The 60948-nt window shown below is 37.8% G+C and overlaps 1 protein-coding gene across 4 annotated transcripts; it reads right to left on the reverse strand.

The window, feature by feature from the left end:
• Positions 1–14662: 14662 nt before the first annotated feature.
• Positions 14663–59082, reverse strand: SS18 (SS18 subunit of BAF chromatin remodeling complex). Of its 4 annotated transcripts, none has more exons than XM_062570241.1 (11): positions 58932–59082; positions 55690–55766; positions 54505–54589; positions 40747–40900; positions 34133–34354; positions 25293–25460; positions 24443–24547; positions 22175–22267; positions 21336–21458; positions 18529–18662; positions 14663–16367 (listed from the first exon to the last, which is right to left on the reverse strand). In XM_062570241.1, the coding sequence occupies exons 1-11, from the start codon at positions 58998–59000 to the stop codon at positions 16341–16343; spliced, it is 1257 nt and encodes a 418-aa protein (XP_062426225.1). In that variant the 5' UTR covers positions 59001–59082; the 3' UTR covers positions 14663–16340. The 4 variants fall into 4 exon arrangements, with proteins under 4 accessions (XP_062426225.1, XP_062426226.1, XP_062426227.1 ...); XM_062570242.1 differs by lacking the exon at positions 58932–59082 and adding an exon at positions 58338–58490; XM_062570243.1 differs by lacking the exon at positions 22175–22267.
• Positions 59083–60948: the final 1866 nt, after the last annotated feature.

Below are 60948 nucleotides of genomic sequence, written 5' to 3' on the forward strand. Positions count from 1 at the left end.
GAAAGTCAGGTTTCTTTTTGTTTTAAATATTTGTTTGAGGCTGTAACTTTACATAGGCTTGAAAAGGACTTTAAACTCCTTGATGCTCTGTGTTCAATTTGAATGAACACACTCCAAAATAATGAGGACAGAAAGTACTTCAAGTTGATGTTTTCCATGGATAACTGAGATTTAAATACATACTACAAGCCATTTATTTCATAGACCTTCATTGATTACAGCAGCATTCAGCACATACAGTCTGTTTTCAAGTACTGTTACTCAGCTCCCTGCCGCAGGGTATGTTGCCATTGCATGGACTTAATGGCAGATAACATCTGTCCTCCCAAAAATGAGTTGAAGACTGCAGGCATTTATCACTCGGCCTATGCAAATGGCCTCATGAGAACCTCAGACCAAAAAAAAAAAAAAAAGTTGCTGAGCTGTGAGCACCCCAGCTAATATTGAGCTTGGTTGTAAAGCTCAGCAACAGCTACCTGCTAGGGGCGTTACTTTCCCCTCATTGCAAACAGGCTACCATGTGGAGACCATGTTTACCTGTCTCTCTACACATTAAGATACTCAAAACATAAAAACATGTTCCTGGAATTTTATTACCTCTACTGGAAAACTGTCCTGTGGAAAGAAGGAAGATAAAACTCCTAGACAGATGTTCCCTGGTCTTAGGGCTTTAATGAGAGAGACGAGATCATCTTAGGGGTTTGTGATGCTTGAGCATGTTCTCCAGTTGCAGTCTCATTCTCATTTAGGATCCCAGTGTTTGGCAGAGGGAAAATCCTTTTTCTAGAGAGACTCTGTCCCACTAGTAAGTTTACTGTAAGCAGATTCTGTTTCCTGGAGTAAAATGCAGAGATCTGAGGGTTGGCCGCAGACCTCAGAAGGCCAGCCCGCCAGTTGTTCCCACACCACCCGGGGGAGCACCAAGCAGGGCTGCAGCCTGCACATGGATAGTCAGGGCTTGAGGACAGCCCAGCAAAGTAGCTGCCAGCTCTGACAGGGACTTGTTTTCACCTATACCATCCTTGCAGGTCCCCATGGCCCAAACGTAGCTTGAGGGCTCCACTTACCCACACACATGCCTTAGCATGAGACCACCACCAGGCTTTGCTCTGCAAGGGCGGATTATGTAGCGGGATTTTCCCGGGCTCAGAGCATCACAGGCACTGGCACACGCTGTGCTCAGCCGCTGTCATCACCAGCAGAGCAACTCCAGCCGCCCTCCGCAGGGCAGGAGAGAGGAGCTGGAAAGGCAAACCTCAAACTTCATGGTTTTCTTTTTCCCACAAGAGCTATGAGGAGTGTCCATGCCACGGGAAGATGGGAGGAGAAATAAAATGGGTGCTGGTGAGGCCCTACTGCCCCCTCCACACACACACACACACACACACACACACACACACGTGCTTGACTGCTTTGCTTTTCTAGGTCTTAAGCTGGTGTTTTTACAGGCTCTTGTCTCAAGGGGGTCTGAGTGCACACAGGTTTTCCATACTCCTCTGGCTTTGCATTCCATCCTAATCTCAGCTCTGGCTTTATCTGTTCCCTCTCCTACACCTGATCAGCCTAAAAATAACCCATAAAAAATCACAACAACTCAAATTAGAAATAAAATAAATTATTTTAACTCTTTGGAGCAGCTGTTCCTCTCCACCTGTGAATCCAAGTGCTGGGAGAAGCATGATTCACATAACTGAAACGAAAATCGTGGGAGGAGGAGAGGGGAATTGCCATGAAACTTAATGCCACTGAGGAAAGGATATGACAGCAGGTCATCCAGACGTAGCTGCACCTTGGCTAGGCTCTAGGATACTTACGTTTTGAAATGATGCATGTCCTGGGGCTTCTAAACCTGTCCAGCTCCGTCCTAGGTAGATTTCACACGTACGCCTCTTGCTTCCTAATTAAGGTGGAAGTCACAAACAAGGCAGAGTCAATCTCCTAGAAGGAGCTTCCTGCCTCTATGGTTGTTTCTGTCAAAGGGAATGATTAAGATCACTATAAATGTTATTAATGTTGTCCCTAAAAACTCATAAGGAAATCTGCTCTGAGCCAGGTTGCTGTTCCCCTGGAATTCAGAAACCAGCCTGTTTGTTTCCCAAGCAGTAATTTGCAGCAGATAAACATGGAGTAAAAGGAAATATATGGTGCTGGATGGTGACCGAAAGAGTGCAAGAGCTGGGAGGTGCTGCTTGAACTGCACAGCCGGGGCTTTATTACAGCTTCATATCACACAGCCGAGTTCACTAGGCGGCAGTGTGTAACCCTTAATATTTGTCATTGTTAAAGAGCTGGTGAGGTTCAGGAGAGTCACAACAAAACACTCTGTTTAGAAAGGATTTTGTTCCCATATTATATTAGCTGTATTTCCCTCTGTCATTGCCATTTACAAAGATATTGACATATAAACCAATGTTTGTTTTGTCAAGCTCATTTTCTCTTCCTATGTATTTCCCCTCTGAAATCACAAGGGATGATTCTATTTGTAGAAACAATATATTTGATAAATTTACTCCTTTTTCCTTTTCACAAATTATCTAGGAACAGACACTGATTTTTTATTACTTTCTTCATTATCTAAAAAATTTGTCAAACTGTTTACAATAATATTCCAAACCATGCATTGCTATCAAGCAGCCTGCCATAGGTATTGCTAACAATCCTGACTTAGTGATTTACTTTATGGAGCTGAAACTGTAATAATTCTTCATGTTGTTTCCCAATGCCCGAGACACTGTTATTTGTTTTGTAGGAACATCTTCTAGTTCCTGACATGCATCAGGCTGTCTCTGTGCTAGGTGCTGCATAAACAGAGGTGAAAGGATCTTATTCTAATACACAGTCCAAGTCTAGAAATGAATGGATATCCCCAGAAAATGCAGAGCACAGAAAGAATGAGGCTATATGGGTGAGTATGATGGACACCAGTTTAGCATGCCAGCAGGCAAGCAATTGTCAAATATTTTGTAGGCATTATAGCAAAGACGAGTTCTAGGTAGCGACTGGAAAAACAATGAGGTAATTTACATAAATACCTATATCATTTTGGTTTCTTCTGATATCTGATAATAATGGTCCCCCATATTATTTAATATTGGTTGTTTTCTTCCCAGACCTTCAGGCTAGCTTCATGAACAGCTGTGGTATCAAAATGCCTAGAAAAACAACATTTGTACAGGTATTTATAATACCATCTCCATTACCAATTCTCATAATTACTTTTTCAGAGAGTAAAAGAGATGACAAATGCAATCATAGTCAAAGTAAGAAAATGTACTTTCTCAACCTTTAATTTAAAAGACAATTTTGTAAGTTCAAGCGTGAAACGTTCTCATTTTGACTGTAATACCAGTGTACTTCCTGTTTAAAAGGAAAAGAGTCTGAAAGAAAAAGACAGAGAAAAGACTCCAGATATAAAGAATTTTCCCTATAATTTTCCACAAGGAGCTCACAGCTCTTTAAAACTAATAATCATCATTTCAATATATAAAATCAAGCTTCAGCAGAATCACACCAGAACGTATCATATGCAACTGCTGGGATTATATAATGGGGAAGCTCTCATTGATTTTTATAAAGCATTGGATCCCAGAGATTTTAAAATTAGGCACTGAGGTTGACCCAGTTTGGGTGGAAAAAGCTTGCAGAATCCCAGGGAAGAACATAGCCCAGGGAGAAGTCTCAGGAGGTGCAGTTATTTTTAACCTTTCAGACCTGCATGACAAAGAATGAATTCTGAAAACTCTGAGCAGAAAAGAGGCATCTAGTTTAAAAATTTCAGAATCCTCTACCCCCTAGATCTTGACCCTGGTAGAGAACTTGTACAGCAAACTGTTTTTCAGATTAAGAAAAAACTTTGGAGTAGAATGAAGCTGTCATTTGACTTTTCCTTCCAGAAGTGTGCAAGAGAAAAGTAAAACACTTCCTAGAACATGATTAAACTAACAAGAAGATAAATCAAAGCCAGAATACCAAGACAGAAAGGGTTTTCTTTTCAGCTGGAATCAAGAAAGCTAAATTTGTAATCAACATAAAACATGGCATACACAAACTGTATACATGAAAAGATGCATTTACCCTCAGAATTAACATTTGAAAACTGTTCTAAGAAACACTGCAGTTTTCCAGAGATTAAGTATGCCTCATTAGATGATTCAAACAAAAATTTGTTCTGGATAAGTATTCTGTTGAAATTGTAATTCAATTTTCTTTCAACCTATTGCAGGTTTCAGCCCTTCTTATAGATGTGACAGAACCATTAGCTGAAGACATTTTATGATACTTGTTGGACAGGATTTCAGATACAAAATTTGTTTATTTGTAGTGGAGTAATATTAAATGGGCATTTGTGTTTCAAATCAGGTGGGGATGAGATGTTTGTATTGGTATCTGACCTTATCATAACAGAGTACATACTTTTAGCCACTCTGAAATGGGAAGAGGACTGAGTACACATTATTTTGACAATGTGGGTGTATCGTAGTGGCAGTTTATGGATTAAAAATCTCACTACCATTCCAGTCCCATTACACCATATAGAAAGGCTAAACTAGTGTAACAGGGCTTTAATGATCACCCTTTGCCTGATCCCTAAGGATGGAAAAGTAGTGAACTGCAAACAGCAGAAGAGATGTAGAATAAGGATGTACACCTTGGGTCTCTTTTCTGAAGACCCCCTCTAAAACCCCAGCCACAGACAGGATGGGGAGTAGTGAGGCCGGGGAGTCCAAGTCAACTTACGACTTGTTGGTCTCTGCCTTCCATGCTATCGTGTCTCCCACAGGACTTCTAAGGCTGCATTCAATTAGTCAGTGTGGAAATTTTATGGCATGGGACTTTGGAGGAGCTCACGTTGCATGATCATTTGCAGGTAGGAGAGAAGAGCTGGAAGCTGAGTTCACTCCTCACTGACCCTCTCTTCTGTCCTATCCCACGCAGTGCTTACTCGTAGTGGGACCATCCCCCGCGGGCAGCCAGCAAGCGCCCTGTGAAGCACTGGGAAAGCCCCAGCTGTTTGCTGCCAGCACTCACACGACACCTCAACCATAAGTAGCTTTGGGCAACCATCTGAGTTAGCTACTGCTGCTGCTGCCGCTTATCGTCACTGTTCACCAGGTATCTCAGTACATCACTGTATGGGACTGTGCTGTGAATGGCTTCCTGCCTTAGAAAGAAGATTTTTTTCCCCTTATTTTTCTTCTAAAGCAAGATTAAAATTCCTGATTCTGATCTAGACACAACTGAGAAGGCAATGTACTGTGGTACTGGCAGAAACTGGTAATGTCTTAAGCTAGAATTGACAATGAGGATATGGACAATTGTCTCAGATGAAAATCACCAGCCTCACAGCTGTTTCTCTCGCATTGCAATCTGGCTTTGTTTTATTTTTCCTTCCCATCTTTAGTGGAAGAAAAATCATTATAAATAAATGCCTTAGAAATTAAGATTTTTTTTTGACATAATAATCTTCCCTAGCTCTTAACAAGCTTTTAGTTTTTTATCCACAAATGTTATTGTTGCTACCTCCGACTAAGAGTCAGAAGAGTCCCGTTGATCCTCAGCCACCTGCCGTTAAAGAGAAAACATGAAGCACGTGATCACAGAAAGGAGACTGGATAACTTCATTCTGAGGCAAGAAAAGAATCCGATATCATTAACCTACAGACATTCAGTTCCTGCAACTAAAGAGAAAAAAGGCATCTATAACCTATTAAAAACCCATGGATGATTTTGGTCTATTTTCTTTCTTTCTTTCTTTCTTTCTTTCTTTCTTTCTTTCCTTTTTTTTTTTATTTTTTTTTTTTTTGAGAAATCAGTTTTTCAGAATAGCCTGGGAGTTGTGAATAAAGAAGAACTTTGCTATGTTTATTTAGAGAATCTAACCCCTTGGAGCCAGCATTTTCACTAATGCATTTTACATTAGCGGGCTGCATCAGGAAATCCTGACTTTTGGTGCCAGGGGGGTAATTAATATCAGATCATGTTTGCAAAATGGTTGTGTTTATGTGGGAATGAGGACTGAGCTCTAACTGGCAGGATTTGAAGTACTCAACTTTGCTATGGAGTTTCAACAACTTACTGGAGAGTGGGATGTTGAAATTAAAGTACTGGGTTTTGATGGCTTAGTAAAGCTTCTGTTGCTGAAGAGAGTTAGTCTTTTGGATTCTACTCTTAAGCCCTTGAGGAGTGTCTGAAGTATTTTCCTTAAAAATTTTAGGGATTTGTAGATAACATAGAAATGGTTGTTTTGTTCCTGTGGTCTCAGACGTTCCAGGAAGTGTCAAAATATGCGTAATTAGTTCCTTTCTTAGCATATTACCTCACATAATACTTCCTTCCAAATCCCTGTGTTTACTAGCAAGGCAAAATCCAAATATAGTGTAAAAATATTTTTTTCAGCACACCTCAGAAGTACTTGCTTGTGGGAGCAAACCAGCTAGCACAGTCTGAGCAGTAGGTATGGTTCAATGCCAGCCTGTTTCCCACCAGCTGTGATCTCACTCAAACTAAGAAATGTGTTTGAAAATGTATTTGATGAGGTATTTCTTCAACCACTGTCATGTCCTGTTATTACAGTATGAGGTAGGTACCAAATTTATTTCTTCAGATTGGACAGAGTCTACAAGAAGGAGGGATGAGTAGTAGTTAAAAATATTTTTGTTCCTCTGGCTCTTTTCTTGCACCCTAATCCCCTAAATTTTGGAGAAACTGAGAGGGGAGTTAAAAGGAGCCAACTGCTAAAGCCATCCTCCGCAGGCCAAAACTCCTTCTCACTCTGAAGTGATGTGGCACTTGGCAGGTTCTCCATAAGACAGTGTATTTACTCCCTTCTCTATTAGACACCACTGGAAGTTCATGGCTCCCTCAGCTCACCTTTGACTGAGATTAAATCAAAGGTGAAATCTATGCTACATTTAATATTCTTATTGTAATGAGCTGATATACTATCAGGGATCTTATGGTCAGCTCACTGTTTGATAAATATGATCAATACATGTTATTTCCCTCTGAGATCCATCCACCATCATCTTTCCATACTCACCTCTTGACAGTAGTCATTTGGGGATAATTATCCCCACCAAGACCCTACCTACAATGTGCCCATTGTCTTTCCTCATGCCATAAACTGGTCTGATACTGGCCCTAAGAGACAACAAATCTAGACTATGTCATTATTATTGCTGTTATTTTACTAGTTCCTTGATCCTAAGATAGGGGTAACAATCTAACCATTTTCTATAGCTATAGGAAAGCTACAGGTACCTAATGAATTATTTCCTATCGTGTATCTATACAACCAATTATTTCTATCTATCTATTATTTCTATCTATGCCTAGGAACAGTGCCCTAAACTCAAATATTCCTCAGCAACATTGTCTATAGCTTTTGTTCTCTGTGGAGGATTGGACCATCTCTTCCTTTTCTCTTTCTACCAGTATCTCTGGAGAGCTGTATTTCATTTTGTGGCTTGTCTTGAATTAATTTCAGCAAGTTCTACTATTTGTTTAAGCTTAGCCTAACAAAGCTCTTCCTCTTTTGTTTGAAGGCATTGATGAGTTCTTGATCCTCTATATTGAGATAATTTGTACTTCTACCCATAGCATAATTTCTTTAAGGATTTGCCTGCTCTCCTGAACACCTTTTTCTTTAGACCTTTCCCCTCATGTTACCGCTTCAATTTTGGAGATTATAGAAGTCATCTTTATGGAAGTTCTCTGTTTGTTAGGTTTCCTGAAGATACCTGTGTGCCTGCCTGCCTGCCTACCCTCCATTGAACTCCCTGGCAAATTTCAGAGAGGGATGTTTCCAGACAATAAAGAAGAAACTTTCATCCAGAAGAAACTAGGCAGGAGGGCAGGTTGCCCAGAGAAGTTGTGCATTTGGAGTTTCTAAAGATCTGCCTGTAGAAAATCCTAACTAACCTAATCTGATCTCACAGCTGACCCTGCATAGTGCAGGATGCTGCACTAAAGACCTCCTGAGGTACCTTCCAACCTGAATTACACTATGATCCTGCCTGATGACTCCTGAGAATGCCATCAACCATCTAGGCCATTGTAAAGTATCAAGTTGTTCCCCTTGTATCGCCACTGGTGCTACGGACCTTAACTGTCTCCCTTGTCTTTGCAGATCTCTGGAAACTCTTAACTTCGTGGATGTTTCTAAGCCTTACTACCTCATTCTCCTCCCAGTTTGCTAAGTCCCTTTATTCAAACATCTATTTTATGCTTTAGAAGGCAATATAGCTCTCAGGTTCATCAGTATACAGCAAACATGCTGCTGTAATACATAGACCCCTTGCCTACATAGGGTCTCATGAACCTATGCCCACAGTGCACTTAGGGACCTACACTCCTTGGACATCATGTACCTAGGAGAAAAGAGGGTATCAGTCTCTCCTGCTCTGAAGACCTTGACTTGCAGAACATGGGTGGGGCAAGGGGAAGAATGTCACATGCTGGGCCAGTGAAAGCAGGAAATAAATCTGAAAATTCATGAAGCCTCACATAATGATGGAATAGTAACTCTTCTTCTTAATGTAACCACAGGTGCTCTAGGATGGTCTAAGTGATTGGAACTGAGAAATCAAGGTTGGGAAAGATTCCACAAGACCTTGTGGATTTTTACATTTCCTTAACTAACTTTTGTGGAGGACTTTAATAAACCATCTTCCTTGTAGTGGGCTTTCCCACCTCAGAGTCATTGGCCACTGAGAAGAAAGCCTTTTCAGAGCAATGAACACCCTCTTCCTCACATTTACTGGTTTGTGAAAGGTGTTGTGCCCTTTTTGAGGTGCAAAGGACAGTTCCCTGCACAGATTGTCAACCAGAAGCCGTACTTCCAAATGATGGGGATGATGTAAATTCGCTAATCCATACTTGTCTCTTAGGCCTAGAGCCAACCTCCTCATAACATTGGAGAAGGTAGTTTCAAACACAGACTGAAGTAGAAACTGGAGATGAGATGATTGGCAGCTCCATATAGATTCTTAAAAAAAAAAAAAAAAAAAAAAAAAAAAAAAAAAAAAAGAGAGAGAGAGAGAAAGAGAGAAAGAAAAGAAAAGAAAGAAGTTACAGCCACTTTCCAGCATCTCCAGCAATTCTACTTTTGCATCTGTGTCAGTCTTCAGAGGCAGTCTTGCCTGCTGCCCTTCTAGAAGATGAACATGGTCAAAGTTCAGCTATCATGGCAGACAGAAACAGGAGAGATGATCAATATGGTTGCCCAGAGAAAGAGCCAAAACGGAGAGAATGAGCTTCTCAGTTTTTGCCTAAATATACAAATTGTCTGCATGACTGATATCACAGTAAAATGTGGTAGCCTACCAGTTAATCAGTTATTGAACCAATGTGTTGCAGAAACATAGCTAAATATGTATCAGCCCGCATGACCCCCTGCAGCATCCTCCTGTAAAAACTCTCAGTGTAAGTGTAAGCAGCTCAGTAAAAGGTGCTTTGGTACATTAGCTCATTTCAAACTAACTGATGCAAATTGGTAGTGCATCAGCACCGTTTTTGGTGAAGTTAAGTGCTCACTCAGACGGTGACTAGCTGTCAGCGGTCATTTAAACAATGATCACAGGGTAGAGCACCAGGAAAATCTAGTTAAGATGTCACTGCTATCGTGCTTGTCCCACAGACTTCAGGTCTATTGCATTTTAAACTACAAGTTGTCAACAGGCAAAACAACTAACCAAGCAGTCCAATTCATTCATCTCCATGTTTGTTATTCCTTCCTCTGGGTGGGTCTCTCATGTCCTCGGTTTCCTGCTTCCCTTGTTCGCTGTCAGAGAACGGGAAGCACAAAGCAATGCAAGATTGGAGGGCAAGTAATACCGGCCATGAACCCGAACTAAGCTGCTGATATAATGAAATATCAGTGTTGTCCTTACTGCAACAGCACAGCAACATTTGTAACAAGCACCACTGAACACTAGGCTCTGTTAGACCTATTAGTATGCACACAAGCTATCTGTAGTGGTTACAGATCTCCTTGTACCCATCAGACATCCATTCGCAGACCTCAAATCAACCGCTCACCATCAGTCAGTAACTTTGTGAGTTACAAATACATGACTACAGGTTTGCCTCAGTTTTGCTATGCTCTTATGCTCTTATCTTCCCTGAGCATAGGTGGTTACAAGAGCAGGTGACAAATCTGCAATCAGTTTCAAGTTGATTAGTTTTGTCACTTTCAGGTGGACATGCTCTCTGGGCTAAGAAATTTAAGAGTCATGTTTATGGGCAGAAGGCTCTTCCCTGAACTGCAAGCTTTTAAATAAGGTGTCTCATTGTAGGAGGTAAACTTTTTATCCCAGCTGAGAAAATCGTCTTGGGAGCAAATACAGACATAGCTATCTTGGTGCTCACACGAACAGCTAGCCCCAAAATGATATGTATCACTGCTGGGGGTAGGGGGAATTTTGATATCAATAACCTTTGAGATTGACCTGACAATCCAGCCATCCTAACCATCATATTGACCTGACAAGAAAGTATTTTAACAAGCAAGGCTATAATCAGTATTTAGATAGAAACTCTAAGAACTGTGGCACTTGTTAATACTGTAGCTCTGTGGAAAAAGAGGTCTGAAGCCTCTGAGCTGAGAACCAGAAAAGCTACTACTGAACAAATGTAAAGGTAACATAATACTGCAGACTGAAAATTCTTCATCTGATTTAAAGTTTGCTACGAAAAAAGAGGCACTAGCACTGATGTAGCTTAGTTTCATGAAAGTAAAATGTGTATTTCTACCAAATCTGCCATAGCAAATGGTATTTTTCTACAAAAGTATTTGTAATAGACCTATGTCAAGATGCCAGCACATTTCTGGCAACATACTACTGTAGCAGGTGATTAGAATTTATGCTGTGTAAAATTAACTTTTAGCTGAAATGAAAATAATGAACCAAAATACAAAAGGATTCATAAAGCAATTCACCCATTGCTTAAAAAAAAATGTCAGGTCAAGTGAACATCATGCAGTGTTCTGCAGAATTCACAGACTAACAGCTTTGGATATTCTAGCAGCTTCTTTCCATCAGTTCTTTTAGACAAAAACCTGCAAGTAAATATGCAAAACCACTAGCATGCTGAACTACCTTGACTTAAGATTAAGTGAAGAATAATATGGCGAAATTAGAAAACATTACTTATAGAAGAATGAGGAAAAATACCTAATAAAATAATCAGATGTCAGGCATGGGAAATCATACAATCTGCTAAATTAGTCAAGAATTTTTATTGAAAACTTATGTCGCTGGAAACTTATGGGAATTGAGTGATAGCATCCAGCACCTTGCCAGCTTGAAACATAGATAGGAATTGGAGAGGGATATATAAGGCCTTTACGATAGGCGTGTGTTTCATGGAAGCCAACGTGCCCATTCTATCACAAGCTGAGAGCTGAAACTGCTCCGTACAATGCCCTCCGAAGAGCCAAATCCATCACTCAAAGGGAGGTAGAAAATGAGTTGAGCAATTAGCCAGAGAAGCTGATGGCTGAGGAGTCATGTTACTAACATATGACCTCAAAACAAAAAAACCACACACCCGTAATTTTTCAGTGGTGCCACTGATCAGAAGCAGAAATTAATAGGGCCAATTCTGGGTTTATGAGCAACTTCACCAAAAAGCCAGATTTAGAAGCTATGTAATAACCATGCAACTTATAAATACATTTACTAGGATAAGTAGTAATATACATTAGCAAATACATCCTAGGCATCTCATTACTTGCATTATTTTGACGCTTTGTTTCACCATCATGGGGAAAAAACCTAGATCTGAACAGATCAGCCACACCAGTTCAGATCTACATTTAATTTTAGTTCTGCAATCTAATTCAATAGTCTGCTCCTAATAATGCCTACTACCAGCTTTTTCAGTCTGATAAGGATGACAAAAAGAAATCTAAACATTCTTCCACTTCCTGTCTGCAGGACACCAACAGGAATTTCTTCCAAATTCTAGCATGTCGCTTGTTATTTAATGATGTGAAACTTGAGGCTTTACATTCTTTCAGAATAAACTGTTTCATCTGATCAGATGTAACTGTGCATGTTTGGATATACATAAATATCTAATTTCTTTTTTAATCCTACTAAGCCTCTGGCCTCAACAATATCTTGTGGATTGAGTTTGCAGTTACGCATTTCATCAAAAAGCATTTCGTATTATCAATTCAAATTGCTGCTCATCTTCAACATACCTTGTAGGTATCCTTGCACAAGTTGCTCTATTTACTACATACCTCTATGTTACCCATCACCTTCTTTGAAATGAACAATCCCTATCTGCTAAACTTTTACTCATACTTCATTCTTTCATTGTCATTCATTCCCCACTTACCTTTTACCTCACCTATCCTTTTCTGAGACAAGAGAAAAGAATTTACACAAAAATTTAAGTGCTGAAAGAACTCTGATCAGTGTTATGGTGGTTTAACACTCCATACCATCACATCTTAAACATTTTGTTGGCACTGTGATCTCTGATACTGAAGTTTCATTGAACTAGCCTTCTCCTGATAGTTAACTAACTGCAGATGAGTAAATTGATACTACTCTTTCCAATACCCATTTTACTGTATTGGTCAATAACAGCTCTCTTATGCCATTTATTAAGTTCTGCTATGGCTATGTTCAGGTCCTGAAGAATTTAAGTAGCACCATTTTCACCTCATTTTGCTATCTCAACATTGATTACTTATTTTCACTTCTTCTGATAGGTGTTAATCAGTGTATCCCAATACAGCTGTACTGGGATAATAAATTGGCATAATTTATTATCAAGCATCATCATATTTAACATTTACTCCTATTCTCCCATCTTATCTTCTTTACATTGTTTGACAGTCCATCTTACTGTATGGTCCATTTTCACAATAACAGCTTCTCAGAGAATTTAAGGCTGTGTGAATATACCAATATAGATCAATTCCATCAGACTTGCTCATCTTTACAATAATTCTAGTACATGTGAGAGGCAGATTTTTGTGAGAGTTTTTTGGGTGGAGGGATGTAAGCATATATCATCTGGTATAGTATTTAACATCAGTTTAACTTACTACTTCATCCAGTTATCTAGTCTCTCCAGAAGATTCATTTGGCCTGATTTTTCATAGAGTATCTCCTGTATGATCCTATTTTATGGTACAGCAACTATTGCTCATGAAGAAAAATCAGCTACTTTTAAAAATTTCTTCAGGGCTTCTGCTTCTGGCTGAATTCCACCTGGCCTTGCTGATGTAATAACTTCTTTTCATTTCATAAATTTAAGTACTCCCTTTTCTGGAACTATAACTTTCCTATGCTATGTATACATACATACATATACATACATATATACACACACACACACACATATATATATATATAAAATAAAGATTAAGTTCTCAACATCCTCTGTGGTGAGAACTGCAAGAAGTACAAGGATATTTTCCACCAATGTCCGTTTTCCTGTATCAGGAGTATCACCTTAAAAGGTCAATTAATTCAAATGTTTAGAAGTACAGGTATCAAAACAAAAGTGAGACTATTTGGAAAAAGAAAAAAAGTTTGTTCTTTCTTTATCCAGCATGTTTTTTTTTTTTTTTTTTTTTTTTTTTTTTTTGTTAAAACACTGAAGTCAATTCCACTCCAAATAGCGAGTCAGCTTCATCATAAGTCATTCACAAAGTAGAAGGGGAAGTAAAATCATCTGAAACGAAGGAGCAAAATGTGATAGCAAAAATCACAACGCTATGACAAGTAAAAATCACATCCTTCATTTATTCTGTCTCTTCACTCTTAAGACATTCGTACCATTTCTGTTTATGTATTTGATTTGCTATATAGGTCTCCCCCCTCCCTACCCCTCTTATTTTCTGCATTTGACATTTTACATGCAAAATGTAACACCTTCTCTACTAGTTTCCTGTTGGTTGGATTTTATTTAATCAAGGATACATATTAAAATGAACCTTGTATCTTGCTGTTTAATCATCTTTCTCCTTTTACACATTGTTGCTTTTTTGTTTAGGGAAAACTGATTTTTTTTAATACAGAGTTTTAGTAGAAATACTCACTTTTGAGTAGAGCTACTGTCTCTCAAGTTTTTCTTCTAGCATAGTATCAGAGGAATAAGGCAATTTTTGTCACCATCAATTAAAAACTTTTACGAAACAGGACTGTTATAAAACAATTAAACCTTGCAAATGCAGTAGTCTCTAGGAAGGAAACCCTGGAGGAAATTCTGCTTATTAAAATTGCAATTTTAGTTTCCATTAAAAAGAAGAATAAGACAACAGAAGATGGGCTGGCAAGACAAATTATTTCTTAGTGTCAGTTGAGCTTATTTCAAATAAGATAATGTATCTACACCAGGTTGGGTTCAACACATTTTTGCCTCCTCAACTCATTTATCTAATTCAGTCATCTTGATTATAACCTCATGGACCTGCATTTTCAGGAAGAATTTCATAACAAACAACCTACACAACATGCTGATTACTGAACAGTTAATTCTAATTAAGTTGGCTATAGCAAGAGAATTTTGATAAAGTCCTAGAATGTAAATACAGTTTGGTTATCCTGGCCCAACTTCCATATAATAAAACCCACAGCAGTCTCCAGATGAGACATCAGAGTGATAGAGATCTAATTTAAAGAAACAAATGAGAAAATTAAAATCACAAATAATTTATTCTTCCATTAGAATTGATGGAGTACAGTTTTAAATAGCAATGAAGTACACAGTGGTGGAAAATTGGCACAGAACCTACAAGTATTTCATTCATAATAATGCTCCTCATACCGTATCTCTTCAAATCTTGACGTGTATTTTCTATCAACCAACTTTAAGTAAAAGAAAATTGTTTTCTCTTTAAAAATGATGAAAAAATTAAAATCTTGTTTTCCACATATAAGGTCATACACATAATATAAACATCCTTTTTTTTCCCCCCCATATTCAAACATGATTGCCAACTGAAAAAATATGATTTTACTCCTGGGCTAATTTTAAGTTATGTCTTTTATAAAAGTTGCCAGGAATTCTCGTATGCATATATTCTTGCATATCAGAATATCCATCATTTTATCTGACATACAGTTGCAGGACTGTCTCAAAACCAATTTTTGTTTACTATGCTACTGATCAAGGTGCTGCGTCTATCTCACATGCAACACTATAAGCATTAATGCAGTTCAAAATAAATTTGGCATTTACCTCACCAACAGGTTTTAATTTGATGTTCTAAGACATCTCTTGGTCTCATGTTAACCAGTAAGAAGAATGGACACACACACAAAATGCCCCCTTTCTAAAGATATTAACTCCCAGTTAGGAAAGTTTAGATAGGTTTTACAAAGTCTTCTAGGCTATTTTGATACATACAAATTATTCAACTAAAGGTTAAAATACACTTACACAATACAGTCCTGTTCTCCATATTCTTTTCCAAATTCTTTGCATATTCAAGTCAAGTATAATTAACACTTGTAATTTTCTGTGTTATTGCAATTATTAGGAAGGATTACAGCTTGCTTGATGTGAAGCTGTGACAAAACACAGAGATATAACCCAAATATTTATCTTATTAACCCAAAGAGGTTGCAGGAAATTGTCAAACTATGTTAGAAACAATTTTTACAAAAATGCTTCACTCAAAAACTGGAAAGCTTAAAAAATTAATCTTTGCACAAGACTATATTATACTGCCCTTAATTATGTTCCCATTTAGATGACTGGGATTCTTATTCTTTGTATATGAACCTATCAGTGATGTATGATGCTCTTCGTCTTTTTTCACTGTTATCTTTACTGTACACCATTTCGAGGACTTACACAATCAAGCACTTATGCCCCTATCCATTTTAACAGTAGATTTCTTATTCTGCCCAGCAAGTAGTGTACTGTCTTGCATATTTACCACATGAAAAACATAATATACAAAATATTGCTGTTGTAAAAAGTGTGCATTTCCCCTTTCCCCCTACAAAAAAAATCCGTGGAAAAAATATTAAATTCCCATAACCTTCATAAACATACAAAGCTGTTCGCACCTTTCCATCTGTAACAGTCTATTTGATATACAGTTCTCAGCTCACTGCAAATTATGTCACATATTTTCTGTCCAATATTGCCATCTAGAGTAGAGATGGGAAATCAGTTTCTCAAAATCTACAGTCTTTTGTAATTAACCCATGAAGACTGTGTAGTATAAAACAGCCATTTATCCACGAGATTTTTTTCCAAAAGCTAGATGGATTGGGAAGTTCTCATCTCAGGAAGATGTCCACAGTGTTGAAGAAACAATATGGCTGCTAATAGATACTGCCTACCGGAATGTGAGTATTTTTTCACTGTTGATAATTTCCATACTGACCCTAAAAAGGAAATTTAAAATAAGGAATTAGACTAGCAGGTAGCTTTCCAGTATTAAAAGCTGAAATCAGAAGAACAATCATGTTAAATGGTATAAACATATGACAGTAAGTGGTAAGTCGATTTAAGTAGTAAAAAGTTTCACCTCACTAAATCCTTTATGTTTTCATGTATAAATAAGACTAATGATATGGATTTAAAACCAGGAACTTAATAGAATCATGTCTTTAAATACAGCAGACTGCTGTGAAATTTGCAAAACACTCAAAAATAAAAGATGGGAATTACTTCCCACCTAAACATCCAAGTATATTTTAAAAAGACTATGTCACCTAAATTCAAAGAAGTTTAGAAAACTAAACTGCTTGCAGACATATCTAATATACTCATGTATCAGGCATCACAGAACAGACGGATAAAAGTAACTCAAAAACCAAGGCACATTATGGTGAACATGAATATGTAACCAGCTTATTCCACAGGAATCAAATTTTCTGTCGATCTGATCCACAGAATTATTTCCCTTGTTGATATCCTCTACTTCCTTTGACGGAGAAGTCCAATGCGACGTACTGAAGAGGACGCAGAGGTGAAAGCCTCAATGCTACAGACTTACCATAATCTTTTACCAGTGTTCAGAGCTCATAGAAGAAGTTAGCATGCTATCAAGCAAACATTCTTCAAAGTGCTATTTCACAAAAATTTGTTTTTTTTTTTTTCTGTCAACATTCCACATAAATACTATCACAATAAGTCAATACTTTAAATGCCATTTTTATGTTGCAATGTCACATTTTTCCATTGTAACACACTGATCAATGGGGAAGAAGAGTTTCAGAACAGCTGCCAGATGAGTATTTAAGCAGTATAATTCCTACAGGAATGGCTAGTATGAAAGTGTGGGAAGGCCTTATATAATTGAATTTCCCAGTGGAACTTAGATTGCACAAACTGGAGGACTAGAACATACCTACACAGAGGGTTATCCATTTTTACCATGAAGGAATCTGAAACTCAGCAAACTGAGTTTCCTTCACCCTACATTTGCCACCAGCAAAGCATTTTCCTACAGCTTATTTTTCGCATGAGAGAGACATTACTGCCTGCAAAATTTATTTTTTAAATAATTAGGAGAAATAATTCCACCTCTAAGCTACCACACTAAAAGAGTCTGTCCCTTTCTCCTCGTCTTTTCTAAATTCTGCAGAAAGGGAGTAAACTATTCTCCTTTTGAAATGCTGATACTTGTATATATTCTTATTTCTAAGGTAAGTTCTTATTAAAAATTCAACCAACCCTTTGCTGACCTATCACAATTCTCTTTGAACACCAGAACCTCAATTCGATCATAGTATATATTCAGTTACATCGATTTTATTTATGCCAAGTAATACTGTCTACTCCAATGATGTTCCTGAACTGTTTATACTGCTAAGATTAGACTTTTATAGTTTAGTAACGTCTACATGAGTAATGCCTCTGCTTCATGCTTTAATGAGAAGGTAGTTTTACAGGAGTCCTCAAGAACAACTCCAGCCTAGTGGGCATTTTTCTTTAATTTATCTCAGTAGTGATAGGAAAGCAGCAGTTGATTTTCAAGTCACTTTCCCATGTTCAGCATTCCTTTATACTGCTTAGAGGAAACCTGTGCAAAAGCAGGCTTCATACCTGCAGTTCTACATACACATACATACATACATACACACACAGTTCTACAACAGATGAACTTTAGTTGTTCACTTCAGGTACTTCTGCAGCTGGAGAGGAAGATTACTGGATTTGTGTTTGTGGAAAATTCAGTCATTTTTAATGCAAAGTAGTAATGAACAATGAGCCTACATGGGATCAACTTTCACAACAATCATTTACCTTTTCACCTTTAGATTATGAAGCAGATCACTTCAGTTTTTAAGGTTCAAAAATACAGTCTGTAGGCCCTCACTTTGCCAAACTGCATTAAACTCTACAAACTCAGAAAAGAATGACTTATCACATCTCCAGATAATTATTTCTGAATAACTCATATGGAAATAAAAGCAAAAGAGTTGCCTATACACAACAGAGACCATGTTCTCAAATTCATTAGCTTAAACGCCTGCGACAAACTAAAACTATTGAATGAGCATGTGAGAATCACAATATTCTGTTTAAATGAATGCATACCTGATCATATCCATAAGGCCTCTGCTGCGGTGGCTGTGGTGGCCCAGGCTGTGTGGGTCTGTATCCCCCATACTGCTGGCCCTGTCCTTGTGGATAATTTGGATACTGAGGTCCTGGGCCACTCTGGGAAGGGCCTGGAAATCATTAAAATGGAAATAACAGAAGAAGGAAGAATTGATTAAAGGAGTTAGAAAGAAGCAGTGGTAAAAGCATTACCTTTTAAATTCAGCAGCGCTCAGAAATAGCACTGCTGTGCAATAAGGCCATCTCCTACCTAAAAATGTATCAAGGATCAGTGGTCCTCCTCTTACACTGGAATGCACCTTAGCTGACAGGGCCTGTGCTCTAACCATAGATCACTTTTTATTACCAATGCATATAGTTCCACACACTAGGTCACAGGACAGGAAGAATAAGGCAAAAAATTACAAACAGGAATCATGATCATTTTGTAGGATTTAAGGAGACACACTCTCCTCCTGCAATATGCTGCTCCAGGTCCAGACCCTTTCATTCCAGGAGCATTCAAAATGATCACTTGCATTTAGCATTTGGACTTTTGAAGAGACTAGCAGTGCTGCACTGCCTAATAATCAGTTCTCACATCATGGCAGGCAATCATAAATGGAGTAAGCAAGCAAGTTACACACATAAAATATGAGCTGTGACAATCAGTAAATGCTACTGGGGAATGGAAAAAGGCACCCTCTACTCACTACTCACTCCTCTGGTCATTTTCACTTTCCCAGAAAAGGGTAGAAAAGAACTTTGGCTCCAGCTTTTTTGGGGCTGTAAAAGGAAGCAGTTCTTTTGTCTATACAAATTTTCTGCCACCACTTACAGGGACTCTTCTTTCCAGCCAGTTTACCACTGGAAGCTGCATGTTACTACCATAAGGCACTGCAGACACGTTCCAAACAAAACAAACTTCATCCCCTCCCAGCTTATGAAGATGAGGTACTAAATCTTTCAGTGATACTCCAAGTGGCTTGTTTGCAACAGATGTCTTGTAAGTTACATTTTTCAGCACCACCCCTTAAATTGGTAGGGTCGGGAATCCCTGCAGCTCTCTAGGAAGTGCCTTCTGTGCAAATCTATTTTTTTTTCCAGAAAAAATGAATATGTTTTAGCAATAACGTGATTCACCGCTAGCAAGTGCTAGTTTTAGCTACAGGCATTGAACATTTAGACGACATCAGCTGCTAACTTTGGATAATTTTGGATCTGTGACAGAGTCAAAAAGATGACCTGGAGAAGGAAAGCTTCATAGGCTATTACCTTTCTTCTCAGACCTCAAATCCCCTTGAACTATACAGTTTCAGCTTTCTGCCGGGAGACAAAACTTAGAAGATTGATAACAACGACTGATAACAACGACTGAGATACTGATTTATTTTTTTCAAATTAGTAAACAATTAAATATTAAGTCCAAGCAAAAATACTACATCCTAAAAAGTGCTGCGTTCATCTGACAAATGAAACTTGGTTTCATTTATTCATGGCAATTCTTCACAGTGATTCTTCATAGTAGAATTGTAAATGTTCAGTAACGGATTTTGTAAAATAAAAATGAAATCTATTTATTTGGGACTTTAATACCTATTTTTGCTAAAAAAAATTATTTAATAATTGGAAATTGAGAAATACACTATCCAGGTGTACAAATTCTCTAGTAATTCTTAACCAGAGTAAGTCAGATTTATTTGTTTACAATATTTAGAATACTAGACTAGACAGACCTTCATTCTGTTCTTCTGTTAAGCTTAGCAGAATACAAGTACATTAATATTATTTTAGAACTATCAATTAATCCGTAACCTTAAAAAGTTTGTCAAATCTCAGTGGATCCTTTCAAAACTTAACTCTATCTCAACATAACTAGATTTGATGTGAAACTGGCATTTATCTAGATGGCAAACAAACAAGGTGTGCATGTCCTTGCATATCCGCAAACCTGAATTCTTACCGTTTAAATCTGCAACAAAGCTAAAAGTTAGATGTATGGAATGAGATTTCAGAAATTCCTTTTTAAAGGTTGCTGCTTCTAAGATAAATATGTACAGTTGTACAATATGCAAGCAAGGAAAACTTAAGAGCAATGTTTTCAGTATGACCTTCTGTCCTAAGTTTTTAAGTAATAATGCACAAAAAAAATCACATACTAGCACTACAAGATTCCTGTTAGAGAGAACATCCTTGAATCCAAGGATTATATCATCTCATGTGTGACAAAGAATTTTTATTGTGTCATACGTGACACAACAACTTTAGGAAGTTTTCATTACCACTGCAAATACTTTCTAAGACAAACTCTTTCCAAAGCTGCATTGGTAATGCTTATATCAGTTTCTTTATTCATCAGTGTAAGAATTTTAAAATGATTCATACAGGTTAGATGAAATTCTACACTAGTTTTTAAAGAGATGCATTTCTAAACTGCAAAAGCAGAGCAAAGGAATGAGAAAAAGCTTTTTACCATCTTTATTTCCTGAGCTTAATATTCACCTACAGAGAATGGAAAAGAACAGAGTCTTTTAGAGTCTTTCCAAATTACAGATACCTGTGCCAGTATTGTCTAGAAACCCCTCAGTTTGCCATGCTATCAACCTGTCTTAAGTTTGCCAGCAGATCTACTTCCCAATGGATGCTGTCTCCTGCACTTTCTTGTTCTGGCCCAGTGAGATTGAGGGGATAGTGCTCTTTTGCATAAAACTCAATCTTCAACCCAGTGAAATCGAGTTGGAATAACATATAAGGATCTCTCTCAGTCTTTTCTACGATTACTGTCTGCCTCTTCAGGTTCTTACCATAACCCTGCTGTTGCCCTGGATAGCCTTGCTGGCCTGGATATTGCTGCTGTTGCGGTGGATAACCCTGCTGTTGTGGTGGTCCTTGATACGCATCTTGCTGCTGACCATATTGTGAGTTTCCTGTAATATGATTGGAAGAAAGAAAAAAAAATTAAAGATACTTACTTTATTAAATTTTTCCTTCTAAGATGCACAGCCAACAACACAAGAACAAAATGAAAATGCAATATTGATTTCAAAAACTGAACGAAACAAAGAAAATTCAAACCAAACAGAAGGAATTCGGCCAAACAAACTGCAGTTAAAGCCAATTTTGCAAAGTTGAACTGCAGCATTTTCAGCATCTCTGCCAAACGAGCATTACATTTACTGGAACATCACAGTCATAAGATCATGACTATGCTAAATAAAATAAAAAAGACAAAATTAAGGACAGCTACAAGAGCACAGACTAGCTACACAAGATCAGCAAGCTGTTTCCTAATGGCACTATAATTATACAAAATATATACACACACAAAAATAAGATATACAACTGAACCAATAAATTTATGTTTAAATAAAAGTTTCCATTGAGGGGAAAAAAAAATCTCTATAGTGTTTTAGTCATTTTACTGTTGTTAGAAATGGCAAATTATGGTTATACGTTTTAGGTGTTTGCAAGAAATTATTCTGAATGCTTCACGTTCCCTGCAATTTTCAAGACAGCCAGCAACTAGTATTCTACAAGAGCTTTGCATGGGTATAAGTTGTGTTGTGCAAGAATTTTTGTTCCCGTTGCAGGTGGGGGAGGAAAGGGAATGTATGTGCGTATGTGTGTGAAGGTATATAGATACCTCCTTCGTAGTAATGTTGTGAGGAATCCTCATAAGGCCTATCGTAGCCTTGTTCAGGATACGACGGTTGCTGATAACCGTAATCATTATGACCTACATCAATTCGACAAGAGACAGGAAGAAACGTTAATGGCCTCTGAGTGAAAACCCTAAAAATATTTAATCTTTCAGAAAAATGAAAAAAATTTCAACTGGAAATACATGAAAAAAATTCAATTGTATTAGCCAAAGATTTATTAATATGATTTCCTTTCATACTGAATTAACATGTGACAGGAAAAAAAAAGGCTTGATGCAGTAGTTTTAGCAACATCACAGCAAGGGATGCTCTTAACCTTCTGATAATCCTTGGTGGTGGTGGTGGTGGTGGTGGGGGAAGTACTTTCTCTTTCACCCCCCAAAAAAAGAAGAAAGCATTTAGGCCTTTCACATGTAAATAACCTGAATTAAATTAGCATGAACAAAAAAGCAATTACCATACGTTGTCTAACACCTGTTCTGCTGATCTCCAATTCAAAAGCTATATGCTATAAGAAGTGTGAAATATAACAAATAAAAGTTCAATTAAGTTATGAACCATAGTCAATATTAAATTTTGCTCTGAAGTAAGAGGAAAAAAAATTCTCAAGGCTGACTTTTCCCTAAAAGCAGAATTCCTAGAAGTCTTAAAGAACTTTTCCTGTATTGCGTTCCATGAGTAGAGTCATTACAAAAGAACCTTCCTTTTCAGAGACTACAGACATCTCCAGTTAAGAAACCAACATATGGAGTAAGCACCCTACCTGTTAGTTGTTTTAAGACCAATACATTTGCAGATGACCAAAACATATCATATTGCTAAGTTGGTAAATGCTAAATTTTGTTAAAATCTGGGATAAAATTACACTGAGTAGCTAAAATAAGAAAATCGATCTAAAAGATCCTTGTAATCAGTTCTGCAACTGTATCATACTTCACTGATTGAATCTAATTTAAATACATAACCATTAACATAAGTTTCATAATATCTTCTTTTTATGTTCTGTAAAACAGTAATAATGAGGCAGTTACAAAGAATTAACTTTTAGAAGGAATAAGTATTAGCGAATTCATCTGTGCTGTCACTGAGCTGTCAATGATAATGTCCAATTTCCCTTACTACAGTGAATTACCTGTAATTATTTAGAGGTCATATGTTTAACATAAAAGTCCCAAAATGAAAGTTCAATAATTATGACTGAATGCAACTTGTAAAATACCTTTGCATGTAAGTATCCAAAAATAACATGTGTAAGCTTATATGCAATACCTTCAGACATAGTCCTGGGTATCTTAATAATTCAATTTAACATCAACTAAAAACATCAAACTTGTGTCCTTTCATTTGCAACAAGAAGTTCCTGTGGCAATATACAGCTTTGCTTTGCAAATATTTTTTAAAAATATTAATATCTACCACTTTCCTTGAACTTCATATGTCATTAAGATGCAGACAGGGTTATCACAGCAGCCAAGAGCCAATGTCTTTATTCTCCCAGCCTGTGCTCAGCCTGAAAACAAGTAACTGCAACTCTAACTTAAAGCACAATCTGATAGCCTTTGGGATTCTAAATTCGAAGAGGCAGAAGAATAGATTTGTGCAATTCAAAGTTAAGGTCTTGTCTTGAAAGCACTGGAGGACTTTTAAAGAGGATTCACAATTATAAGCTCCTTAGGGCAGGGACCATTTTATGTCTGTGTAAAACATAAACTAAGCTAAAGGCCCATAACATAGCAGCAATAAAACATTGTGACTTACATTAAAACTAAAAGCTAATTAAAAAACAAAAAAAAAACAAACAAACAAACAAAAAAAAAAACCAAAAAAACAGAAAAACATATCTTTTCAGGAAGTTTTTCCACTCCAATAAAATCTTTTATAAAAGGGTATCACCCACTCTCTTACTTATTATAGTTATGACTGTTCTAATTCAGCTCAACTATATTAGATATAATATGGAACCCTTCATACTTTTAGACAAACCAATTACAAAATCTTCATTTTGAAATACTGGTATCGATGTTATGGTAACAAATGGAAGTATTACAAATTGCGTACTTTAAGTTGTAAAATTAACTAATCATAATAACTCAAGCTGTAGTAACAATTCTGGATTGGGAAAGTTTTGTAAATGCAAAGTATGATATTCAGTTACTGTTGCCCCATTCAGTAATTTTGGGCAAAGTAATGTCTACATTAATACTGGGCAGGTATAGAAAATGGGAAAGTTAACATTTATGAGAGATTACCATCAGGGTAATACTGCTGGTTCATGCCTTCTGGAGGACCTTGTCCACCATGACTGTATTGGTCCCCATAATAGTCTTCCTGGCCTGAGTACTGCTGTGGTGGGCCTGAAAAACCACAACCAGTCAATATGTAAATAACTTGTTTTCTCTGTTATAAAGCTTGCTAATTGCTGATTTTAGTATGAGAAATATTTCTCAAATGTACTCCCCACCCATACTGTTGCATTTCAGACAACATATGTAATCTGTTTTACTTAAAATACACTCTCACACACACATGCGCGCGCACACCCCCCCCCCATTCTTTGGCTGCACTAGATCTGAGCACATATATCACACTTCATTTCTGAGCTTGTTTTATGAATACGTATGTAAAAGTACTATGGCACTTAAAATAAGATTGTTCCCCCTTCTAAAAGGGCTGCAAAAAAAAAAAAAAAAAAAAAAAAAAAAAAGGTGCAAGATTGTGGAACATTTTCCCTTTCCTTTCTTTTTTGGATTGAGCAAATTCAGAACTAAACAGGTACTCAGCTCCTTTTCTGTATTTGTCAGTATTTTTAACATTGAAACAGAACTCTGCATCAGCATATCTGAGATGCAGTCTGAGATACTTTTTGTCAGAAAGAACTCAAAACAGAAGAAATATTTGTCTTCAAATTTCATTCATGGTGATATCAGTAATCTGCTGCAAGATCCACCCTTAAGAAGATAACAAAAAAACGTCCACAAAGTCTACAACTGTGACACTCAATAATTTGATACAAATTTGATGTAAGCAAGAAAATGATTTAAAATAGTTTTAAAGGTGGTTATTCAAAACTGATATAAAAACACTGAAATAAATTCTTACCTTGCTGTGGTGGCCTATATGGAGGAATCTGTCTCTGACCCATCATGTGATTTCCTTGGTTAACTTGACCCATCATTCCTATAGGTGGCTGCTGCCCCTGGTAATGCTGGCCTCCTGCCTGTGGCATATTGTATTGCTGTGAAGGAGGCTGCTGGTGCATCATTGGACCTGTAAAAAGAAAAACAGGGAATATATCTTCAGAAATACACGACCTTTAATTAAATTAAAAAAACCCACTAATATAGAAACTCAACCTTAAAAATGTAAATTAAAAAAGGTCCTACATTTCTAGTGTTTCCAAAGTACGGGTTGCTTCTGGATATCTGCATATTCAGATAATTCAGTGACCAAGTTACAGAACAAACTCAGCCTGAGCAGTAGGACTACTTTCAAGATGTTTTTTCTTTAAAGTACAGTTCCAATAGTTTACTCATACACAAAAGTAATCAAAACATTTTTTCCTTTATTTAAAGAGTCCCTACAAAGGACGTGTAGATGAAAACCTGATGGTTTGAAACTCTGACAGATTGAACTGTCTGATAGATTGCAACTTTCAGTATGACAAGTGACAGAAACATTACTTAACATTGTGAATTACTTGCAGCATGGTTTTGATACTGTTGTTATAGTCCATCAATGGGCAACTTAGCTGTTATCACAAAATACAAAATTTTACTTGGCCTATCAAGACAAACTACTTGTACCACTGGGTCAGGCTATCACACAACAGGTGTTATACAGAAAGTGTCCCAGAAACACAGGCTCTGCCCTCTGCCACCACAGAACAGCCTCAAGCAGCCTATAATATAAAGTTTTCTTTCATATCAAGATGGAAAAAGTTACTGTGAGCCACAGGAAGAAATTAGGAGAGAATAAGCATTGTCAATGTTTTATTAATCAGGGAAATCTGGTTAAGACTGAAGTTGAAGAAATGTAAAGTTGAGTATTGAAAACTGACAGTAGTAGAACTTTTATTGACATCATAAGGCAGTGAAAATTATAATGAAGCCATCTGAATATATCCGATTGTAGACGAGGTTGATACAGTTTTTAACAAAGAATAGCTTCCTCACTTCCTCTGTAGCAACACTTCAGAAGAGTTATTCTAGTACTACAAAAATGAGAACCAAACAGTTGTGAAAAGGAGCTAAACTTTTTAAACAATATTTTTAAGATGTTTATTCAAGCTAAATGATGCTTATTTTACACTTTATAATGTTGAAACTCTAAGTTTTTTGCAAAGAAGCTAAGCTGTAATCACTCTTGTGAAAAAACAAAGTGAACCAAAGTATCAAACTATCACCGCTTCTCCTTGTCCCTGTACTAGGAAATAAAGAAAGGTGTCATATTTCTTCTACTGAAAGCTACTTCTTGCTATTGCTTTTAATTTTTGTTTAAATAACTGAGAGTTGGAGCATAAGGAGAAAGTAGAATGTAGAAAACTCAGCAGTGGAAAATTAGCTGGACACAGTCAATACAGAGACAGTCAATTCAGAGAATGGATTTACACAGGGAAAGGAATACATAGCCACTTAAGTTTTGTCTATACAGGGTTACTGAAGAAATTTAAGCCAAATTAATTAACGGTATGAATTCAAAGTCTGTTAGTTAAATCCTATTAAACCCCTGTGTGGAATCTCTCAGTGAGAAGTAAAGTAGCCTTAGTTTTGTTAAGCTTTATTTTCTTCTGAAGATGCATACTGGCTACTCTAAAGATGATCCAGTCATGCTTCTGTTTTTCAGCATGACAATTTCTGTGTCCTGATTTTAAAGTAATAAAATGGTTTAAATTAAGATTCTGTAATTATTTTTCACTTAACTACAACATATTTCATTTTTGATCTTCTGAGTAAGCAGGTAATTCACATCATTCCATTTCACTGCGTTTTTGTTTGGAAGTACTGAGAAAGATTAATCAGCTTTGAAAAAAAAAAAAAAACAACAAAACTTGTTGCTGTGATGTTCCTAGATCTCAGGAAAGCTTGTTAATTAACAATATTAATATTAGTCACAATACAATGTGATAAAATGTGTTGGGTCCCCATGGTGCAATGTAGAGGTTTTCTGTTTGCTTTTTAAATTAGAACTTCATTAACGCTTTGTAGAGTCACAATGAGAATTCACTACCCTGTTATTAACACAACACAAAATGATACAGAGTGTCTGGCTTATTTCCAGTTTGTTCCCATTTCTCTCTTACCAAAAAGATACCTAAAATGATCCTGTTCTGAGATGTTAGAGACCATGATTCTTCTTTTATGCAGTAGTTTTGAGGGGCGAGGGAAATTTAAAATTTTCTTTCAAAAAACTAAGCCTACAATAGTTACATATTCATCATATTACTACCTAATGTCATAAAACTGTAACTAAGAAAATCTCTTCACAAAACTGTAGTCAAGAACTGTCACTAGTTCATTATCTAAGAGTTTCTAATATTTATAGCATGTATTTTTCAGCCCATGTGAAATACAGATTTTGAAATGTCAACTAGATCACAGTACACCATATTCTAAGGAAGTCGCATCCAAATCTGGAAGAGATCATAAGACATCACATGAAAAAATTCACAGAAAGAGCACTGCAAGAGAATGCTCACTGCTTCCTAAAACTCTCTTTAGAAATAAATCAGTTTTTGATGAATTTCTAGAACTATTTATTCCAGAGGGGACAGAATATCTGATTTGCATTGAGCCCAAAATAAGCTCAAGAAAATATTATGTAGTGCTATTACTGTAAATATGCAGGTACAAAAACAATTACAGTCTTTCCAAGAAACACCAGTAACTTTGACAGTACAAATCCAGATATGCATTGTTAAGTATTTCTGTATATTAAGGAGGGGCCTTCACATGTCAATATATTGTGAGCATTCTTATGATAAAAGAAAGGCTGAAGAAAACAATTTTAAGATAGTAATTAGAAAATTAGTAATGTAGGTCCTATGAGAAGTGCAGGTACTTTTGGTAGGCACTAAATAGGCATTTGAAAAATGCACTGTGTAAACCCAAATCAGTCTTTCAGAGCAAGTGAATGTGTAATAAAGCCAGTCAAGAGGCAAAAACTGACCTACTGTTTTTGTTCAATTTCCTGTAACTAAAAATAGTCTGCATTTGTTCCATTATCAAGAATGCACAAAGTTCTCTGCAGCTACTCAGTCCAGAGAGTCTTCTACAGCTACTAAATAAAATGTTCCACCTCCAGACAATGTCTCATACACAGGACTAGTATAGGGAAGAAAATGGTATTGGAGTATCTCATAAATCCACTGATCTGGTAAAACTCTGCCAAGAAATTTCTTAAGGAAACTGACAACCTATTTTTCAAATATTTAAGAACAATGGGGCAAAACAAAATGCAAACTAGAAGTGAGTCCCAGAGCAACCTGATAAATTTGAGACCAGACATGGGTTGAGGGTCAAAGAGCTGCAGAAAATCATAGCTGTTTAAAACAGCTCCTTATCCCTGTCTCTGCTACTGAGACTCATGTACTGGTTACAAATGCTGTAAGAGGACAAGAATAACTGACAATATGGTCAAAAACTCTGAAAATGGGAAATGAGGCACCATATTCACAAGTGAACTGGTGGTACTGCTGTTCCAGCTGAAGAACTAAGGGAACATGCTGGGATTAATTGAAAAGCAGTAGTTTCTTCAGTCTTCAATAATACAGTGACTATGTTGCTTAAAAAGTGCTTATTTTTTTAGGTGTTTTATATTGTGCACACATACTGGTAAAGCAGCCAGATACCCACATCTATGTTACCAGCAAAATGCCGCACCAGATGCTCTAAATTTCACTTTTGTGTACACTATTATACAATCACAAAATGCTTGCCTAGAAATTTGGTGGCCCTCAGCAAAATTTTTCTTTTGTTCTTCAGGGTTACAAACAAACAAACAAAAACAGACATAGGAAATAATCGTTTTCAAACATAATTGATAATGACATTTCCTGAGAGATCTAGTTTAGAAACTCTACCATATAATAAATTTAATCTTCAATTTTCTCAGGATTTGTGACAAAAGTTAGAAATTCCACTAGAGTCTAGATACTCTTGTCAAATGGACCAAAATCTTATTTAAAAAAAAAAAAAAAAAAAAAGAAAGAAAAAAACACACCATTAAGGGTCAGTTTAAACAATTTCTCAAAAAACTTAAAACTTTATCTTGAAATTTTTCTGCTACTCCTGATATGATTTAGACTGAAAATTTAACAGTAGAAACTTCTCCACATTTTCACTCAAAGTCTTCATCTCAAATTGAATCTGAAGTTTCTATGCCTAACCATTTCAGATATAATTTAAAAAAATGATAGACAGAAATGTTAGACAAATAACCCCACAATGGTTACCAACATTTTCTTTCTCATTTTACATTACATAAGAAAGATGCATTTCTCTATCAAAAACAATTATCATGACACCTGTTTCTATCTTTGTTTTCTGAAGACAGGAGAACTGCTGTGTGTCTACAGCTAGACATCCTGGAAAGCCAGCTACAGCACAATGGCACTTCAGAATTTGAAGACAATTTTACTTCCTTTTAATAGGTGTGATGTCCAAAATACTGGGGTTTAACTCGATTGACACTGCTGTGCTTTATCCATGATACCATGGCAAGTAAGCAGGTGAGATACTCAAAATCAACAGCCTCTCTTTATACGGGAATAAACAGATAGCAAGACATTCACAAAGGGTCATCAACCTTGGAAATCACTTTATTCCAAACTGTCACAGCCTGAATATATTTGTATTTTGGATAAGATAGGGTATTCCTATCTTTCTATTTTTTTACATGGACAACAAAAGGAGATAAGGAGTTCCTCTCCTGCCTAGCGCTTGCTGTCTCTGTGCTGTCTTTGTAGTTGCTTTTGGTTGAAAGGGCTCTGAAATGTAATGGATATTTTTAAGTTGATATAAATGAAATCTCACTAAAATCTCACCATCACATTCCAGAACTGCTCTTTTGCAAATGACCAAGTCAACACGACATCCTCATGTACAGTTCAAAGTAAACTAACCTCTCCCATCCCTCTGAGCCTTTCCTAGAAGCATTGTCTAACGCCCGCTAAAGAAAGAGTTTGGCAACTTAGTTCAAACACTTCTGGCAAGGGTAGAGACTCTGGCAAAATGATCTGAAAAACATGATCTGAGATAGTCAAGCTAGTACTTCCTTGGTCCCTACTTTCAAAGCACTGGAATTCTACATTCATATTCCATTAAAATATTTCATTCAGTATAATGTAAGTAGCTTCCCAAACATAGAAGAAAACCATCCATAAAAAAAGGAGTTTCCACCACTTTCACTTAACTACTGCTCATTCCTATCTTTTCCACAAAAAGAGCAAATATTCCTTGTGGATCTCCCAAAGTGCTAAGGTAGCTTTTTAACTAAGAGTCACCTGTAAAATCTTCTGTTTAAACAATCTATTTCTTAAGTCCAGAATGACTGAAATTTTACTTTAGCTAGATTGACTACATAAAAACAATACAGTGAAAATTTTGCTTCTCCTTTAACACATTCCTTTGGCTAGCGTTTTATAAACTAGTGTAAATTAGTAATGGGGATAGACTAGGGAGAGAAAGTAAAATCTAACACTGGACTCTGTTATTGTGTGTTGTATTTTTTAATTATAGCTTCCTTTCTTCCCTAACACCATCTGACTCAAAATGTATATACAGTGAGATACTTTCACACAGAAAAAAGTTATGCCAAGAACATTCAAAACTTAGATCAACCATTTCTGTGTTTATGGCATATTCTTCTATTATAGGATGCCATGCTTTTACTTTATGGGTCCTGGCTTTATTCAGTATACAGTAGATACTGAATAGCTTTTCAATGAGTATTTTGTTTCATTCTAATTGTTCAGTGTGAGATGCCACGCCTATTCAAACATGAAGACAGAGTTTATTCACAACTTTTCTTATGGCAGTATAACCAAAATGTCCAAATCTTCATTAAAAATATACTTTCACAATACGCCTGTGAAACCAGATGGTATTACAATCTATCAGATTCATTCCTCTACAGATGGGGAACCCATGCACAGAAAGATTAAGGTCAAAAACATCTACTAATTTTTAACAGTCAATTTGAGATGCTAAGACCTTACCTTTCAGATTATTCAGCATTATATTGAATTAGTATTGTAACTGATAGGAATAGTAGGATCTCACATTCTCAGTATGGATTATCCCATAAGAGACAAAGAAGCAAACCTTGTTAAGGGCTCACAAATATTCCCCGACAGCAGTACTGAGGCTCAAAAATTTTGGTTTTTTTTCCGTTTCTGAAAAGCAGTATATCCTACTGATCAAAACAACAACAACAACAAAAAAAAAAACACTTCAAGCCATAATGTTTTTATTCCTTTTTTGTTTGGTTGTATCTAAGTGCACTTCCTATCTGCTCATTCTTGTTTCCTCACTCAGACAAGGAGCCTGCAGTGTTGAGGTTTGGCTACTCCATCTGCTAAGCCAGACTGAATCTTGGCTACCTCTCTGAATCTGTTTCACCATCTCACAGAGTTGTCTGCAATTCTTTACTCTGCTGTCTCGGAGTCACAGGAGAAGAAATATACAAAATATTTCCCCTAACTTGTCACCAAACCTCACAACAAATGCATTAACCAAGAGTGGAAAATGGAGGAAAATATTATATAGACAGGGGTTGGAACAATCTTAGGTCAAAGAACTAGTGTACCAATACTTAACAAATGCACACCTTCAGTCTTCAGGATACTCACGAGTATTTAAAATCTGACAAAGCTGGGGAAGTATTTGAAATGGCAAATGTAGTTTTGCTGGGAGAACAGACAAATTTCAAAGCCTTGCTATAAGACAAGGAGCAACTGCATTCCTACATTTTACATATGAACTGCTCCATTTCTTTTTGTGCAACATTTAAAATATTTTGAAGAATGTAATTTTTCACTCCATTTTCAGAAATGGCCCCATACTTCTGTGAAAATTCCACGAAAAAAAAATCAGTTTGAAGCAGACATTTGACACAGAAAAATCTCAGTCTAGAGGGTCAAAATTGGTAAAATTAGAAGCACTCAATGTGAAAGCTTACTATGACCTTAAGTCAACGCTATCAACTCCAATGACACAGCTGTTCTAAAAAGAAATTTTGTCCTCTAGCCTAGAATTTGGTTAGATACTGCTTTATCCTTTATTCCCCAAAGAACTGTTTCTGTTTCTGTCCAGAACAGAAACCTAAGTATCTTTCTGTCTAATTCCTAATGAGCTATTCCCAAGTTTGAAAGGAGTATTGAAAATACAGCAGGGGAATATTACCATAAAGAGTAAAGAACTATTTTGAGATGGGAGAATGAGATGGGAGTCTTAAGTTGTAAGCCAATCATACAAAGTTTTTTTCTGTAGAGCAACTAAGTGGATGGCTTCCTCCTACAAACTACTGAATATTTACTGCTAACTCTCTGCAACTAGGCAACTTTAACTGAGCATGCACAGGACTTTCCTAAAGCAATACAAATTTTATAAAATTACTGCGTAATGTATTGTCCAGAACACACAGATACTGATTCAGAGACGGACAAAAATATTCCCAGTTGTGATGGATTTCTCTGCCCTGTGCCCATTTTTTTCTTTCCTTTACTGTCAGATTTCAAGAACAATGCCATTAACAATGTGTATGATGCAAGACTCAGAATTCCTCTTTTCACTACTTGAAAGAAAACTGCAGAAATACCTAGTTTGTCTTATTTTGGATCTCATATTAACTTTACATTTAGTCTGTTATAAACCCCTAACTGATCTAATAAAGTATACCTCATGAACTACTGACATCCATATAACAAAATGAAGCATTAGCCTCTAGGGAGAGTATATTGTGATAATAAGAATCCATGTCACTGGAATATTATTTTTATAATGACCACAAAAAGAATCTTAAACAGGGGAAAATGTTTTCTCCTACAGCATCAGAAAGGAAGAAAAACCTCAGTCTTATTAAAGACAGATCAGTTGAAGGGTATGAGTTCATACAGACTGAACAAAAACATTTACTGTGGTAATGCTTACACAGTACAAGCATTCTAAAACAAATTGTACAGCATGTCTTCTAGTGAGTGGCATGTTTGGATCCAGTGTAGTAAAAGACTTAACAAGTAAGCTGAAAATACTGCTTGCTGGCTTATAAAACACATTAATGAGAATATACAGTATAGGTACTATTCAATAATTTGGTCTGCTGTGACTCTAATGCCATATTTTAATACTGTAATGTCCTTGCACTTCAACAAAGACCATACTATCAACAGGCTATATCATCTGTTTATGCTATGCAAATATCCTAGATATAAAATTAGTTTAGAATTTTACTATATGCACAAGGACATCTCCTAAAAACAGTAGAGAATGGCAGATTTGTTTCCAGAACTGAATTTTATTTCTTAATCTTAAAGATTTTCCAAGCTAAAACAGCATGCTGCAAAGAACTAAGATTAATTAGGCATAAAATCTGAGGGCTACCTGGCTTTAATTTTTCGATTTACCCAAGGCACTGAAGAGCAGAGATTAATTTTATCCACTCACACAATACTTAGAAATGTAGAATCTGAGAAAGATAAACAGCAGTTCAGATTTATGACCCATGAAAACTGATCCAATCACAGATTTTAATGCAATACCGGAAAATAGTTCAACTTCTGCAAACAGTCACTGACACACAGGAGAAAGGAGATGTAGAGTTTTACAAACATGGGACAAGTATTTAAGAGGAAAAAACGAATCTGCAAGAACAAGCCTTTTGGAAAACATGTCTGTATACAAAACCTGTTTCATTTTTATAGTAGTTAAGAGTGCTTCGCTTACCTTGGTTTGGTTGCATGTTCATGTTTGGTCTGGGACCATAGTTGCCCATTGGCTGTCCCTGGCTCATAGTCATCTGATTCTGCACTGGCATACTCTGTGAAGATGGAACTGAATGGTTATAACCACCCATTGACGCGTGACTACTTGAAGGCATGTTCATGGAACTGTTTGTCATATTGAGCTGGTTAGGTCCAGGTCCTTGCATAGGCATATGGTTAGGTCCTTCACAGAAATAAAGAGGGGAAGGGCAGGAGAAGAATTTTACATTAAGCACCATAAAGCAAGCAAATATAGTCACACTGAATCACAAAACCAAATAAAGTCATTGAATAGATTTACTTATGCTAAAGCATAAGTATTTGCTAGTCATTTCCTGACCTACTTAACTCCTAAAATACAATTAACAACGTTAAAGTTCAGTTCTACTCTGAAATAAATTATCTGGGAGAGCAGTTGAAGCTGTTAGAACAAAACTATATTATTATAAAACTCATTTTATACCTGTATCATATGTAAAGCTAGTCTTTTTAATATTGCCTAACATCCTGAATTTCAACTTGAATTGTACTTGAATAGAATACAGCAAGTTCACTAGGTTAAAAAAAAATCCATCTAGAACATTTTTGTGTATTCAAACAAATCATAATAGACACTTTTTTGAACTAAAAGTTTTTTTTTTTTTTTTTTTTTTAAGAAAAGAAAGGTCAGGTAGAATTAACATTGATATGCTACAACTACATAGAGAATAGGCATGGCTAAAGACATATTTAATGTTGTTTGACCACCAAATCTATAGCCAACATTTTGCAAGCGTATTTAGTGACTACTAGGGTGGAAGAGGATAACTGGAAGGGTAGTCACCAAATACTAGCTCACCTCTCACCCCTGCAAAGAGGCAAAAGAGCAGCAACCTGGTCATACACGTATACAGCCAATTACATCTGCTCAGCCTTTAGTTTCTCCTTTCCTGGCAACACAGGTTGGAGTTAGACTGTTCTCTGAATTACGTTTACTCTCAATAGATATTTTAAAAACCACGAACATTAGCTTGCCAGCATGTCATCTGACTATTTTAGCCATCACTTTAGCCAGGAGAAGTAAACAATGATCAGGAGTAAAATTAATAAGATTAGATGTAAATATGACAAGAAAAAAGAAAAGCTAGTGAAATGCAGGAAATGCAAGGCTTATACATGCTACAAGCACCATATGAAGAATTTACGAAGAAACAAACAACTTTGACAGAGAGAGTAGGTCAACTGCAAACTAGGCAAGTGCTGATATACAGCTCATAAAGTATACATCACCATTGCCAAACATGCCACGTTTTTCTAGTTACATAAGCCGCAAAAAGCTATGAAATAGAGAAAACTTAGAGGAATCTAAAAGAAGCTATTCCAGTAAAGTTGTAGGAGGATACAGCTATTTGCTTACATATCTCCACATGCAACAAAAGTTATCTGCCTTCAGATGAAAACAGCTGCTGAGTATTGCCTTGGCTAAAGAAATAACTAATCTAGCACAGAATGAAGGCAAAAAGAAGGATTTAGACTAGGAAGTTGCACTCAAGGTCACGGATGCAATATCAACTGATATGCAAACAAAAACGGACGCAGCACTCAAGATGAGGCCTTACCAGGGCTAAGTAGAGGGGCAGGATCACCTCCCTCCACCTGCTGGCAACACTCTTCCTAGTGCACCCCAGAGTATCACTGGCTTTCTTGGCCACAAGATCACATTGCTGGCTCATGGTCAACTTTTGTCCACCAGCACTCCCAGGTCCTTCCCTGCAGAGCTGCTCTCCAGAAGGTCAGCCCCCAGCTGACCAGGGCATGGAGTTATTCCTCCCTAGGTGCAGGACTCTGCACTTGCCCTTGTTGAACTTCATGAGGTCTCTTTCTGCCCAGCTCTCTGCCCAACTCTCCAGCCTGTCCAGTGCTGTCTCTCTGAATGGCAGCACAGCCCTCAGGTGTATCAGCCACTCCTCACAGCTTGGTATCATGAGCAAACTTGCTGAGGCGGCGCTCTGTCCCTTCATTTGTCCCCATTGATGAATAAGTTGAACAGGATGGGACCCAGTACTGAGCCCCGGGGAACAGCACTAGCCACAGGCCTCGAACTAGACTTTGCATAACTCTGAGCTCTGCCTTTCAGCCGGTTCTCAATCCACCTCACTGTCCACTTGTCTAACCCACACTTACTGAGCTTGCCTAGCAGGATGTTACAGCAGACAGTCAAAAGCCTTGCTGAAGCCAAGGTAGGCCACATCCACTGCTCTCCCCTCATCTACCCAGCCAGTCACTCCATCCCTTGGTGAATCCATACTGACTACTCCTGACCACCTTCTTTTTCTCCATATGCTTGGAGATGACATCGAGAATGAGCTGTTGCATCACCTTTCCAGGGATGGAGGTGAGGCTGACTGGCCTGTAGTAGCCTGAGTCCTCCTTCTTGCCCTTTCTGAAGGCTGGAGTGACACTGGCTTTCTTCCAGTTCTCAGGCACCTCTCCAGTTCTCCAGGACCTTTCAAAGATGATGGAGAGCAGCCTAGCAACAACATCTATCAGCTCCCTCAGTACTTGGGACTGCATTCCTTATGGTCCATGGATTTGTGGGCATCAAATTTGCCTAAAAGATCTCTAATCCAATCCTCCTCAAGCAAAGAAAAAGTCTTCCTTTCTCCAGACTTTCTCTCTCATCTCCAGTGTCTGGGATTTTTGAGGGGTGCCTTTAGCACTAAAGGCTAAAGTAAAGAAGGCATTCAGTAACTCTCTTCTCTGCATCCTTCGTCACCAGGGACCCTGCCCCATTCAGCAGCAAGCCCACGTTTTCCCCTTCCAGACTCCCCAGCACGAGAGACATGGAGCTACTGGAGAGAGTCTAGTGTAGGGCTAAAGATGATCAGAGGACTGGAACGTCTGCCTTATGAGGAACGGCTGCAAGAACTGAGCCTGTTTAGCCTGGAGGAAAGATGACTGAGGGGGGAATCTTATCAATGTGGATAAGTACCTGAAGGGAGGGTGTTAAGGGGACAGGCACAAACTCTTTTCAGTTGCCCCGTGTGACAGGACAACAGGCAAATGGCAAAAACTGAACCACAGGAAGTTCCGCCTGAACATGAGGGGGAATTTCTTCCCTGTGAGAGTGATGGAGCACTGGAATAGGTTGCCCAGAGAGGTTATGGAGTCTCCTTCTCTGGAGATGTTCAAGGCCCGCCTGAAGGCAACCCTGTGTAACATGCTCTAGGTGATCCTGCTTGAGCACAGAGGTTGGACTAGATCTCCAGAGGTCCCTTCTAACCTCAACCATTCTGTGATTCTGTGAAAAAAGATGCAGAAGGAAAAGAATGATGTTCAAGGACCACAGCTAATAAAAGTCAGCATAAAGAAATAGAGAACATGTTTAAAGAAGCTCCTCGGGCCCTTTTCAGGATGCCTTGCTGAAATGAACATATAAGCTTATTTTATCAAAGAAAATGAAAAGGGTAATAAAGATATCATATGTGCAGTTCACTGTTGCAGCAGAACAAAAACTAAAATTGAGCAGAGATTGCTGAATTGTACAAAGGCAGATCCACCACAAACACAGAAGAAAGATCTCAGTACACAGCGTTATGATCATGACATGGAACTATAGATGCCTATACTGACACCTCTCCAAATGAAGAGTGCCTAAAAGTTACAGAGCCAACAACGTGGCCTAATTGGGAAATAAATGAGACCATCCCTAACAATGAGATCTTCAATGTTTTAAGGGAAAGCTAAGATGGCGGAAAGCTCTAGATTGTGGTGTCAAGAATTACAGGACGGAGAAGATTACTTTCTCAATACCTTTCCTAAAAAAGTAAAGGAGGACACAGGATTAGTGCTAGAAAGCCTAAGAAATTACTGATCTTCAGTAATAAAAATGAAACAAAATGGAGAAGATGAAAAATATGCAAGAGAAAAGAGGAAATGTCACATGTGCATGTTCTAGGATCAAAACCAGGAAATTAGCAAGAATATGGGAGACAAGGACAGGAAAAGCTGAGACTACTGTATAAAAAAAAATCTTCCAAATGAAAAATATTAAGAGAACGTTTGACACACGATACAATGTTTTTATTACAAAATTTGCCAAAAAGACTTCATGAAGTTCTCCTGCACATAAGGACAAAATAATTACATTTCTTTTTAATATGAAATAAGTATGAAAAATAAAAGAATAAAATATGAAGAGCATATGTGTTGTTAAAATAACTACATTGCACTATACTAATTATGTGTTATATAAAAGTTAGTTAAATAAACATTTTTTCACTGTAAACAAAAAAATCATTTGCCTTTTAACTATTTATGGACAATGTCTGAGCTCTGAGACTAAGTCTTAAGTCTGCCCAAACGCATCTGGGACTACGTTCATAGGAAGGAAAGAACAATTCCAGAAAACTTCTTGGTAACATATAAGCACTTATTGTTCAGGAAGGACACTTACCAGTGCCAAGATCTTTACAGAACCCTATGGCCTAATCTTACCATTCAACCTTCTATAGGGACATCCATATTACAAAATAGGCTCAAGAAATCAGGGAGATAACCACCTACCACCAGTACAGCCCAGTTCAACCTCTCCAACATCAAGACCACCCATACTTTGAATTACACAAACTCAATTAATGTCACCCTTCAAACACATCTTTTTTCAGGTTAAAAAGCAACTAAATTTTATGGTAAGTGTCCCATGTCAGAAAGCAAATGCATACCAAGAATAAATGATTACAAGTATATACCTATGAAGTACAGAAAGGTACAAGTACAGCCAAACTAGCAGGCACTTTAAAAAATAGCTATCCCCTTAATAAGACAATTCTGTTTCCCCTTCTCCAGAGTGTAACTATGAAATGATTTTAGCATGCCTTCCCAATATTAGAGATACCCTCATCTTAAGCTGTTTATCTTCACGTCCTCAGAGACGACTTTAAACACAGAAGGGAAGGAACAGACATCCAAAAAAGGGAATATGTTGGAAGAAAGGCTAAATTAAAGCTTAGGTGGAAACTGTATTTAAATATCTGTTTAAATGAATACCCAAACAAATCTATTTACCTTTCACATATTTTCATAAGAGCTCTCTTCCTTTCCTACCTAATTACAAAATATGTATGTTTAAGCAGTGACTTTTCTCCCTTGCGGTTCAGCAGTGAAGTCATTATGCTCACATTGCGACTCAGTAATCCTTCTCCTTGGAAAAGATCATTATAACAACAATAATATGATTACACTAGAAGGTCAAAGAGACTGATCTGTGAGAGGCGATGCTATTCTCAATGGGAGATGATGGATCTTAGATGGATAGGAGACTCCTCAACCAGAATAACCTCTGCTCTACTTAAGGTGCAGCATGTACTGGTCTTTCCACTTCCAAATACAGACCATGACCAAAACATACGATGAAACTAACTTCTCTAGATCATTTATTATACTTGTTGCATGCAGCCTCTGCAGGCTATCCAGCTACTTTTCCTCAGAAAAGTTATCACTAACATTATCAGGTCAATTTTATCAAGATTTGAAGGGAAATTATAGCACTTGTTTTATTTTTACCTTCATATTTTAAATTTTATATAGTGATTGTTTATTTGTATGGAGCTCATCCTTGTAAATTTGAGAGATGGATTTTGAAAGATCCTTTGACAACAGTTTTCTTTCTTGAAAGAATCAATGCCTTGAAGAGATTTTGTACGAAAAGTTCCTCCATATAAAAAAGTGAAGGAGTCCTGAACAAAAGGAATCCTAGGAATGCAATTTTAAGTTGAAAGCCAATTCACACAAAGTAGGCAGTGTGACTTTATGAGTGGAAATACTGGAAAACAGCATCTCTATAAAGAGCCAACCTTTTCCAGGGCTCTCTCCATTCTGCTATGACTGCTGAAGGGAACAGTTACTCCCAAGCCAGGCTGGTGCAATGTGGAATTTTATCATCTTGTTTCATTGCTTTGTTTTTCTGACTTTTCAAGCACTTTTCTTTTTATTACAAAACAGAATGATATAAAAACTGACTTAAAATTTACACCTTGAACAATGATCTGGAGGCCATTTCTTTACAAATCCCTTACCATTTCAACATGTCTTCAATAATAAAGAACACACAAGATTAGTGGAAAGTGGATGGCTTTCTATCTAAAAAGACATATATACACACACATTTTTTTTAAAGTCTACCCAAGCTTGAAACATCCTTTTTAAGAGATATCTATTTTATTACTAATTATTTAGCTATGATGATTTCACATTATATTTTTGTGGAAGGATTTGTATTCATTCAGCCACAGGCCAATACTGTTCTCCAGTAAGCCTTCTAAAGCCAGCTGTACTGTATGGTTTCAAACAGACTAAATTTAGCCAGTTCTGTTCATCAGAGGAATGCTGTGTGTCAGCTACATCAAAGCCCAAGGGCAGCCTGATAAACACTGAATACAGGTCACGTAGCTCTGTAGCTAACAAACTCTAAGAGAGCTTGTACTCGGGGGCATTCAAAGCAGTTTTGTCATCAACAATCTAGTATCCCTTGAGCCCCCATGTCGTTTCAGTTGCTAAGCAACGCTGGTGTTAATGTCTTGGAGGAGAAAAACTTACCAGGCATCTGGCCGTTCATCTGGTTCTGCATGTGTGGTGCAGGAGGGCCCCCACCTACCATACCATCTGAAGACATGTTGTGAGAACGCGGAGGTGGGGGAGGGCCACTCTGACTCATCCCTCCTGGACCCATAGGCATATTCTGTGTGGGTGGCTGAAAGGAGACAGTTTAGTCAAACAAGAGAAGCAGTTAGTCTGACAAATATATTATATGTACATATGGTACAGCAGTTGCCTATATTGTTAAGTGGCATATGAAAGAAAGCATTGAAAAAACATTTTTTTGCTTTTTTTCCTGACAAATTTAATGCCTCATAATATTAATTTTCATAAAACATGTAATATTTCTATCAATTTTACATGAGGTATTACATGAAGGTTCTATAGAATTGCCTGTAAGTATTACTTCAAAATAAAAAATACAAATCAATGCCTTATTAAAAAATTATATCCAAACAGTTTAAGATTGCTAGAATTACTCTCCCACATACACACAAAAGCCTTCCTTCAAAGCAACATTTGTTCCACAGAAAAATAATTCTTCTATTATAATTCTCTCACATCAACAGTTTGTTGCTGTTAACAGACCTCGCACCAGGACAAAGCAAGTACAACAAGAGATGAAAGCCTCTAAATGCTCATGGAGTAGCAAAAATTTGCACCTGGGTGTGGTAAAATGTTTGAGATCTCTTCTTTTCTCCCCCCTGAAGCACTGAAGGCCTAGTTCATAATTTTGTGCCAAACACCCCCTACAGACTGGAAGCACATTAGTGCTGGCCTCCGAAGGTCCAGAGACAGCTGCCTAGAAAGGATGTTTTTGGCAAATTTCCTAATGAAATTGTGAGGAAAATAACTGAATAACCTTGAGAGTTCAAAGAGAGAGAGAGCAAGAAAAACAATAAATACAAAGGGGAATTTACTGTTAGGTTCTACTCAGGGCAATGTAAGAGGATATGAGAGCTGCTAGTAGTTCCATTTTCCTATTAAAATCACCTGTGAGACTATACTAAAACCCTTCACAAGCCTTAGCCAAAAGCTTTCAAGGAAATAAAAACAATCTCTGTGACAGAGAAAACCCTAGGTCTATGGTTTTTGAAGATCCTCTCTAAAAAAGCCATAACTATTCATGCAAAATCATTTCCTGTGAAATAGATGTATCTATTTTTCAGTACTTATCTTCATAGAACAAGGGGATAAACCTTATGTGGTTCTCTGGTCTAGTCCCCCTTTTAACTATACCTATTCATCAGGAGGTTCCTAAGCACAAAATAAGAGCAGAAAAAAATCCTTCAAAATAAGTGTAAAGCAGGATCCCTGTTTTGCCTTGCAGAGGGCAACACATGCAACAAGGACATTAAAACATGTAGGTAACAGAGACATGTGCCTGCTTCTCCCGAGGCAAATGGCTGTATGATGTTATAGCCACTAATCTGTTTTTTCAACATTCTCTTCAAAAGAGGCTGTCACATAAAGGTATTATCTTCCTTGTAATATTCAAAAAAATTCCTAAAGAACTTAGTGAAAGGCATTTTTCTTCAGCAGGAAGAAGGAGATGACTTGTCTTACTAGAATTCCTTTTTTCCTCTACAATGGAGAGAACAACCTTTTATAAGCAAGTTTCTTCCTTATCCTGTAGTAGGAGGGGGAGAAGGTAAAAAAGCTGAGAGTAAAAAACAACTCTACTCTCCAAACAATATAAGGAGTGAAATGTAGTTCCATTTTGCTTGATCTTTCTTCACAGTGAAGTCGAGAAGAGAGAAGAAAGGCCACTCCAGCTAGGTCTTGCTTCCTCTCACCTTCAAAAGATTACTATCATCCTATTTCAGCATCTGATAAATTATCTAAAACCAGTGCACAGAGAAACAAGTAATTATAAAACTAAAATTATTTTTCATTTTCTTTTAGCACAAGTATTTCTTGAAATAGCAGCAAACCAATACGCACTTGCTATTACTACACAAACTGCTAGAGCTGAGTGTAACAATAGCCCTGTTTCAGCACAGGGCAGGGCCAAAAAACCAACCCAGAGCAAAAAAACCATGCCAGTACTTTCCTGTTAACTTTTCAAAACTAAGGTGAACTTCTTAGTCAGACTTCAATTATAAGTCATTAGTAAATTCACTGTTCACACATTCTGATAATGAGAAATGCTGCAAGTACTAAAAAAAATAGGTCATACCTAGTTTTTCTGTAGGTGCAGTTGCCAAAGTTGTGAATATGCCAGTATTCTTATGCACGAGACAATATATAAAAAAAATCCAATGACTATTTAGACAAAACTATATTTTCCAGCTCTAAGTTTATTCTGGAAGTTTTCTGAATATGTGTTGGTTAAATATTGAGATAGACAGCAGTGGTATTAAAGAGTTCAGACAGTTCAGAGACCAAACATTCAAAGGCAGAAAAAAAACCCAACTATTAATGGTTTTTAAAATTACATTAAAATGAAAATCTGCAAGGGACTTCAAGAACCGCTGGGAACTACATGGGAATAGAGGCAGTAATTAACAATCCAAAAATGGCACTATCAGAAAATAAGTGTGAGGAACTTCTGGATATGGGAACACTCCTAAAGACCAGTATGAATACATTTGAAATTCGGAGGTGGGAGGAAAGCCAGGAAAAGTTTCTAACTGCTAACGTACACCACCTTTCTTCAAAATAAACTACTCCATGAGATGACTAAAAGGTAGCAAACAAACACTGCAGCTCTTGTATAAATAAAACAGTAGGATGAATGACAGAAATCACAAATCTAAGAGCATTGTTCTCCAGGCTACAAGTAAATTGATCAAAATAGAGAATTATAAGACTCCAAGAGCATTAAAAAGATAGACAAGCTAGTGAAGTGTCAATAAATGACATTTTATCTTTCTACTCTACTTTAATTTTTCAAGAATACACGCAAAAATGCTTAGCTGCATATTTAACAAAAATTTGATAGAAGTTTTGACAAAGACTTTTTGAAAAAATACTTTTTCCAGGGCTACACACTTTCATTGATCAGAAACTGCCCAAAGGGAAGAAATAAACAACTACTTTATGCTACATTCAAAGGATAAAGGAACATATGAAGATTTCCTGGACACATTCATTAGTAAATGTCAACATCTGAAGATGCTATAATGTTAATAATTGAAAACTATGGAAGAAAGAATAAATAGAATGTTGCCAGGTAGAATTCAACACAGAAATATAAGGCAATTATACCAGACTGAACAATCCTCTCTCTCTCTCCCTCAGAATTCTTCTGCTACTGTAATCTGGAAAAAGAATTGACCATGACCCAGACAGTCTGGTGAGAAAACAAGATACCCCCTCCCCACATACTCCCATGACCAACCATTCAAAATACGTATGTTCTCTTTCTAATTGTTTGCTGTGCTTTTTATATCAAAAGTGAGGTAAAAAAAATATAAGAAATAAAATGTCATGGTATTTCTGATGACTGACTTTGGAAAAGTAACCAGAAAAAAAAAAAAAAAGAGCAGAAGAATACCAAAGACAAGCACCTAGTGACTAGAGAATTCAAATACCTTTCCCGTCAATCAAGTTGCAAAGGACTTTTTAAAATAAAAATAAATCAAACATACATAAGAGGATATGACAGAAATACAATTTAATGTATGATACAGAAAACACAGGTAATCGAATTCATGCTTGAACAAAATACCCCAAGGACATAGTCAATAAATTGAGAAATAACATTAAACACAAGACAACAAAAATCACATAAACCCGAGAATTCATCAACATAAGACACTAGAACAAGGTCTAAGCTGGATTCAGAAATAATTATACATCCACTAAATAATAAAAATAAAAATGCAATAAAAATATATTAGGATACTTTTAAAGTGTGTTTTAAGCCTTCATGGCTGGGGTCATAAACCAATCACTACTTGAGAGAAATTAAAAATAAATGCCTCCTGCTGGTATAATTTATCATTTAGTAAAATTTCTCCAGAACTCTCTGCTGGCCACAACTAGAAGAAAAAAAATGAAAATTTGATTTAAAATGGAAACTTGCATGTTTTTAATCAGAGTTAATGCAGGCTTTTAGAGATGATGAGCCTCATTTAAATGTTCTTTAATTATAAAAAAAATTCCTGCGTCACTTTGCCAATTTCTGTAACTTCTATAAAGAACAAAAAGGTTATCTCCAGCAACATGCACTAAGCATAAACAGATCTTTAAAAAAATCTCCAGTAACACGCACTACATATGAACAGATCCTTTAAAACACAAATTGAACAAACAATATTCAAATTCAAGTGCTAAAAAACAGAAGAAAAACCTCACACCCTTTTTCAAAAGTAAAGTGATCCAAGATAAATCCTACTCACTTGATCTAAAAATGAAGGATGAGATCACATCCAAAGGCAGTCAGACGGACAGATTAAGAGAAAAGTTACTTTCTCCTTCTTGCAGGATGAGTGATAGAAAGGAAAGGAAGTTAAAAACACTGCTGATTTTGTTCCTATTATGAAATAGATAACTAAATATGAAATATTTAATATTCCACTATCAGTAAAAAGTTAAACTAAACAAGCGTGAACTCAGAGTGAGATACAGCTTTACTTGCTAACCTTTTTGTCTCTCCTCCCCAAATATAAAGGTTGTAATTTCTAGTCACTATGAGCCTTTAAAGTTTATCAGAGCATGAAAAAGAATTATAAACTATTTTGCCTAACTTCAGAAGGGTAAACTGGAGAGACCAAAACTGACATGCAATCACGACAGTGAAGAAAAAAAATAACCTACATTCTCTCAAAGAAAAGTAAACATTAAAATTTAACTGACAATTTTCAGCAAATCCTACTGAACTGAAAAGTCATTTGGAAGTACGCACTGAAAACAACAGTCATACCATACATTTCCAGGGTTTTCCTTTGAAGTAACAGAATAGATCAGAAGCAAGAGAGCAAACAAAAACAATTTATCATGGTGGAACTGTACATCTAGAATTTTCATCTATTATCTCTTTTGTGCCCTAGTTTAAATGCAGATTTGCCATCACTACTGCCTTCAATAGCAGGCTTTAAGATTTGTCTATGGAATAATCATTACTATAAAAAACCCAGGTGAAATACCAACTCAGTAGTCAAAAATCTTAAAGTCATAAAAATGTAAGAGACAAGAAATTTTTTAAACACACTAATATATACTACTACTAATCAATATAAATAGCAGTAAGTATTTTTAATATACTATCACAGCTATAATTTTGCTGCAGTTTCGAATAACAATTAAAAGCTACATGCAATGCAAACATAAAAGCCTTTCTGATCTTTCCAGAAATAGCAAAATGCTCAAACTCAGGATTTAATCATCTTTTGCTTTGCAGAAAATTTATATTTGAGAAATGAAAACAAATATCCCATCCCAGGAGGTACCTTGCCCTGCAATCGAACTGCTAATATCACAGCCCTTGTCCTAGTCTCAGAGAACAGTTGTCTGTTGATAGGTGGTGATGGCACCTGCAGAGTACTTACTGAGGTGTCTGAGCGGGAAATAAGATCATAAAGGAGTAAATTTTTGAGATCTGAAAAAGGTGAGATTTATTTAATTGGTTTATGTCTCTTATTCTACAAAGAGCAGGATATTCTTGTACTGAAAATATCTTAAAATAAGGAACCCATATCAATTCTTAGAACTTGTGGGTTTTGGGAGGCGGGGGAAGATTTCTGCATGAAAAGCATTTACAATCATGTCTAAAAGGGAAGTTTAATTACAAATGTAATTTGTGCTCTCACTGCTGAAAGTACCAGCTGTGACACCAGCAGTAAGGAATTCTAAATTTAGAATGACAACCACTTTCTAAATCTCTGTTCATATTAATACCTTTCTAAATCTCTGTTCATATTAATACCTTTAAAGGCAAAAAGAACTCCCATTTAGTATTTGAACAAAATGTTAAAATATTTGAAATAATAAAACATTTTGTCTAAAGAGTAAACTGGAATCCTTAACTGTTTCAAATTGCACAACAGATTGTGTGGAAGTATTTCATTGTTTAAATATTCTTTGACATTACATTAATAACCATAAAATTTAACCCTAAAATACTTGCTAATGTCTACATAGCAACAGCTCTTACAATACTTAAAAAGTAATAAAATACAATTTTTAATTCCTGATATTACTAGTGATGTTTTAAATTGCAAGTTAAAAAAATCCAGTACAAGTTCAGATTATTTTATTGTAACAGACAAGAATAAGTAACTGTGGGCATAAACTTGAGAAATATACAGCTACAGAAATCAAATTCATAGGCTCTGCAACAACCCCACAAGGCAGTTCAATTTTGTTTTGAAAATGATCTGCCCCTGCCCTTGAATATCTTCCTGGCAGAAGTAATTTAGAGAATCTCTAAGTTCAGTGACATTTCTAAAGGATGCTATTGTCAAAATAATTAAAAGCAGGAACCTTCTGTTCTCAACAATGTATCTCCTGCTTCTTTAGCTTTTTAAGATGCTTTCAGTGCACTACTTTGGGAAAAGTGTGAACCTGTATGGGTGAAAGGACTTGCATCCATATAAACGGCATCTGTTTTACAAGACTGCCTGGTACAGCTTGCTCAGAAAACTGTCTAGAGGGAAACAAAAACAAGACAAAATTTATTCTATAGATACTGCACTTGACTAGAGAGTCAAATCACATCTTCAAGTATGAAAGGATTACATTTGAGAGCATTCTCCTTAATCAAATTGCCTGTTATTTTTACTAATTACTCAAATAGCTACAAAAGTCAGTGGGTAGTAAGAGTAGGGCTTTTGTGTACAGTACACTAGCTCCCCATGTGGACATACAGGATTAGCACTACACGTGGAACAGTTTACTGATCCTCTTATTCAAAGTAAAGTATGCTATCAGCCTGCAAAATCACCCCTAACATGCTAATATCTTAAAATAACATTCTGATGAGAGTATCTTTCAGTGGAAGTGTTGATTCAAGAAGCTCTCTCCAGCTGCTCTCCCTTTCCCAGTTCCATCCTTTCCGTTGTCCCTACACACCCGTTTACAGGGCCCTGCAGTGAATCAGAACTACTCTAGAATCAAAATCCCCTCCCCAACACACACCACTAACCTAGACTGGTTCATCATAAAGCAACATTAAAACACAGCAGAATTGCAGGGAATGAGAGTACAGCACTGCTTAAGTCAGCATAAGCATTATTGTAAGGAGGAAAAAAAAAATCTTGTCAAACAACAGCCAAACTTCCCCCCAGCATTTGAAAGTCTTCATTTCAGTCTCTCTGGAGCAAAATGAACAACTCTGAAAACCAATTTTTATTACAGGACTATGGCACATAAGTGTAAATTCAGAGTCCATAGTTTGAAAATTCTTTTAAAAAGGCATTGTACCTAATTCTCTTTTGCTAGAGCAGGAAGACTACTGGCCCTAAAGAGGTGTATCACCATAAAAATGGGTGTGATATAGAGATTCAATGAACTGGCTAGGAGAGGAATAACCCACTACAACTTAATTGGTAAGAAACTTGGCTGTCATGCCTTCAAATGAGGAAATTTTGCAGTTTCCTGGGTTTTTGTGACTAACAAGTTTTCTTCCATTCTTTGTTTAATAAAATAAAATAAAATAAAAAACCTCACTAGTTAGTTGTAAAACTAATTCTCTTCTGGTTACATTTTTATGGCAACAGTATAGGGAACTACAGTTTTCACTGAGAGGCCAGAAGTCACATGGCATCTAAAGCCTCAAGCAAAGAAAACAGATACAGAAGATCACCTGTGGCCTTGGAGTAAAGATAATTAGTTGATACGGACACACTAGACCTCTTTGTAAAAAGCTTACGTAACTAGATCACAATGCATGTTCTTATGACTAGTTACTACAGCCATACCTAAGAACCAGGCTATTGACAGAAACAGAGAAGTACATTTCATCTCTAACAGACCTAATACCATAAAAAAAAAAAACAAAAAACAAACAAACAAAAAAAAAAAAACTTATTTACTTATTTACCATCTTGTTCAACGTGCTTAGTCTCCGAGATCGCTCCAATACCGCAGTATTGTGGTATTACGGTACCAACTTAGAAAACACAGATTTCTTATTCTTCAGCAAAGACAGCCAAACTGTAGGCTAGAGAGATTAGTCAAAGAGGCTTACATCTTGTGTTTCTTGCTCATAAATCATGAAATAAACATAGTAAATGAAAAAACTATAGTATAAGAAGAGTTGGAAGAAGGAAAAATTTAAGAAACGATATTCTTTGGGAAGGATGTAGGCACAAAAAGGTTAACTTTTATCAACTATAGATTTGCACTGGCTAGATAATTTGTAAGAACAATATAGGAACATGAAACAAATTCTTTTAACTGCATCAAGTAGAGTAGCTTCACTTTCCTCTCATTCCAAGAGCAGCAGGAAATCATTCTTTTCTTTAAGCGACTCTAATGTGTAACTCAAAGAACAAAAGCACCCAAATTACTTGTTTTAAAGAAAACAAGTACTGATGATGATGTGTCTAGAATTCCTCCTCAGATTCCACCCACCATATTGTGCAGGTACACTCCAATAGCTTTTCTCCCTTTCTTAAAATTAATTAATATTAGTTAATAGTTAACTCACATTGTGTTCCTGTTCTCATCTCTCATCTAACCTTTCTCTTAAAGTCTTTTAGACATCATGCTTTTTGAAAACTGTTCATGAAACACTTAACAAAAGCAGTTTTTCTTCAGAATCCATGCTCAGCTGACTAATAGCTCACTTGCCTCCTGACAGGAAACATTCAACTTTTCTTTTACTCCCTGTTCTTCATTAATTCAGGTTACAAATAGCTGAGAATTACTGAATTTGGCACAGACCTGTGCTCCAAAAAGCTAATGCTGAGCATCCAGTAAAGCATACAACTTTGTGTTAAGATAATTAAGAAAACATTTACCCTACTATTCACTGTACACAGAATTGAGACAGAGATTTAAAGACTGATGCCAGATGTGACCATCAGGAAAACAGATATGAACAACAGACCTTCTCCTATCCTAAAGATCAGACTTTCCCAAGTAACTTCATACATACTAGACAAGAATTTTATTAGGTAGGATTCTCATCTTTAAAAATATAAATTTTACAAATAGAAATACAACTCAAATTTTAAATAGCTTAATAGCAAGAGTTCCTTTCTGCAAGCCATCTGGCTTTTTCAAGTTATATCAGTACAATTTGATTAGTGTGTGTGTGTGTACTTCTGAACATAAAAACCTTTGTACTGTTCAATTCCTAGGTCTCTGAACTGTTTCTATAAACTCATATATTCTAATCATGTCACAGCTACATTAAACCTGTACATTAAACATTGCCCTTTTGAAAAGTACTAAGTGACATTCTGCAAAATGAAGAAGTATCACGGAGGGAAGACAGATGGAGTAGATAGATCTATTTTCACTTAAAGTTTTCCAATGCCTTTTTAATGTCACTGAAATACTAAGATCACATGAGACTTTTGACTAAGTAAAACCATTCTTATGATACTCATTTAGCTATCTGAATTGTACAGTTATTTGGCCAAAATAAACCGTCTTCCATTGAGGAACTTGAAGCAAATATTTTTAGTGAAGTTCTGGTTACAATGTTTAATGATTTTCCCTGTGGAAGCAGATACTTTGGAAGTAACCAGTATTTCAGTGGAGCTAATATTGAGTGTTTGTTTTAAAAAAGCAGCAATTTGCAAGTGGTTTGCAAATACAGTGACAAGGATTCTACTCTGGCCTTTATGACAATTTTCCAGCTCAGTTGGGAATGGTATTCATGAAGGGACAACATCAGTCCTGCAAAGAATTTTAGTTTCAAGAGAAACTTCTCTCTCAAAACCAAAATAACACACTCACTTTTCAATACTAATAACAAAATATTTCCAAAAATATTATGAAATGAAAAACAATTTAATAAGTTGTACACATTTTTCCACAACTCTGAGATACAATGAATTTTCTTGTAAGTCATTTCACATATGTAGTTTACCTTGTTACTAAAGAGACAGGCACTTTTAATAGAATAGTAGAAAACTGGCACATTATAAAAGTGAACGATGACTGTATGCATTTATTTTTATTAGCTTCTTGAAATACACACTGAAATCAAATGCTCCACAAACACAATAAAACTTGACATCTATCAGAAGGACAAGCTCTAAAGAATCATCTTCTCTTTGTAACATAAAAAACTGTTCCAAATAAAGTAATTCCTGCACAGCTCCGTATTTACCTGTCATAAAGCCAACACCAAAATGAACGGGGGGGAGGAAATCAAGTGCAGGACAAAAATTCCCCTTCTGTTTTTCCAATAGAGTGATGCTCATTGGACCATCATTGCCATTTGGCAAAACAAAGTATTGGGAAAAGGGAGAACAGATGGATTAGAAAAATCTATTGTCACTCAAAGTTTTGTGACGGCTTTTTAATGCCACTGTCTCTTAAGAGACCTTAAAAACTAAAGAATTGTCAGAGGAGGACAGGATACCTGTTTTACTGTTTTAGATTTCTTTTTATTTGGAAACATACCCACCCACCCCTTTACTAGCTATTTTGTGAGTTCTCAAGTCCTTTCAGAGACTTACTATCGATTGCATCTTTGTTCTCTATAATTCAAGTAGAATAACATATTGCTATTGCTTCCCAGATTGCAGTGTCAAAAACAGCACCGATGGAAACCTAAATAATGCAAGTGTCCTATTCCTCACTGTGTAAGGCCTTTTTGGACAGCTTATCCCACTCAGTGGTGGTAAACAGACTTACTTTCCTCTGCTATCCAAGAAATAGGAGGTTTGGCAGAACCTGCCAAAATTCAGTAAGAGGCAGCAAAAAGTTGCATCAATTTTGCATGCTGACTTAAACCACCATATTTATCCAGTAAAAACTCCAAAGCAGGCCCACCTTTAGCAATGCTGAGAAAAGCACAGCTGAGAAGAGACTGCTTGAATTACAGAGTTCGCTCCCTGCTTCTTTTGCCTTCAAATGTGATGGAAGGCCTATTCTCACAGGAGTCATAATTTAATATCAAACACTAATGATGCATACAAAGACAACATAAGCCTTGCTATAACACTGAAGTTTAGACAAGGTCTTTCTAGCTCTTTTCATTTAGTTTGCAACGTTTACTTTACCTGTTCCCCTTTTCCTCCGTTCCAAGCTGCTTTCAGAAGCATTTCTGTGCACCAATATAGCTGATTCACTATATTCCTGTTTAGCATAAGATTTATCTTACTCCTACAGGCAATACTCCACTTCACTTCAAAAAGGATGCACAGTCATTTTATTAGTATAGTGCATTCTGAAACACATGGCCAGTGGCACAGAAGCTGATTACTTTAACATCCAAACGAACATCCAATACAAGAGACAAGAAGGAGGCAGTAACTAGCTGGTATGAGGCAGTAAGAAGATGTAGGGGAGAGCATACTACAAGCATTTTTCCCTACAATATGAAGTGTTAAGCTTAAGGACTACTATGAAAGGATACAACAAAGTACTGTTAGGTTCAAGTCATTTTTGGTTATATTAAAAATGTTTATTCACCAGAGCATTTAGCTTTGTTTTCAGCATGAACGCTACCTTAACAATAGAATCCTCATTTTAACTTCAGTTTGTCATCTGTAACTATTACTTTTTATAAAATGTTTTAAGTTCTGAAGTTCCTTTAGAGTGTATTTATCTGATTAAAATCAGGACAAGATAGACATAAGTACAGTTTAGTAGGAGAACAATCTTCTAGACATGAATAGATCAGATATACTCTAATGTTAGAGAAGTTAATTAGAATAAAGCCCTCTTAATTTACATGGGAAGCTACTGCATTGGCAACACCATAAGCTTCGTGTATTATACTTTACGATTAAAAATAGTAGATGTTTACAGATGCAATATCTTGCTCCATATTTAACTGTTGCCTTGAGTTTAATAAGATTGTACAACAGCTGCCACAGAAGAGTGGTGAACTGTAACCTAATACCTCTAAGTCAGCTTTGGCCTCATCAGCTCTCAAACAGAAAACCAAAGGGAAAGAGTTTGAAGCAATAGCATCTTACACTGAAAAGGTAATAGCTCACATGTTCCTAAGTTCTTTTGGCTACAATTAAGTGAGAAGATAGCAACTTTAAAGATTAATTTTCTTGAAAACCAAAATAGTTTTCATTATCTGATTAAATTATTCACATTTCAGACAAATCTTCAATGATCTGAGTTGGTAGATGTTTATGCTTAGATACAACTGAACATCCTAATTTGGTCTTGTATTTTATTTTAGAAGGAAGAGTAACCAAGAAATTACCTTTTCCTCCCCCTTCCCTCCCCCAATCCACATTTTCCCCACTACCATGAAATCTCACTTACATACAGGATCAGAAATACCCTTCAGTTCTGATCTGCAGAAATCCTTCTTGCTCCCATCTTTGTTTTCTCTTAAGGAGAGAGTGTCACTACATTCAACTGTGTAAACAGAGCTGTCCACCAGAGACTAGAATAAGGTCAAATTCATTTCCAATTGTCATCAGAACCAGGATATGAATTCACCCTCCAAAAACGCATTAGTTGAGTAATACGCACAACCCTCTTAAAGGTTCCCAACCATCAGCCCCAATCAAGTTACAACAATAGATCTATAAGAGAAGCCTCTACAGGCACATAGGTTGGACATAATGAAGCACTGTTTCCATAGTCCTCTAGGTACCAACTTGAAATACTGCACTAGTAGCAATGATCGGAGAAAACTTCTCCAGAGACCAAAGAAAAAGTAATTTAACTTCAGTTCGTGAAATCTAATATTAGAAATGGTTGTTTTACAGACTCTTTTTAGTTTCATGTTACATAAATGAATCAAGACTACATTAATTCAAGAAAAGTCTTATTACCAAAACCAAATAACTTACTAATGTTACTAATAATAAATCCTCCAATCTTTCTGATAAAGACATAATGCAAACAGGTAACAAGCTATTTTAAAATTTGTCCTCTTTCCCTTGCTTATTGCTTATCTTCCTTATAGAGCAGTAAGGAAAGAGGAAAAAACAATGGTCAATGTTTTATAAAATAAGGGCTTCAGAAATACAGAGAAACTGCAGATTGAAGAAAACCAGCAAGTATTTTCAAAAAATTGCTTAATTTTTAAAGATACACAGCACATCAAGATGACCTTGCAGAACCTTGTTTTTTGCATATTATCACTATCCAGCTTAAAAAGGTTGCTTCCTGGTACTACAGAAGAGCAAAGAATTTTGAAGAGGCTCACTTAGAGACTAAAGCAAAGCTGATAAAGATTTACCTACCTCGTTTCACTGAGGCTGAAGAATGGATAATACTCTAGCCAAAAAAAAAATAACCACACAAAACTCCATCACTTTTCCCTAAGCTCCAAAGCATAATAGATAAATCAGAATACTGTTATAGGGGCTGACTGGGATGAGTCACACAAGGAGTGTTCTTAGTCTCCTTTTTTTCTCCTCTACTATCTGAAGCAGGCTAGATAACTTGTGCACTGTGTATTTAATCCAAAGCATCAGTTTTCAGTTAAACAAATCAGATCTTAAATAAGAAGGACAGAAACAGTGAGATTACTAGATTCCAAACACTCTATAAAAAAATTCCATTTTGCACTCAGTGTACAGTAAATCTTAGGCTAAATGTCAGTATCTCTAGCATCTTTTTTGTCAGGAACACAAATAAAATCCACTCTCAGTTTTATAGTATTTTGTATTTGCTGCTAGTAGAAAAGATTGCTTTATAATATTTTGTACTTACTGCTGGTAGTAGAGACTGCATGTTCTGGTTGGAGTCAGCAATAGTAGCTAGATAAACCAAGTTAGTATGCAGCATCTGCTGGTATCTATCAAAGTGAACAAAGAAAGACAGATCTTAAGTCATGAGTACAGTAATATTAGAATTTACTCAACTTTTCACATGTAAATAAAGTATACAAACCTTGTAAAACCTATGAACCTATGTAAAATAAGGTTCAAAAGAGACATGAGAACATTTAGGAATCCTGTGTCTTTGCCAGCACTTCCCTATTGCCCAGCTTTTGGTAATTCCTCCACAGAGATACAGCCAGTTTTGACAACAATCTTTCTATGAAAATCTAAAGTAGAGTGACAGTGTTCTCATCTATTTTACTTCCTGCCCCAACCTAAATCACTAGAAAACATATAGACTGCACAGGTGTGTGCGCGTGTTTGGTAGAGTTTGTCTCACGAGCACTACAAGAATCTCCATTCATTATGTCCCCAGAAGCAAGATACCATACACTTACGTGAATTATGACAAAGAACAGTACAAACACTTTAACAGAAGCCTGAGCTTTGAAGATCTGCTATGGAATCATTTATTTTCTGCTACAGAACCACATCCCATGACATCTAAGCGACATTTGCAAGAATAACCTTCAAAGCAGGAGCAGATTATGGACATGTAACTACCGTATCAAGTTATACGCAAACCTGTTCCACACTCTACTCACATCAATAAAAACATTCGTTAAAAAAAAAATACCTACCTTTTGCCCCCCACAGACTACCAATCATCTTAGGAAGGGACTCAATAGCCATACTGTGATGTCCTATCTGGCACATAATGGAATATTTGTCAAAATACTATGGTATGGTATGTTATACTATGTTATCTTCGAAGGTTTGAGGAAAAACTACCTCCTTCCCAAACTGTAATTATGATACAGGTGAAAAAAGTCTCTATATTGTGGTTATGCAGTCCCCATAAGTGTCATCCTGCGATCATCTTGCAGTAGTCAAGTTACAATGTTTCAGTGACCAAAGTGATAGTACTACTGCAAACAAAATATATCGTAAATGTAGTATCTGCAGCATTTTCATATTCATACTAGCACAGATCTCCTATGGATAAAACAAATCAAGAATTGCAGTCTAGATGGAAATTCACACAGTTCACAGTAGATTTGGATTAATGTCTTACTGAGAGCATTCAGATGTCTTTCCTTTGTTCTGATAGTCCATTATACACTGAATAAGATGGTTATTTTCATCCAACATCTGAAACAACAAAGAAGAAATTTAGAATAAGTTTCATGCTCTTTTTATGGAAAGCAACTGAAGATGAGTTTGAGTCTTACTCCCTTCTCAGAGATATTTTTTAAAGCAAGTGTTCTAAAAAGCCCTATCTTAACCAATTATTTATAGAATCTCTTTTACTACCATCTCCCTCCTCTTCCCTCCAGCCTCCATTTGAAAAGTGTCAAGTCACTGCTGTAGCTATGTATTTGAAGACTTTCCATTCAAGTATCTACACAAAGTTCTTACAACATTTTCAAAATGTTTCAGTTTCTTTATCTTTACCCAGAAACTTGTTTAAAAACTTATGTCCTGAATTTCCTCTCTTCTATTAAAGCCTGTAGCTGTTCAAAAATTTACTAATAATAGGTATTGAAAGCCTATGGATAGCTACTGAACTTACCAGACAGCCTTTGTTTCAAGGAAATGCATAGGAAAGTTAGGCTGTATTTATTCTAGGATTCTGTAGCTTAACAGCACTTTATAAATACTCTATAACTGGCACAATAGTCGTATCATCCTTCAGAACTGTTCAGAAATATGAGAATATGTGAATTGCCATCCTGGAGAAAAAAAAACCTAACCTTGGGACATTGCAGATTTCATTGCTTTCTACAAAAAGCTCATGAATTCAAGATGTTGCTGAGTTCTACAAACAGGAAAAATAATATACTCTGGTCTCTCAAGAGTTGCACATTCCCACATGCACATCTTGTGATCACTCTCCTGCACTCTGGTCAGACAAGAGACAGCAGAGCTATGGCTAATCTGATTTACCTTGGGTAATTTGACTAGTAGCTGAACTAAACAAAAAATTTACTGTCAAATGGAAATTTTTGCATCAATTTTTCCCTGAATTTTTCCCTTCAGTGGAGGGTTAGTTTAGATCTCTTTCCCAGCTGCTGAATTTCACAAGACTAGCAAGATCTTAATTATCTCCCTTCTTCCAAACATGGCTGAAATTAACCAGCAGGCTCATGATTCTGAAAGAAAAGCACAGATACCATAATTACATCATCCCCAACTCCATAGGAATCTAACATTAGAAAAACATCAAAAGATACTTCTTTTTTTCTTCCGAATAACCTATGTATACTATAAAGAAGGTACAGACTCAGAAATTTCATGCAATCCACTCAGGAACTACATCCACGTAAGAACAAACAAGCCAACAAACCAAACAAGTCTGTCTAAATTCAAACCAGTAACTCATCAGAATTGACTAGGAGGATAAGGGAAGAATTATCCTTTGCCTAAAATTGCTAAGACCTGGAAACAGTATCCTTAAGCAATGGACAGATACAGAATTGTAATGTTCTGAACAACTGTCTGAGCTCCAGAAACTAGGCAGAGTTGTACTTCCATGCTCTAGAGGGGACTGCAGACATATACAGACGTTTCATGGGTACTAACATCCAGTTTTGTAATAAATATAGTGGCTATTTTCACCAGAAAAATGAGGTAAAAAAGTAATGTGGGTGTGTACATATGTATGTGTATATACACACACATACATACATATATACACACACACACGTGTATATATATGCACATAGAGAGAGAGAGAGAGAGAGAGAGAGAGAGAGAGAGAGAGAGAGAGAGAGAGATACAAGTCTAACAGCACACTTGTAAAGGAAGCCTTGGATTAAGGCTCTGATCAGGATGCTTCCCATCTCCTAGAAGATGGCACACACTTAAGGATAGTCAGTTCATCAGACTGCCATTTAAACGATTTCATGCTCTTCAACCCGTCCTCACCAGTAAGCCAGACCTCTTTGAAGGAAAGAGTTAAAAAAAAATAATAATAAATCTCGGAATTCTAAGGCCAGGAAAAAAGCAAATAAGATGGAATACAACTGTAGCCTAAACTCAGCTGCACGTGCTGTTTTATACGATTTTCATCCAGCAGTTGCTGATTAAAAATTGAAATAGTTCTCTCAAAGAATTATAAGCACCTAACATCAAAAAAGAATCTAGGTTTTCAGACAGATGAAGACACCTACAAGGCTTCCCACAGCTCTGGAACACTACAAAAACTTGTCAGCTATAACTATACTAGGATTTTGTGAGCACTGCTGTATCAAATTAATGATGTCTACAGCACAAGAAAAGAAAACTGAAGTGACTACGTTCTGTAAATTCATTCCACTAAGCTGAAGGCTCTACTAACTACCTGTAGGCAGCTCTCTAGTCAGTAGGCATGTATTTTTGGGCTACACTTCTCAAACACTATTTCTGCTACGCCGCTATGGAGGTCTGCATCCTAACTCCGAGGTCTTCTTTGAGGTCCTGATCCCTACAACTTAAGACGCCTCACTGACACTCTTGTCCTCCAATAAATCAATAAACCTGCCAGCTAGCTCTACCTGAACGGCACCTCCTCCTACAGGAGGAGCTGACGGGCAAAAATTAAACAGGTTTCAGATCACAACTTAACTTTAGACTCTCAGTCCTCAGTTTAAGTTCCCAAACTTAACGGACTTGAGTTCTGCACCGCGACGTGCCCCTCTGCGGACACCGCGCACTGTTCGGTACCACAAGCTCTGAACGCACCTTCTCTCCTTGCTTCCTCCCGCAGGAGCCCGAGCGGACACGCCGCCTGCCATCGCCCCAGCCACGGCCTTCCCCCCTCACACCACCCTGGGGCTCGCCTGGGTTTCGGGGGCTACCAGCTGGGCCGAGCTGGGGGGGCCTCCGCTCCCCGACGGCGGCACAGGCCAAGCCTGACACGGGCTTGGCAACAGCAGGGCTGAAGCGCGGTTTGAAAGCGCCTCTCGCGGGAACGACCCGGCCGACTTCTCCATTTCCCCAGGGCGCCGGGCGAAGGCGCCGCGGGCTACAGCTCGCGCCCGGCACACGCTGAGCCCGCGAGCGGCCGCGGCACCGCGCTCCGCCGCGGCCGGCTCCCCTCGGGGGGGGGGGGGGGGGGGGGCGCAACGGCCGCCCCTCGCGCTCCTCCCCCCGCCCCGCGGCCCCGGAACTAGTGCCTGAGCGCAGCGGGGCAGCCCCGCGCCCACCCCACGCCGCGCGGGGACGGACCCCGCCGCGGGCCGCCCGCAGCCGCACCCCCCCCCCGCCTCCACGCGCGTCCCGGCGGCAGGAAGCAGCTGCAGCCTCCGGGGCCGGGCCGGGCCCCTCCTCCCTCACCTTCTGGATGGCGGCCGGCGTGATCTCGCCCTTCCCCCGCTGCCGCGGGGCCGCGAACGCCACCGACATGTCGGGCCGCTGCAAGGAGGGGCCGCCCGCCCGCGCCGCCCGCTCGCGCGCCCCGCGGAACCAGCAGCAGCAGCAGCGGGAGGCGGCGGCGACCCGGGAAGAACGCGCGGCGCGGCGCGGGGTGGGGGGGCGGCCGCCCGCCGGGCCAGCCCGTCTCTATCCCGCCCGGGGGAGGGCGAAAGACGAAAGTGTATTCTCACCCTCTCCCGCACGGAGAGGCAGGCTCGTAAGGCAGTGGCCGCCACAGTTAACGTTAAAAAAAAAAAGCAACAGGAGCAAGAGTCGGCGCTGCTGCTTTTAAACGTGGCCTCCCTCAGCGACGCGACCCTCTTGGCTACCCCTTTCCCTTTGTAACGTTGGTACGTTCCTCCTCAACGCTGCTCCGCGCCGGACAGGCAGCGAAGTGGTACGGCCGGCGGGGGGGGAGGGGGGAGGCGCCGTAGTGCTCATGTTACACAGGCGCCTCCTCTCCCCTCCACCCGCGGCCGAGGTGGTTGCACCCAGGCGGCCCGCTCTGGCGGCAGTGCGGGGCGGTGGGGGGAGGGAGGCGCCGTGAGGCGGCCGCGGCCGCTGCCGGGGCTGCGCTCGTTGGAGTCTCGGGCGAGGCCGCGGCGGCTTCGGCGCGGCGCCGTCAGACCCGATCATGCGGGGAGCCGCGCACGCAGCCCCGGGGGCTGCGAGGCCGCGGGAGTGCCGCTGCCGCTGGGGCGTTTCGGCCGCGGGCGGTGGCGCAGGCGGTTTGTCCAGCAGCGTGTGCGCCGTCCTTTCCAGGCTGCTGGTTTCGTGTGTTGCCGCCAAGTCATTGCCAAAACTGGCAGGCTAAAATAAATAAATAAATTTTAGAAAGGGAGGGGAGCAGGACCTAGAGGTGTGCTCCCCCCAGCTGGCTTGTGTGGTGGTGGTTGCGTACTGCTCTCCCCTGCCACAGCTCGCCTGTCATGAAAACGAAACCAAAGGAGGAGAAACAACTGAAATAGCTATTGCTATGACTTTTAATAAATCATAGACGCTGAAATTGCAAAAGGCAGCATTGGATTTTTTTCAGTGCTGCCTTTGGAGGGATCTCGGGGGGCTCACCACAGATCCTCATATTTAAGCTTGCGAAGTGTAGGGCTGTTCTTTAACAAGAGTTCCAAAAGTAATGGCAAAAGACAGTAGAAAATCACAAACTAAAATTCTCTAAATCTACTTTTTCTCAGGCCTCTCTCTGCCCTGCTTGTATGCTGTTTAGTGCCGCACTGAAGGCCATGAATACTGTCTCTTCCTGATCCTTGGGGCAATTATCCTTGGGGCAGCAGCTGATTTCTACTCTCGTGGTTGATAGATAAGTCTGTTCCTGTGGCTGACTGGACACTGCTCTGTTGCATGACACCACACGACAAAATGTGAATATTGTCCCTTATTCCACACATTTCTGTCTTTGCCTCTCTCAGCTGTTGCTGGCTCAAGTCCCTGGCTCTTCCCTCCAGCCCTAGCCGGTTTGGTTACAACACACATTTGTCAGTGGCATCCTCGGCCACCCCGTGGCTGTGCATCTGCTTCCCAACTGGCATATTCTCTCCTCAGACTGTTTCTAGGCTGGCTTGTTTCCTCAGCCCCATGGAGATTCTTCTCTTCCTGGCTCTGCTATCCTAGGGTTGACTATGACTGCCCATCACCCCATTTTTTTTTTCCTTTGACAACCAGTTCCCAGGTTTCTATCTCCAAGCTGTTCTTTCATTCCCACAGCATCCAAGGCTGCTTCCCTCCAAGGGCCTGTCACCTAGGCCTGATTCTCTCTGTTCCCAGAATGGTGCTTCTGCTCTGTCTCTTCATATTATTTAGGGCCCTTAGTTGATGTGATGCTAATTGCTGTCCTCCAGAAAATGACTCTGGGCCAGTCATTTCACCGTAGGGTCATTCTAAGGAGGAGGAGTGGTGCCAGCATATCCATTAGGTTGTTTGTGTT

The sequence above is a fragment of the Rhea pennata genome, chromosome 2 (genome assembly GCF_028389875.1).
Source record: "Rhea pennata isolate bPtePen1 chromosome 2, bPtePen1.pri, whole genome shotgun sequence".
NCBI classification, from domain to species: Eukaryota; Metazoa; Chordata; class Aves; order Rheiformes; family Rheidae; genus Rhea; species Rhea pennata.

Excerpts from the sequence above, each read along its gene's own strand:
- SS18 (XM_062570241.1), bottom strand. The coding sequence starts at position 59,000 with ATGTCGGTGGCGTTCGCGGCCCCGCGGCAGCGGGGGAAGGGCGAGATC. Across the intron at positions 24,548-25,292 it reads ATATAGGCCACCACAGCAAG|GCCCACCACAGCAGTACTCA; the intron begins GTAAGAATTTAT and ends GTGGTTTTTCAG. Across the intron at positions 21,459-22,174 it reads ACAACATTACTACGAAGGAG|GAAACTCACAATATGGTCAG; the intron begins GTATCTATATAC and ends ATCATATTACAG.